The following is a 72,089-nucleotide window of genomic DNA, read 5'->3' as shown; positions in this document are numbered from 1 at the left end:
TGTGTGTGTGTGTGTGTGTGTGTGTGTGTGTGTGTGTGTGTGTCAGAGAGCTCTGATTAATTAGTCCTCTATCCGCTAAGCTCTGGAAACACCAGGGTTTGAACCAGGCTACTAATTGTCATAATCCACTTTTGTTTGTTTCTACTGCTCGACCAGACCTCACCAGCTGAGTGTGTGTGTGTGTGTGTGTGTGTGTGTGTGTGTGTGTGTGTCACCTACACTCTCAACAACACATGTCTTGGCATTGGCGTCTCTTCCTCCTCTGTTCCTCTCCCTGTCTAGACTGCAGCAAAGAGAGCAGAGAGGTAAGCTGAGATGCGAGAATGAAAGCGAGACACACTGAGAGAAGAAATCGCAGTGAAAATTTGCTTTCTGCTCGGCCTTGCTGCGGCCAGACATATTGCCAAATGGATCCCAGTGGATGCTCCATTCTCTGTAGATGGTTTAAACTGGTGTGCTGCTCGCTGAGGCTCTTGAAAGCCTTTCAACATATTACGATTTGCTGATTTTGCATGGCGCAGGGCCTGTCAGTGACGGCCTCCACCCCCACAGTAAAGTAGCTGGCTGTATCCACCAACAGTGCTGAAGCCTTTTAAGCCTTTAAGTCTGTATGATGCTTGTTTGATGCCTGCTTAATGGTTGCTGCCTCCTTATTCACCTGCCTTTGTGCACACTTCTTGTAGATCTCCTCTTTAATCAGTTTACTACTTCAGCAAGTGGTCCAAGCCTTAGTATTGACCTAGCAACGGAGACGATTTCTAGTCACGTCGGTCTTCACGTTTTCTAGAGATCGTGGAATTTCTCAAATTGAATAAGTACGACACATAAAAACAAAAAACTTATTTGCTAGTTCAGTCTTGTAGTGACTAAAATATCTGCTGAAAAATCTCATTATCACGGACAGATTAAGAAATGCAAATTAGCATGTTGCCTACAGTAGTAAACTTGTGTTACTTCCACGGCCGTGAGCAGCATATCATTAGCCAGATATGTTCAGCATCCATCGCATAGAAGCTGCTGTAACACTGACGCTACATGACTTATGAGAGACTTTGGCTAACTGGTTGATCCCCATTCTCATAAATATCTCTATCTCTAAGATGAAAGCATAAATATACCATTTTCCTGCTTGTCAAAGTAACTCAGATGGTAAATATGTGAAATAACTTTCAAATTTTTCCCTAATTATACAACTATAGACTAGGGGTGAATGACTCTATAAAACTGTTATGTCCAGCTTGTTAAGGACCACATGCCAACCAAGACATGATCAATAATGCTCTTTGATTTTCATATTTTGTGTAATTATAAAAAATCCTTTTCAAATTTTTAGCTCAGATCTGATACTTTTGACCTCAGGTGTTGTTTTTGTTTTGTACAGCATTGAATTAGCATGATCTTCATCATGTATGTAGCCACTAAAAGCACTAAAAGTCAGCAGATAAGCAAAGTGGTGTTTTTTAACCACTGAGTTAATATTACAGTTACGTCATTTCAGCCAGCAAAATCGATGCTAACAGTGAAATCTGCCAAAGTGAACATGTGCCATGCTGGATTGGCAAGATTAGCAGCGTAGCAGCAACGTACTGAGCACCGCTTATGGTACAGTTGGATCAAACAAGTCGCAGTGTTCTCAGAATAAATGCGGGTGTGACTGCACATTTAAGCAGAGTAATTCTGGAGTAAAATCTATTTCAATGGATGAGCTAGATCTCAGTGGGTGAAGCAAAAGAACTCAACCCAGGTGTTTGTTTCTCCTTATGAAGCAAGATTGTCTCCAAGAAATGTCCCTGTAGCTAAGACTTCAAACTGCAAACAAATAGAATATGAATAATGCTGATGCAACTGGGATTATTCAGACGCACACAGTAAGTGGTGACAGATTATTCATCTGTGTATCCTTTATTAGTCATGGGATCCCCCCCTTTTCATCCGCTGACTGGTTTCTTGCAAGTCAGCCAGGGAGGAGATCTCATAAGAGTCTCCAGCAGCCCTGCACACAGAGCACTGAGCCAGGGTTTGGCCATGATACATGCTGCTTCTCTCCCCACGACCCTGATAAATCGGACCTCCTCTTAGAAAGAAGGAGAAATCCCAACAAGAGCCATCCTCTCTGTCCTGTGGTACTCCATCTTCTTCTGTGTTGTGGAATCTGCGGTCACCTTTCACCGTCATACCCACACACAGGAAATACAAACATCTGCGGTGAATGTGAGATGCTTTTGTATTTGCTTGTTTTGGTTTAGTGCAACAGACATCCTGTAAGGGGAAACAAATGCACCACCAGAAACCAAAAAATGAAAGAGGATAAAAATAAGAGAGAGATGTGCAATCCAGAGCAATATCATGTACAGCAAAAATTCACGTCGGAATCTGTCCCAAACGTTCACTGCAGGAAGTTGCGACTGTTGAGTACACATGTGCTCTGAAGTATGCGAAATTATGGTAAGATTCTTGTTGCAGGGATGGAAAAAAGTTTGAATTTGAAACTTTGAGTGACAGTGTATAAATAAAAAATGTAACAGTGAAATCTGCCACTCAAGTGATTGAGTGGCAGTCAGTGGTCATCTAGTCATTGAAGGGTCATAGGTTCAATTCCCAGCTCCTCCGGTCCAAACAAAGTGGTCAGAAACTAAAACTGTGCGAGTGTGTATCATTGTGGATAGGAAGTGCTGTATAAATACATGACATATCATAATATTGTGTTTCCATGAAGTAATGGACAGTCATGCTGACTGGTTGATGGTTGTGATGTTTACTTAAGATGAATTTGGCAAAAGAGCCATGACCACTGAGTTATGATCATTTAGATTCATCTCTATTTTAGCTCCATCTATGCTGTAAATATCAGAACATCAAAATCATTCAAAATCACCAAAGTTATCACAGTTCATCCTAAGGTGGTCAGGAACAAATCCACAACAATCCATCCAATGGTTATTAGGACATTTCATTCAAAACCACAAAACCTCATAGCACTATGTCAGTGGATCACCAAAGTCAGTAGGATTCATCTTCTGAGGACCAGGATATGCATTTCTAATCCTAGAGGCACACTAAAAAACATATTGCACAAAATTAAGAATGGTGCAGGTTCTGCCATCTGTATATGATGAGATACATGGTGAAACAAAGAATCCAGGAAGAATAATTGGTTCTATAAATGACCACATGGTGGCAATATTTATATGAAAACATAACCTGTGGCTCCTGACCAAACTTTTCTCCACATTTAGTTGAAATCTGTCAAGTGTTGTTTGAGATATCTCGATAACAAACAGTCACAGCAGTTCCAATCGTCAGCATCATTTCCTTTAGTTTATGGAGCTCTGCTGTGGTCAGCACCCTGCTCTCTCTCTCTCTGACCTCTGACTTTGACCCCGCAGAGTAACAGCCGGCCTGCCTCCCGTCCCCCTGCCACCTCGTAAACATTGACAACAGCCCATAACTAGCAACTAATCGCTGGCCTGCACTGGTGTGGACGGGGGAAACCGGGAAGCTTTAATTAAAACTTTCCCATGAACAGCCAACCGGATGAGGCACCTGTTAATGATGACATGATGTCACTCCGTTACCACGGCTACTGGTCCAATTAGTAAACAGAAGTGTTTTCCGAGCCTGTTTTTTTTATTGAGGGCCACCAACAAGACCTTCTGGTTCTGCTCCTCCTGTATTTTCCTTCAGCAGATGTTTTTGATGGCTAGCAGGAACATGGAAGTAACTTTCGCCTCCCTCTGGCTGGCTGGTTTCAGTTTCTGACACTGCTTTTAATCAAACTGACATAAAAAACCTATTGTGGGTATTGGAATGAAAAGGGAGAAAAGACTCCATAGTATCATCTTGGCAGACGAGTCCCCACTGACCTTGATAGAGTCTGGTTCACAGTCTGGAAGTGTCCCAATTTAATTTGAGCACCCGTCTGTGTCATTTGATACCTAGGCTAACTTAACTCCAAAAGACCTCTCCTTTTACTGCCCTGGAGGTTACTCTAAGAAAACACTGCACTGAAACTACAAAAAGCAACTAAATGGCCAGCCACCACTCACACACACTGTTCTAATGCTCGCTGTGAAGGTTCACTAGCAGTTCACTGCCTGCTATCCGCAGATCGAGTGTTAAATAAGGCATTATAATCTCACCCTGGACCTTTAGCAAGCCTCTTAAACTATCTTAAACCCTTCCTCCGAACCCCAGCTCCACACCTTTGGGTGAGCCCAATAAAACACACCTCCATTTTCCACAAAAAAATCAGTCGTTTTTAATCATGCATATTAGTCCTCCAATAACTTTAAACGTCATCTAATGCCCTAAAAAAGCCTCTGAGAGAAAGCCGGCCCTCATGCCTAATTTTACCCCAGTGGTTTTTGTCGGGCGCCTGGTCTAATTCAAACTTTACGTGGCCCCAACACGTCTGAGAACAATGTGGAAGCCTTTAGGGAGCAACTACGGTGACAAATGAGCCCAAATGGGCTTGTTGGTCTGTGACTGTCGCTGGAGTTAAAGTGCCCAATCTCTCAAAGTTTTAATGTGCTTCAGTGTTTGTGTGTGGTTTTGAACTTATCCACCATGTGCACCCTTGTGAATATGCAATTGAATCTAAACCCCCCAAGGTGAATTTAAATTATTCCTTTTTTTTCTCTCTCTCTTGTTTAACCGTTTAGGGAACTGAGTTTAAAGTGTAGATAAAAGTAAATTGTTTTGGTGTGTGAGCTTGTGTGTTTATGGGCATACAGTGGTAGCCATTATAGAATACAGGGATGCATATGACCTGCCTCTAATTGAATGTAAAGCAGATACAGAAAGCAATAAAAGTTCATGGTGAAGCGAACAATCTTTGACTTCCATACATTATCTGTAAGACAGATTGATGTTCTGCAGACATACTGCTGGTAGAAAGCAACTGCCTGCGTGCATAAATACTTGTCAGTTTGCAACGTGTATCTGAATGCTTGCATACATATTTTCTGCTTTCCTACTTTTTGTTTTATTTGACTGGTTCCCTTCTTTCTTTGTCTTCCCCTCTCACGTTAGCCTCTCCAGAGGTTGATGTATTGCCTGTGTGTGATACAACTGACATTATCTCCTCCCATACCCAGGCACTGATGCAGCCGTAGGACTCTCAGCTCAGGAAACACTTTCTGTATGGGCACAAATCACATGCACACATATGGACAAACATAAATCCAGTGTGCAAACACACTTTAACTAGTGGGTAAACATAGTTAAAGATGCAACACGAAGCATTTGACACTTTCAGGTATTAACATAATTGCTAAAAAAATAAGACTTTTCGATGTTAAACCTCTAACGCATAACGCTAATGTTGCTACAGGTCTGCTAAGTGTCTAATTAGGCAACTCTTTGCTAACATATTAGCAACTTTATAAGGTGATAATATGTCAGTGTTTACTGCTTGTTGTGCTATGTGGACAAAAATATAATGGAAATTCATTTCTTATATTCATTTTTTGTATCCACAAAAACATACAATTCCCACATAAGTTTGGAGAAGAGATTTTTCTAATTATTGTGAAGTATGAGCACATTATGACATAAAATACTTGCAATGCAACAATGAGAGAATGTTAACTTTCGTGCGGTTGCGACACACGAAACAAAAACACTGTTTTGATCTATCTATGCCCAGCAGTTGAGGGCTCCCGCTGTGTCCCCACTGATGTATTTCATTGCGCTCACTTTCACATACATCCCTCACTAAATAACTCTGCTTCCTCCCTGATCCTCTTTCCATCTCACCTCCTCTCTTTTCCCAAGGAAATAATTAAAAAGCGCCGCTGCTCTCTGTGATATTCCCCTGCTGAACCACTGCACTGAGGCCAAGCGTGGAAGCTTTTGTTTTATGTGCTTGTAAGGTCTTGGCATTTAGAGGAAGCGCTGGGTTTGCCAGGGATATATATCTGTCTCTCTTAAACCACATCTACACCGCACATACATACTGTACAGTGGTAGCCATTGTAACAGCTACAGTTCATGCATTAATCATGGATCCATCCTGGATTATTGCTACATAACAAGACAAGAAACATGAGTATAATGTAGCATAAATAGTCACTGTGTTCTCAAGCAGTTTGTTACTTGGACTTTCCTGAAATCTGATAGCTGAAAATTATACCAACAATGACCTTTATTTTTAGGGAACATTTTAAAAAAAAACTATCACCAGACAGGAACACTGATAATGAACAATTTTGTTGAAATCCAGGTTCGTTGACAATGTTTCCTACATTTCCTACACTCCCATCCACCACTCTCAACCTCCAGACTTTTCCTTTAAGCCTTGCTACACAGGGCACACTCCTTCTTGCGTTCATGTTTGGTTCAAAATCATCCAAAATGAGTGTATTTTACACTAGGCTGTATCAAAAAAGCATTTACATTTAGTAATTTAACTGACGCTTTTATCCAAAGCGACTTTCAGAGAAGGGAACTATCAAGGTACAGTGCGATAAGAAGCGTTAGTGCAGCAACAATTCTTAAAGCGGTAGATTTAGCATGTCTAGTTGTTGGTAGTGTTGGAGAGGAGGTACTCACTGAAGAGCTGGAGGTCTTCAGCAGTTTTTTAAAGGTAGAGTGGGACACCCCTGCTCAGGTAGGAACTGGCAGTGCGTTCCACCAATGGGGAACAATGGACGAGAAAAGTCTGGATTGCCTTGAATGAACGGGTGGGAGACCCACATGTCGTTAGGGTTAGGGTTATTGAAGGAGCGCATATATATGCCTGCATAAGGTCGTTCAAGTTGGTGGGTGCAGTACCAAAGACAACTTTGTAGGCAAGCATTAGCAATTTGAATTTAATGGGCTGCAACTGGTAGCCAGTGGAGCTCGATGAGCAGCAGGGTGACATGTGACCTTTTGGGTTGGTTGTAGACCAGGCGCACCGCCGTGTTCAGGATCATCTGAAGGGGTTTTACTGTGCAGGCTGAGAGGCCCATCAGAAGGGCATTACAGTAATCTTGGTAATTTTAGCGCATGCTTTGTTTCATTTTTTTGAACATGGTATAATGGTATAATGGTATAATGGCGCTGAGGCTGATGGGAAAGAATATTTAGTCATATAACAAAGTATTGGACAAATTAAAATTTTGATGTGAAGATGGAAAGTCAGAGGATCACCAAAATCATTACCATGCATCATCTGGTCAGTCTGGAGATCTGTACCAAATTTTACGCTAAATTATATCTCTGAGGCTCCAGTGATATTCGCATATTTAACTATTTATTGGCAGAGAGTGGCGAGATAATCTGCATGTTATAAGCCTGATGATGATTTTGGTCCACCATTTCAAAGTACCATTTTTAATCAAATAAACTTGTTGGCGAGTTTCCCTGGATGTTCAGCTTCTGTGGGAAACGAAACGTTGATCCATCACGATGCTGGGCCACACACATACATCAGTGCTGTCATGGCTTCTCAGTTACCCCCATCTAAGCACATTTGCTGCGTGTCCAGTCCATCTCCTTCCAGGCACTCAGATCCGCAGGATGAGCTCATACATGGCCAGACCAAAGCACTTAAACATGTTCTTATAAAAAGATAACTATTCTCTGGAGACTTCTGAGCCAGACTGTCAGTATATATGTACTGATTATAGGGGACCACAGCCCTTCCACATGCAAGGCTTTAGGTAAAGATAATCGATATGTCAGACGCAGCTTGTTTTTTCTTCAACTTTCTTCTCTGATGAATCCGAAATGTTGTCATGGAAGATGCAGCATGCATTAGCAATATGAAAAATGTTCACCAACTCCCCCAAATTTGCTTCTTGAATCAATAACTTTCTCTTTTCAGCATCTCTCCCATCCTCTCTTGTTATTCATCATCAATGAAATGCTGCATACTCTTTGTTTGCCAATGTATGCAGTTGTCCGCATCTCTCTGCTGTATTCACCTCAACATACTATGAGTTCTTATCGACCTTCTAAGCAGAAGATTGTTGGCCCTGAAGGTGAACTTTAAAGCTGCAGCTATCGATGTTTTGGAGGTAGCAGAACAGGTATTAGCTAACACTTCATCCAGCATCAGTTTTGACTTTCTTCTTTGAGGTCTTCACAATCTCCTGAGATAAAATATCTTGCTTTTCAAACTACAAATTACATTGACAATGAATGTTTTTTTCTGCAGGCCATTAGGTTTTTAATGCTCTGTATCATCTGCCTGAGGGCAACTGTTCAAATAGGATGTGGTCGAGGTGGGATGGGTCCTTGATGATGTTCTGGGCTCTTTTGAGGCAGCGGGAACTGTAAAGATCTTCAAGGGAGGGTAGGGAGCAGATGATGATTTTCTGGGCGGGGTTGATGACCCTCTGGAGCGCTTTTCTTCTTAAAATCTTAAATTTCCTGTTACAGTTCCGTCTTAGAGATGTATTCAAAAACACAATTTCACAAAGTAGAAAGATTCTTTTGCAGCTTTGATTTTCACAAAATGATAACAATACGTTTATATGGTGAGTTCTATTTATTTTTCCCACTTTCCATCAGACTGAGTATCACCGCTACGCCCCATAACATGGACTCAGTGTTCCTGCTCACTCAGCCATAAGGCCTCAGCCTTTCTTTATGTAAGAGTGTTGAAACCCAGCCAAGGCTGTGCTTCTGGGACTTCTACTACTCTGAGGGTCCCGTCATGGTTCCTCTCCAACACTGGCTCTTCATTAACCAGGGCATTCAGTAGGACACACACACACACACACAAACACCCCTGATGTTGTTTGTCTCTTCGTTGGTTACAAACATGTAAAAAACCCAAACTTGGATTCAGCTTGAGGGAAATGTAAATTCTCTCAGTGCATGTGGATTTGAGTGTGTGTGTGTGTGTGTGGATTTAATGAGAGCCACAGCCATGGTGCTTCAGGGGTGGAGTGGCTTGTTTCTTTTTTTCACTTTGAACTCTAATTTACACCGCCGTGAAGGCTCATGGGGGATTTACAGATTCAGTTGTGTTTGAATCTCTGGAGATCTTGAATTGCAGAGTCAGAGGGCACATAAACACAGAGAGCCGACCCTTTTTGGAAAAGTTTCCTTTTCCACTGCGTCTTTGCTCCACTTTTATTTCTTACCCCGGTTTACGTGATGAGCTGAATTATAGTTCCAGCTTTGTGCTGAATTGCTTTCAGGGGGAATGAAAATCTGACTGACACACACGCTAACCTCCCACCTGACTGTTAACTTTTCAACCAAACAACAGTCAATCAGCACCTTCAGTAACAGAGACACAACTGAGAAAAAGTGTCATGAACTGTAAAACACGCAAAGCCTCTGGGAAGTTCTATTTATTTTCTGCAGAGAGACAATGTTAGGCAGCTGGCTGTTGGATATTTTCCAATTCCAAATTATTCTATTTTTATTTTGTTTTTTAAACAAAAGTACAAGTCTGTTCATCTGTCTCTTCATGATCCTTTTAAGGAACTATCCATCCACCTACTATCAGGGTCGTGGTTTGCTGTAGCCAGTCCCAGCTGGCATTAGGTGGAAGGTGGGGTACACCCTGGACAAGTCGCCAAACATTCATGCTCACATGATTTAAACTGCATGCCTTTGGACTGTGGGGTGAAGCCGGAGTACCCGGAGAGAACCCACACAGACACAGGGAGAACATGCAAACTCGACACAGAAAGGCCCCAGCCGAGGTCCGAACCAGGAACCTTCTGGCTGTGAGGTGTCAGTGCACTGCACCAAGTTTCTGGATCAGTTTTGAATTAAATTGGCAATTACATTGTGATATGGTTGTTGTCTATGTTGTTTGCTTTTGTTTTTATGGTCTTATTTTAAAAGAGTTACTCATGTAAAGCACTTTGTCACCTTTCTCTGTGAAAGCTAACTTCCTAAAATGTCACTTTTATTGTTAGTTTAATCTAAAAAGAACAACATCTATAACTCATGCATGGAAAATAGTTGCATTCATCAATGGAGTTGATGCTGTGATGTCATTTTATTGAGCTTATACCTACTTTGATTAATGCTATCTTGTTATCAAAACCATAAGAAGTACCAAAGCACTCACAATTATAAATGGACAGATTATTTTTCTTGGTCAAAACATTGTAGCTACAACCAACTTCTTTGCTCTGTGCTGCAGTAAAGTTCTGCCCAAAGCAAATTTTCGCCTCAACTTCTGTGCTTTTGCAGACCTTTAATTGTTCCTCTGCTGTGGCTTGAGTGTATCGTTGGCTCCGCCATTCAGAAATAATGACATATCAGTGCCAAGCCTGCGGTCAGCTCCACCAATCAGGAGTGACCGAGTGACAGGAGAGTCTGATGCTTCAGTCCAAGATGGCAGCGCGCCACTGAAACATGTTCTACAGCCCCGAATTGTTTTTGTGAACCATTACAGTATGCAATTATGACAGTGAAATAGAAAATCCCCCAAATAAATCACATCAATTTATTACAGAGAAATGTTGAAAATGACTAATTTACTGATTTGAGATTTTACGGGCATATGATTTGGAATAATAAGACTTCCAGAGCTTGCAGAGTCAGTGCATCACCCACTTCAGTATGCTGCCAGCTTGGATGAGGACACTGTTGGATTAGAATAAATAAGAAATTGACTCTCATAAGAGCAAGTGATCAGCGACTGATGAGTCTTAGACTCTGGAGACATTTGATCCTCTACAAGAAGAGGATAATGGTTAAAAAAATATACATGATGGAATCCAGAAATATTGCGTGACCCATTACTGAAAAACAAACCACACGGAGAGGGAGGTTTCTTTTATGCTACTTTGTCATTATCTAAACATGGCACATCATTTAATAAATCCTCTTTTAAATATCATTAAATCCACATGGTAATTGTGTCTTTTTGAGATGAAAAAACTGATCTAAAGTGAGCTTGTATTCATGGAATTTGGCCACTAATAATTCAGAAAAATTCACATGTAATTACCAATGTGCCAAAGTGTAAAACATAGAACAGACATCCTGTTTTCTTGTTGCTGGCTTCGCTGGCTTCCTGGCATGTTACTGTGTGGGAAAGCTCAGGGTATGAATGTAGTCCTAATCTATAATTAAATATAAAAGAGCAAGAGTGTAAAATTATAAAAGAAGTGACATTTATAAAAGGAGTAATCAACTGTTTTTTAAACCGCAACCTCTGAAAATAAGCAGATGTCCACTCAACACTCATGTCCAGTCCCCCTGTTAAAGTGTTAAACAGCAACTTGGGCAAATTTCCATGAAAATAGCGACCACAAATCATCAGTTAACAGGAAAGTTTAACAATAGTTACAAAAATCTCTTTTCCAAACTTATGTGAGAATTGTATGTTTTTGTGGATACATCACAGCAACAAAAAACTAATATACGAAATTTAAAAAAAAACAACCCAAACAATTGGCTGAAAGATGATAAAATGTTCAATAAATCTTAGGTGATCTACAGATAATATTTCTCTGGGAGTTCATCACAGAGTTGATCATTTGATCCATCGTGAATATAAATATATTGATTTTAGCAGCCATTTTAGAAAAACTGTACAGAATACAAACTCTCACAACTACTTTAAACCATCACCATGCTTGCATGTATTGCCCCTTTAAAGTTTGTGTGTTTTTGTCTGTCCTCTTCTTACTGTCCTGTACTTCCAGGCACCAACCTGAATTTAGCTATATCTGAAGACAGATGACAGATGTGGGCTTGTTTGCTTAGAGCACTATCAATCAGATCTGGGCATACCACTCCAACACAAAACCTTGAAAACCTGAACTCTGTTGCTTATTTAATATTCATAAATATTCGGCATCATCAGCAAAAACTTTTAAAGATTGGAAGATTATTATGTTTTTGGTAGGAGTTGTCTTGAATCTTGCACATCCTGGGATGTGCTCACCACCCTCTAACTCAGGATCCGTGCCACACTAAAAGAAATATTTGTATCTCTGGTGGTTAGACTGTTCAGTTTGCTGGCCTAAAATAGAAGAAATGAGAAATATTTAGGATTTATAGTCCCTGTTAACCCACTTTAACTTCATCACCTCCCGGCAGCGACTCATAACCCCAAAACATCTGTCTTTGTTTAGAAAAGCCAAGTCACATCTCCTGTCATCCTGTTTCTGTTCAGTGTGTGAACATGTTGGCAGGTTGGTCCACCTTCACTTGTATGCATGTGTGTGTACGAGAATGAACCATCCTCTGGCCAACACTGAGGCCAGAGGGATGTTGACTCTGTTATTTTATTGATATCTGCAGCTGGAAGACAAATATTGTTGTCTTGCAGGCCTATTTGCTCAGACTTGGTAAGAGAATGTCTGAATTTCTTGCGGTAACTTTTAACTAAGAGAGTCTGAGGCCAACTGTCTGACTTCAAGGCTTAAAAAGAAAGATGCGGTTGCATCATCGACCTCAGCTCTCTTGCCTGTCTTGCCCTTGTCCTCGTATGATCGTTTGCTTAAGTCCAGCTCTCAGAGGAAAACTCCCCTTCAGACACTCTCAGACAGGGTTATTTTTCATAAAGGGTTGTAATGGACTCGCTTCTGGCTCCTTATTTAATCTAGTTCCATGCAATTCCCGGAATGTGTCTTTACAACCCACAGAAATGAAGTAAAAAGCAACGGTGATGCTGAGAAAAAAAAAGTAATTTTGTTTTAATTTTAATGTAATAAATACTTCAGAAAAATACTCCCGCAGTGACCCTTGAGCACAGCGCTGGCCTCAGACCTGAAACTGTTCACCAGCTGTTAATTGCGTTTTGGCTAGTCACTACTACCCTAAAAGTTAGGTGATGAAAAATAGTGGACGAATTTCCAGATGTTGATCTTTTATCTTTAAGGTTGCTGAAATGTTTTCTGCCATTGAAGTCCCTGAGAATATCTAGATATGATCTTGTTTAAAGGAAAAAGAAATATCATCATTATCAGTTTAGTATCGTGTTTTGGCTGAATTCTCGTGGTTTAACTCCTTAACTTGATCTGGTGATGTACAGGTGTACTCCAGTACTCTGTGACATCACTGTTGGGTGTGGTTACAGGTGCAACAAAGCACACACCCAGCCAAAACTTTAAACCTTTGAACCCTTTAGTTAAATTACTCTTTAAACTAGTAAATGACATTTATACGCTCAGTTGCCAGTTTATTAGGTACACCTAGCTTAAATGAATGCAGCCCTGCAGTAAATCCTCCCTTCATTCAGTTTATAATGTTCAGTCTTTGTTGATACTGTTTTAAAGAGGGACTGGTGATCATTTTGGAGACTGCAGTCTGAGCTGCCGCTGATTTGCATTGCGCTATACGAACAGGTGTTTCATTACTTTGTCTACCCCATTTATATCAATGGGGATAGGCTAATTAACAACAATGCGTCTCTGTATTATTTGGCTCCAGTGCCACAATTTTGAAAATGTTTCAAGGATTTTGAATCCTGCAGTTATTGTCAGAGAATATTCCCTCTGAACATCGAATACCAAAAAATCAAGCAAAGCCAAAACTGAAATATGTTGTCTGTATGGATTTTAAATGCCCTCTCAGCTAATTCTCTAATATCTTACTGGAAAAACATCAACCGCATGCCTCGCCCACTCACTTCTCTCAAGCTCTGAACTTCTTGGCTTGTCTGCTGTGTCTCTCCCAACAGGGGCTGCAAAAACAGCATTAGCATACGTGGGAGGGGATTTTTTACCATTACTCAGAATCAGATAGCGCACAGTTGACCGTGACATAATTCTGTTTACAATGGCTTGAGACCGAGGGCTGTATAAATGTCATATCCTTCTATCTGGACTATCTACATGTCTGCCCGCGGAGCATGAAGAGCCAAAGCATGGAGGTGGCTAGGCGAGGACTGCCCCCCGACTGGTCAGAATGTAAATGTAATTATACAGTGGGTTGTTTCAGCCAAGAAATCTGATTGGACAATGGTGTGGTCAAGCCATAGTGATAATTCCCATGAAGCATAGCTTGCATGCTTGATCAAGAATACCAAACTCAAGATGCAGAGCTTCATCTTCTGTCACATTTCTATCATCCCCTTACCCTCCTTTCTCTGTAGCTCTTTCCTTTTTTTCCCCCTTTCACCTCGCTTCCTCCGTCCAAGCTGGTGGAGGCACAGTGAAACCTGGGCAGCACATGTGTTTGATAACATCATTTGAGTTACGGATCAGTCCCTGGTCTGTGCTGCTTACGTAAAGCCATAACAAGGCCCATTTAGACAAACAAAATGAGGTAAATTCACCAAAGCCATTTTCTATTTATGCATAATTAGACTAATTTCTTCATAAATGGTTAACTAAGAGAGAGAGAAAGAGAGAAAAACAAGGGCAGAGATTACATGTTGGATCTCTTTGTGGGTTTAGATCTAATTGCAGATTTACCAGTGGTTGATATGTCGCAGTGCCGCATTCAAACTGAGTCACCAGAGAAGCAACACAGTGCAGTTCAATTTACTGTCATTCCTCTTTGCACAAATGCACGGTGAGATGTGAAACTTTAACTTAGCTTCAAGGCTAAAGTCCCACAAATATTAAAGTAAAAGCAGCATGATGCAATTTTTACATTTTTTCAAAAGTAGGGCAAGAAAACTGTAACGCAAGACTATTATGGCTAATGGCTTAATCCACAAAAAGAAACCCAGACAGTCTCACGTTTATTTTTACTGTGTAAAGATGAAAAAGAACTGTCTGCTGTGTTATCATAAATGTCCTTATCTAGACAGGTTGGACCACATGACTGGTTATGTTCTGAGGCTGTGTTTCTTCAGTGATTTATGTTCTTACAAATGCCAATGTGATTTTGAACAAGCTTTTCTTACTTCTGGAACACAACCCGGAAGTTCCCGTTTTACTTTGGCTCTATATGTTGGCCGTAAAATGCATTTTGAAGTCCTGCCAAAGCTTATATGAGACTTCGGCAGCCTGAGAGAGCCAAATCAAGTAGTCGTTGTTCCAAAGTTACGGTCTTTGTAGTACCAAATGAGAGTTTTTCCTTATCCTACTCGAGAATCGAGGTTGTCATATGCTGTGCAGATTGCAAAGCTTGTGAGGAAAGAGAAAAGACAGTTGTTGGACTCCAAAAAGTCACAAAATAATCGAAATCATGCATTCTGTTGACTTTGTGTTTCCATAATCGGTGTTTACTTGCTGAGCTGTGGTAGGGCTCTACATCCTGGTAGTCATCTATTATAAGTTTAGGACACAACATCAGCATTAAATACTAAATAAATAAATATCTCTAAATATATTCATAGAACTTAAGTATTGTATTAAAACAGGAGCACTTCCTCAGTGGTAGCCCTCTGTCTCCAGCTCAGGCTGCTGCAAGTTCACACAGGTCACAGGTGGTTGCCTGTCGGGACAAGCAGCTCCAGATGGATGTCAAAGGACACCTCTCAATTTCACAACCTCGCCTCTGAGATAAGTCAACACAGCAGCGAGAGGGAAGGGAAAGTTTTCTTATTGTTTACATCTCCTGCACTTTTACAATGCACACCAAACCTTTTTTTGTAGTCCAATTACAGTCTAGACCTTGTTCAAATTATTGAAATATAAAGGTACTGGAGAAAGCACAGGCACAGAAAATTGATGTGACCAAAGTGTCAGCGCACATCGGTCAAGGACTCGCGTTACATCCTAGAATACTGTATGAACAGTCCACGAAAAGGAAAAGAAAGTCAAACTTTGGCTATTTATTTCTGCGTCTGTCTCTTTCTGTTTCTTTTGCACCAAAGTTTCAATGGAATTCAACCTGGGAAATTCCCTCTTTTGACACTCTGACAGCTCTGGTTTGTGTTGTTCAGGACAATCAGTGAATTCTCAAGCAGAGCCCAACCTGTAATTACAAGGGAAATTAGCAATAGGCAGTAATTTGTGTCTATATACAGCCCAGCTTTTGACAGGGAGGGCGGTGTTCATTGGTGACTTTTTTCAAGTTTCAAGGAGAGTTTGGCAAGGATGCTGAACGTGCTCCATTATAATCCTTAAACATTTAAACCCCCATTCATTATAGAAAGACCTGAGTATTTTCTATTACAGTTTAGATTATAGTATTAATCTGAGATCTAATCCAGGTTAGCGGAGAATGATTGCAAAGACAGTTAATTTGCAATTCCTGCATCTTTTCTCACTTCCTACCAAATGACGTCATGTGAGTGTGTAAAACACGGTTCAGTAATAAAGCCTTTGTTGAGTTCTTGAACAAAAACCACCAAATTCTCCCTTTAGATGCACAAAGAATTGTGCTGTGACGTTTGTAATCTTGAAGCCATTTGGCCCAAGAAGAGTCCATTGCCCAGAACACAGTTAAAACACATTCAGTCCGTGTGGTTTTTAGAAAGCTCAAACCGTTTTTTAAATGCTCCGTGTTGCTGAATCACTACCAGCTGCCACAGTCAGCATCCTGCCAGGTTAGTCACCCACTGATGTGTTAGCTGCTGGCTGTTAGCCAGGCTAATTCACAGGGTTTAGTGTTGTTTAGATGCAGAAATGATAGGAAAATAAATATAAACAGTGTCACACACTGCTCCGAAACAGAAGAAGGAAAAATTTGATTCATGCTTGGCATTTAAAATGGAACAAGAACAAGTACAAATTCAAGAGGGCCAACTTAGTCTTAATACACCAAGTAGCATGCCCTTTATTTATCCATAGTTTAACCATACTGTAGTTGACAGTCACAAATATTTTTTGGGTTCTCATCTATTATGAAATTGTCTCAGACAATTTGATATCAGTTTTCTGTTTGAAAAGTTAGTTTTAACATCAGTTCAGAGCGAGTGCAAACCTTCACCAAACAAATGTTTCAATTACCATAACGCATTCCTATCTCTGTGATTTAAAGCAGTAACTGATTTCTTCTGTCCACTACTGGAAGCTGAACAAGTTGCAAACATAATATTGACAAATTATCACTTCGGTTGATATAGTGTTAGCATATAGCTGCCTACGTACACATTCAGCAAACACTGGAATTAATTTGAAGTCGTATTTCTGCCCACTCGTTAAATGTATTCACTCCTTTACGATACTGCACATTCACCAGTTGCTAAATTTGTGTTTCTGCTTTTTATTGCTGAGAAGGTAGCATTCACAGTAGATTTGTCAGTAAAAACAGCTACCTGATGCAGCTGGAAACAAAGTCGATGAGAGCACTGAGACTGAACCAAAACAGTAAGTTGTGGGCTATACCAAAACAATAAGCTGAAAGACTCTAAAACAGATTACACTCAAACACCTGCCCCTCTCCTTCCAAGCATGTAGGAAAAACTATGGATGCCAAATTGACATTAAAAACAAAATTTTATATCAAGAGCCAGTGTTCGGTTTGTCTGTTTAGGGCTACTGTAAAAAAATGGCGGTTCAACATGGTGGACTCTGTGAAAGAGGACCCAATTCAAGGTAACAATTCTTATTTTCAGGTGATTTTACACTAATAGAAACATACTTATGAATATTATAGTCAATTACTGCCAATAGATACTCCTAAATCTTACACACTGGGATCACAGAGTCTCTCAAACATCTACATTCATAATTTTCTATCTACAGTATATAATAATTCTAACCCTTGTGTCTCTAGAAGCAATATTAGCTGTCAAAACTTGCAGGAATTTACTGATCATAATTCATTGTGACTGTATGGAGTTGTAATTATTAGCTGATTTTGCATCTTGTGCCTCTTAGTCTTATTATGTCTATGCCAAATCCCCTATGGTTAAACAACTTTCTAATTTCCAATCATTTGAGGAGAAAAGTGAAAGCAAAATAATAAAAAATAGGAATATACTGGTAACATTAAAAAGTCAAAATGCATATCCTGTCTGCTCACTATATCTTCTCTGCCCCTTCTTGTTTTGTTTGTAGTCTTGTGTTTTGTCTCGTCCTGCTTCCCAAAAGGTTGCTATGATATTTCCCTCAGCTCCGGACACCTGTGTGGGGCGTGAGCACTTCTCTGTGTGAGTGAGACAGCTGCTTAGAGGATAACAGCAGCATGTGATGACAGGGCAGACGCGTCTAATTAGAGAGGTCTTCCAAAAAAGCTGCAGCGCTGATGTCAGTGACACTGCAGCTGCGAGGGTCATCCTTGTCCACACACACACACACACACAGTATTAAACCCACCTATGGTACACACCTGGTAGAGGGTGTGAGGTGTGGGGGCCTAGAGGGAGGGTGCTGCGGTGTCAATCATCTGCTGTAGCCGAGGGAGATTACTTGCTGACTCAGGCGAACAGCTGATCAACAGCAGTCATTAGCTCAGACCGGGGCTTCCCCACTCGCTACCTACTTGGATGCGAGGACAGCAGTACACCTGCACACTGTATTTATTTGACAGCCCTCCTGCTTCAATGAAGAACTCAGGGAAAGGAGGTCATGTAACACTCAGCTTTACAATGATGAAGAGAAGAGGCAGCTGAACTTAGCAAACATTCCATCACAACAAAATGCTATTCAAAGTTGAATCACATATACAAAAGACCATGTTCAACTAAAGGTTTTGCATTCGTACTTAGTTCACTGTAACTGTGTACAGCATTTATTCCAACCCTAAGTAAGCTAGTCATTGCATTAGTGGTGATATCCACTATGGCTAACAAAACAAAACTGTAATTGACAATTTAAGGAGGATGTCCCAGCCACAGTCTCGTTTCTTCCCAGACAGTATTTTGTTTTAGCCTCCCACGTTGTGCCCATCTTCCTATTCCCACCCACAGAAACCCAGACTCTTGGAACAGTATATGCTACCACAGCCAAGTCTCCAAAGACTAACTTCCTCCAAAAACACAGTAATCTTGTTTGTACTGCCAATTTAGGGGTTAACAACACGATTCTGGTGTTTAACTAAGGGCCCTTTATCATTTCTCGGCTGACCTCAACATCCCCACGGGGACCTAATGATGACATCATTAACAAGTGCCAAGTATTGCTGGTTGATAGTCCCTGAGATCATAGACTGTAAGTGATGAGGGCAGATCCTGACAGTGGGCGTGAGAAAGATGGAGAGAACAAGACAGAGGGAGGCGACGACACTACCGAGAAAGAAGGTTAAAGGGTAAGTTCAACGAAACTACAAAAAACCCAAAACAAAAACAAATCTTTGTTGGCGACCAGCCATGCAAATAGTTCTGGTATATCTTTATCTCAGATATCTTTCTTGGAGATTGCTTCTAGAGTCCAATAGTTGGATGGAATCATCTTTATGGTTCACACAAAAATAGCTTTAGAGATGGCTTTTTGCTTATATTCAACTCTCAACATTTGATTACTATTCCCTTACACCATTATCCAGCATGGGCATTCATTATACATTAATTCATTCATTTATCTTTGAAATAGCAAAATGTAAAAATGATCTCTATAACTGATGATGGTGAAGCTGAAGGATCACCAAAGCTATTATAACTCATCCTGTGATACAAGAATGTCTGCACAAAACACAATCAATCCAATAGTTGTGGAGGTATTTCACTCGATCACTCGATCTAACATGGATCAACTAAGTCATTATAGTGTATCCTCTTGGTACTATGAAAGTCTGTACAACATTTTTATGGCAGTCTATCAAAGAGATGTTGAGACACTTCAGTTTGGATGACTATAGACCGACTGACCAGCTGACTGCTAGATGTTACCATCCCCAGAGCCGCTAGAGTTGCTAAAAAAAGTTAGCAAGCCAACTCACAAACACCCTGCTAGATGTGCCACAAACCAGAAGAAGAACCAGTGCTGACAGCAAACAGCACCCCTTACTCAATTTGCACTTGAGAGATGACTTAAGTGGCAAGAATGAATGGAAGACTGAAACAATGACGCATCATGTCCAACCAGCATCATAATCTACGCAACTGCACAGAGCTGGTGGAAAATGATATGAGCTGGTGATATATGATAATGATATACAGCTGTGTGTCTCCACTGAGCTGTGCGATGTCATGAAAAGGATTTTTTTTTTACTACAAGCAAAAGTAACAAGATTATCTGTCATGTAAGACCAACACTCTGGAGTTCTGAATGCCTTTAACTACTTCTCCATGTGGATGTCACGACACAAGAGTTTTTATTAAGACACTCACACCTGCTTCCTGCATAGATAACAGTTCACAACTTCATTATGAACTTGTAAAAAGTAAAAATAAATAAAAGTGTATATTTTATCATCCATATAGTCTGTGAACATATGGCAGCTCTGCCTGAGTTTCTCCTCAGAACTTTGTGGCGTTTATTTCCAAACACGCTTCCCACTCAGATGGCCCATGTGTGTTCCTGTGTGTGTGTTGACTGGGACAGTCTTATCTTATCTAAGAGTTACTGGCCGACACACACACACACACACACACGCACGGACACATTATCTTACCTGTGCTTGTCAGTTTGTTCCGGCTAGACAAGCTACGTGATGAGCTGGGATGAAAACAAAACTGAACCCGTCCAACTGTGAATGTGGAGACGGAGTTTTGAAGGAGGGAAGATGGTGGCCTTGCTTGGCAGCTGTAGGGTTGAGTATTTCTGCAAGACACTGAACACCTGTACCTGTTACTCATTTCTGAGGACACCAGCTTCTGTTAAAGGTGTAAAGTAAGAAAAAAAAAGAGCAGGAGAGAAATAGAGAGTATATGGTGTCAATGCTTATATATATATATATATATATCTAATATATATATTATATATATTATCTATATAATATATATATATATTTCTTTAATTATTTATTGCCTCTAATTATCTCCTTCCTGTAACAGACGTGCTGAGGCACACATCTCTTGTTACTGAGGAGTGAACGTATGTTTACATGGTCCTTTACTACCCCCACCGGGTCAAACTAGGAACTGCAGCTTTTTTAGGGAAGATATGACATTTAAATCAAGTAACTGTCAAAACATGAACTGATGACTGAAATTGTTTTGTCCAGAAATACTTACACCAGTACACCAGACTGTGTGGGATGTCTTTCAGGAATCATTTCATCGGTTTTGGAGAGTTTGAAAGTACTTGCTGTTCTATCACATTCTGCTCCTTCTATACAGTTATGAATTAAAACATTATAATGGTATTTAAGAGTGGTATCATCGACTCGCCTTCCTATACCGATCAGATGTACTGTATTGTTGTAAATCTATTGTATGCTGTTAAACATATACTAGCTTGACAGTTTGACCACAAATCAGTTATGGTGGACTAAAAAAAGGAGAACAAAAACCAGCCAAGATCATCTTATTTTTCAATATAAATACTGACTAACCACCAGGAAATCAGGATGGCAGGGAATAAACAGAGGGGCTATGAAGTACATGAGAGACAAAGCAGGAAAAAAAAGGAAGAAGGGGAAGAATAAGGACATGTGCAAACTGTTTCTTTTTTTCAGCAGAGAAATGCCAAACTAGGTTTGAGGTCAATTCGAAACAGTGCCTCTATTACGTAGTTTGTCCTCCGGAGAGCACTGACAAATTGATTTTACACTGTAAAATGTCCCATAATTCTTAAAAACAAACTTCAGTATCATGACTATTATGTTACGTGTTTTTCTCAAAGTATCTGCCATTTGCCAGTTGATTGATTTTTGAAATCAGACTGATCCCACTTGAATTCAACAATGCTCGAAATCAATGCATGAGTAGCTGCAACGGTCGCTGTGCTGCATTTAATGCACCTCTGCCAACAGATTTATAAAAATATGTGCAGTGTCTTTTCTACTGTGGATTTCCACCTGCATGACTGCTGACAGTCAGACTCATATGATGACAGGACGGAAAGCGTTTGACCAAAATCACAATGGAAAACACATTATGTCTCCCCACTGCTGTAAGGCTTGTTGTAAGAGCCAGCTGGACACTCAAACAGATTACAGACTTTAGGTCCTGAAAGCCCATAACACTCATATGTATCAGCAACTACACTCATCCACCTGACAGAGGAGAGACAGATGGGAAAGGAAAATAAAAGGTCTCGAGAATGAGAACTTAGAGGCAGCTCGGGAGAAATACTGTCGACCCATTCCAAAACACATTTTAGATTTTTAAAGCATTTGTTTTGGGGGATTTTTTTCAAGATTTATTTTTTGGCCTTTTACAAGCTTTATTTTGATAGAGACAGCTGAAGACTGACACGAAATGTGGGCGAGAGAGATGGGGAATAACATGGAGGAAAGAGCCACAGGTCAGATTCAAACCCTGGGCTTCCGCAGCAAGGACTGAGCCTTCACACATGGGGCGGCTGCTCTACCAACTGAGCTAAACACCACCCCGTTTGGTTTTTTTTGAAGGACACGCATTCAAAAGCTCAGAGAACAGACTTTATGAAAAGGATTATATTAATTCGATAGCTTCTTGCATTACGTAAAGCTGTAGCTTCTCTCTTCTGACATGACTTGGTTGTCAGTGCTTTTCATTACCACTTGAACACTCTGTCCCTGGCCATGTTTTCTTTATTTCATAATGCAGACTTCCAGGAGCATAATGGCACCAGATCCTAACAAATGTCACTGTGATGGACTTCCTATCATTGAGATTCAAAAGTCTGCAACTGAGGTCTTTATGCAGACATTTTCATGCAAATGACAGCAGCGATGCAACGAATATGAAGACAAAATACAAAACAAACTGCTCGCTCAACAGATGATGGAGTGAGTGCATGTATGTATACACCAAGCACACCGTTATGGCCACCTGCCTGATATTGTGTAGGTCACTCTTTTGCCACCAAAACAGCCCTGACCTGTCGAAGTATGGACTCCACTAGCAGCAGATCCTTTAAAGTCCATCGAAAGTAAGAATAAATATGTGTTTTGAGTTTGAGTTCTGCTAGGGGTGCAGGGTTATGCTCAGGGTGGCCTCAGCGTGTCATCGAGCCCATCTTTAGGACCGCCCACAAAAATCCTGGACTGAAACCTGGTGAAAAACTGTTTTAACCTCTAACTCCACATTTCAGTAATGTATCGTTCAAAGTCTTTTCACATGTTTTCAGCAACTATTTTCCAACATATTTAATGTGTTTTGAAAGAAATCTCTGAATTGCCTTTTCACAGACTTTAAGTTGCAACGTGGGACCTCCAGGGATTGGACTTGTTTGTCAAGCACATTCCATGCTTCACTGGATTGAGGAAGTTTGGAGGCCAAGTCAACACCTTGATGTTGTTGTTATGTTCCTCAAACCATTCCTAAACCACTTTTACTTTGTGTCAGGGCACATTATCTTGCTGAAAGAGGCCACTGCCATCAAGGAATACTGTTTCCGTGAAAAGGTGTACATGGTCTGCAGCAATGGTTAGATAGGTACATGGTACATTTCAAAGTAACATCCACATGAATAACAGGCCCTTGTCAAAGTCGCTCAAATCCTTACACTTGCCCATTTTCCTGCTTCAGTGTTACTCTCTTCACCTGTGCAGTGGTCATGAAGTTATAGCTGATCGGTGTATATTCTACTGTATGAACTCGAAGCATGAAGTTACTAACACTAACAGCAGAAACTCTGCTCCCTGCAGACGTACACAGCAGTCACGACTCATTAGTATAAATCAGTGCGGGGGCGGTTTGTGTCTGGGCTGATGGGTATATATATGAATGTGTTTACAGAGTGTTTCTGGATTGGCTGCTGCAGGATACTGATGGCAGCTTCAGTGAAGCCTGTGGTGATCAGAGTCCTCCGTGGTTTAGCGTAGCTCTGTATTTCTCTGTAGTTGTAAAAAGAATGGGGCAATAAAGGCCTCTTAATAATAGAAAGGAATTTCAGCTCAGTCATGGTGCAAACACTCGCTGGTAAAGCAGACTTGCTCTATGCCATGCCAGAGATCTTTGGTGATAATTCAAAATATTTACAGTAAAATTTAGCACATTTCTGGAAAAGTACAGCCTCGCTGAAGTATTGTTTACCTTTAGACGGAGCATTAAATTGGAATAAAGAAAAATGAAATGATGGAATGATGGAAACCCTAAAATTTGTGGGAGGCCATCACCTCTTACGGGTCTTAAGAAACCTTCATATGTTGGAAGGCGGTGGGACTGCCTCATTTGGAGGTTTTTCAAGATGCCTTCTCGGGCTCTGAAGGTTTTACCTCAAGTAACATCGTGTTGTTCTAATTGGCTTTGTTATGACTCTCGGTCAAGTCTTTAGAGCAATAGTTGTGTCCTATGTTATTTCAGAAAAGCTCAAATCATCCACTGTTCGTTCAGCAATCTTGGAAATGCACCACCCAAAATGAGTTTGTGCGCATTCTGTCATTAGTTGTTATGTTTCAATCCAGATGTATCCTAAATTACCTCCTACCCACATCGTTATGCACATATTAGGAGTTGGACCACAGAATAAAGGTAGGTGGCGACAATTGTTCTGGCCTGAAAGAAAAGCGAACCAAGATGACCATCAAACTAATGCGATACTCAAAATGTGCATGAAAATGCACTGATGGAAACACAGCTATTGTCACCATAGAGCAAGCTTCATTCAAAAAATGATCCACTGTTACAGCTATAATGTATATTCACAGATACTTCCTTACTCTCTCATCGTTGATGTTGGCCCACAGCACTGTTATGTGACTTACTCATCAGACGACCACTCCTGATTTAGTCAGTAAGCTACTCCGTGCCCAAAATCCACATTTTGTCATGATTCACTGTCTGCTGACCAGTTAATAACACATCCAAAATATCCTAACAGTTGCTCCTTTGAAAAGCTCCAACAGCTCACACTAACTTCTGTTTCCTCCAAACAAACTAGAACCATGTATCACGTCCTGAACAGCAGAGGAAGCTTACTGGAAAACACCTACCTGTTGCAGATTTCTTTCTTTTTTCTTTTTTCTATTCCCCCAGGGACAGTTACGGAACACTTGTGAATAACTAATAACTACAGTGGTCATGACTTCAGTCAGCAACTTCATCTGCCATTAAAATCAAAATGGAAACTAACATCACATATTTAGCTTATTTGCGATTCATGGCTGCCAACATGAAGCCACATTAGATTATTAATTATTCATGAGTTTTCCGCTGCTGTTCTGGGAAAAGATGTCGTACCTGACACTCTGCAGCACTCTTCACTGTCTCTTGTGCTCCAAATAGAAGCTTTTTTTGGTTTCTCTGCTGTCGTTTGGCTAAAGGATCTATTTATTCTCTCCTCTAATCACTGTAATATTTAATTTTCTGCCTAAAAGGAAAACCATAATTCATTCCATTGGTAATGAAAAAGTTACTTGTGCTGTTTTCTCTACACGCACGAGCCTGGTACACCGTTCAAAAACTGTTGTGCCATTATGCTCACTGTAGATCGTTCTCGATAAGAGGAATCAGAAAGCTGCCTGAGTTTTCTCTCTCAGTTGTTGGAACAAAGCAACAACAGCGCTCAAATCTCCTGCCAGATGAGACTGCAGAGGAAAGCCGGAGCAGATGTCTGATGGGAGATATTTCACGAATGCTGCCAAACCTTTAGGGAATTTCACACTGACTGACAGTAGACAAGAGATGCCAGGAATGAGAAGCGAGAGAGATGGAGATGGAGAGAGAAAATTACGTGATAGAAACTCACTAACAGGAGTGGAGCTCTGTCATGTATTAGAGATGCTGTTATCACTGGCTAGGGCCACTGTGGAGACACATAATGAAGCTAGCTAAAGTCATGATGTCCAGTTCAAAAGCTCTTATTTTGAAAGGTTTTCATGTATCTATGGAGGACAAAGCCTGGCAGACATCAAGGATAAAGTGCTTGATAAGTCAGAGGCACAAATTAGCCGTCCTTGAGCCAGTTGATTGGAAGACACCATCATTAGGCCAGTAGGACGGCAACAGGACGTGCTAACACCTCGAGTATTTACGACTTCTCTACTTGAGAAGTCGTAAAGTTAATAAATGGACTGAGTAGTCCAATCTCCTGAGGAAACTATCTGGCTCTTTAGCTGCTAAATGCTTCGCTGACTGCGTCTGTTTGCCGTTTGCTGCTGGGCAGATCGTGTATGGTGTTTTTTTTTTAGTGGTTTGCTAAAAACAGCTGAATAACATCGCTATGAGAGCGGTTAGACTGAATCAAAACAGCAAAGTTGCGGCCGGGGAGATAAAACTTAAAAGCTCAGTGAAGCCGAGGGGAGCTGCAGATTGCAGGTGATAATTCTCTGCAGCTTCAATCACATTATCACATTGTTTTCACATTTGAAGCCTGGTTATAGAATATTGATTATAGTTGCTAATGTGTGCTAACGAAACTACAAACTACCAGTCAAACCAGAGTTTATCAAATTGTTTCATTACTTTTCATTTGTAAGACACAGTCTCACTTTAAATTTAAGGAAATTCTAATTACAGTATCAAAAAGAGGCCACGAGAACTATTGAAATGAGATGTTTTCCTGCTATATTTGACATCTATGTTGACTCACCTCTCAAATTTTACACAAAGAACTCTAGCAGATTATTCCTTCATGGCCTGCTCAAATTTGTATCCCGCTGAACACTCATATTTAACGTGAAATGATCTCAGCACTGATTTTGCACACCCCATTTATGCATCTCATTTTAGGTTTTTGTTATAAGAATTGGATTACCTATAAAGACACAGTCGCAAATGTATTATTCCTTCTAACTCTCAGACAGATAAGGGAGAAATTATATGTCTTTAATGATTGCGTAAGTGCAGCAATATTTAACAAAGTGTTCCTGAGATATGTAATTTTAAAAATGAATTCAAGAAACTTGTAGAGTTTGCTTATATTGTGCTTGGCTCTTTTTGCCTTTTAACAAAACCAAGAATAAGAGGCGGGCAGTCACTCTGTACTTCGAGCCAAGCTTGGATGTTAAAGCCAGCAGCGTAATAGGATATCATTTGGATAAATCCTGGCACTATGCAACGTTTGGACAAAAATCTAATGTCGGTCGTTTTAAGGGGAATGAATCCTCCCCAAGCTTTAAACACAAACACACACAAGCTGTTCCTCTCATTTATGGGGAAAGATAATTTTTACTGATGGTGGGAATTGTTTTTCTGAACTAGTTTTTGCGTTCTCTTGCAGTGATTTTAGCATTCCCAAACAATATTACAATTTTGTATTTCAGAATGTTTGAGCCTTTTGGGAAGGAGTAATTAACAATAGGCCTACATGAAAATAGAAAATGACACACCATCTCTCCTTTCTGAAGTAACTGTAGGGGACGTTCTCTTATGGATCAGTGGAGATGTAAAAGTTATTGCAAGCAAACGAAAAAGTAGTTTATCGCGGACCCTTAGCTAGGACCCTGAGCGTTTCATTGCCACCATAGTTTCTCCTGAATAATGGGAATAAGAACATGAGACGAGGGGGTTGCAATTACACAAAAAGATGACACTAAACCCTACACATTGGACTAGTGTTCCATTATTTGATGTAAAATTTGCTTCAGGCAAGATGATGTATGAATACTACTCAGAATCTGAACCTTGCGATTTATGTCAAATGCACACATTCAATGTCCTAAGAACTTGGTGACTCTAAATTGTGTGAATGTGTGCATGAATGGTTGTTTGCTTCCATGTATCAGCCCTGAACGGGCGACTGTGATAAGAAGAAGCAGTTATGGAAAAAGATGGATGGATTGATAGATGCCTTCATTACGTTATTTTACTAATTGAATACTGTAGCTTTAATTGAATTTTTGCAAATGCTAAAAGCTTTATTAATGATTTTTTATTTTGGACAGTCAAGGTCAACAAAGAACAGCTGAAAACATCTCGTAATCATGATTGTGACTATCTCATATTCACAGCCCTTCAACTGTTTCAATCCCAACAAACTCCCAAGAAAAATGTCTGGCTATTTATCTGCTAAATGATCCACAATGTTCTACAGCTAACTAACTGTGTCTGTCTGCATTTTGGTGCTGTGCAGGTCAGTGGGTTTATCAGGGCTTCAACCAAAACAGGTAGCTAAATTATTACTTTCAGTATTACTTCTAGTTTGATCTATTATTAATATGGAACATATTGATTAGAGCAGCTAGGATTAACAAGGTTTAACTATATGTCGATGTGATCCTGTGCAAATGTTTATGTGATTTAAATTATGTGTTTCAGAGTTAAGCAGCACACCATAATTGACTTGTTGGCTGACTGGTAGAATTGGATGCAGAACTGTTTGGGCTCAGGTCCCCCAAAAACCCACTGATTTGGCAAGACGTGCTGAAAGTAGAATATTTGCGAGAACACACAGGGCTAGTGATGAAAACGGGCTTCTGGCTACATTTTAGGAACAAATAACAGAAGCTGCGACCATTGTGTATCACCAGATCGACCAGAACTCGGAGGAACCAACATAAGCAGAGCTCCAAATCATAAATACAGAAGTACAGCCATAAACACAAGGGAGGTAGACGTTAGAATAACAAGACTGCTGTCCTGCTACTTGACGTCCACACTGTAGGGCCCCGGAGTCCTCTGTTTGTCTTGGACCAGCTACAGCAACACACAGATGACCCCAGTGAACTCAGTTAATGATGTAGTGTGTGTGTGTGAGCGCTGGCTTAGCACACAATTTATCCTAAACTACAATATAATACCAGACTAATGGCTGTGTATGGTACTTAAAGGTAGGTAGAGTTTTGGAAAAGGTTTAAAAGACGTGATGAAAAAAACAGCGGTGGACAGAGTTAAATAACATTTGGAAGAGTAATGACATCTTGTTCATTATCACCTCTGCTGTGTCGATAAAGGATAGCACACTGAGACTTCATTTAGGAGTTTTTGTGTTTGTCTTGGCTCGCGCAGGACGGACATATTTCATTCTCTCATCCTTCTCCTTTGCTTCACCTCTTACGTTACCTTATAGCCATTTGTATAATTTAAATGCTTTATTCTTAGTTGGCTTGCTAATGGTAGCCATTTGTAAGCTCACATTTTGGCTTCGTTTATAGTTGATGGGTGCTCGAACCCTGCAGCTTCACTGTGAAGACGCGACACGTGGAGTGCCACATGTAGTCAATGAAGCCAATGATAGTAAGCCAATGATAGTAAAAAGAATGGGCGCATATGCCGTCATTCTTTTTACTGTCATTGGCTTAGTTTATATTTTAAAGCTCAAAATATACGCCACTGGCCTTTTTTTTTTTCTGGCACCCCTTGTGGCCTATACCACGGCACCCTAACTGCAGTACCCACATTCAAATGAATGGAAAAATCTAAGATTTGGTCTGAATACAGCCAAAGTGACTCAGGTACTTGTTCATACATGAGAACGACAGAAAGTTGCCAGCACACTCGTGATGTAACATGGTCAGCGTCTGAAAAAGGGTTTCAGAGTCAGGAAACATTTTGTGACATTTCTGAGCCACAAAACATAATTAAAAGCAAAATAGTTGTCATGCGTCATTAGAAAACAGTAGCCTGTCCTAATATTTCCTTTCAGAGAACCATCCACATCTTTTCCAGACAATCCAACAGTCATCAGACATCAGTGAGGTCTGTTAAATCGATGAAGCGATGATGTAACTCAGAAGTCAGCTTCTGTCTCTCTACCTGTATATGAGCGTTCTTTCAGTCTAGTTCAGTATTCACATTTGGCATCAATTATAGACAGTGCTGTCAGGGAAAGAAATTCGTCATTGAGACAATTCTCGCCCTCCATCCATCTGTCTCTCTCACCATCCTTTTGTCTCTCTCTGTACTCTCACTCTGTCCCTTCCATCATCAGAGGAGTTTTATTTGTCGTTTATCCTGCTTTGAACCTCAGATTCCCAAGGAGAAATGAAAAACACAAAGTCATCCCATCTTAAATCCATTTTTTGGTCTGAGCATGAAATGAGCTTCTCTTCCGCCCCGAGGCACAGTGTGGGTTGCTCTTGGGACGTTATAGAGAGTGAGATGACAGCTGGAAGCATTCGGTAATCAAATCAAACTGTCTTTTTAGGGACTTTTTCAGCTTTGATTTGGCGGTACCACTTCTGTGTACTATTCGTTCTCTGAAAATTATCTATATGATTTGGCTGAACTTCAGTACACGGCTCCCTTTTGGTTTGAGGATTAAATTATGTTGTCCATCAGATGATTTCTATTCTTCGTAAGTTTAATGCTATGTGCTGGTGGGAGTCCAACATCTGGGACTTCCGACTTCAGTACATTCACATGCTATTTAGTTGAAAGATTCAGCACAGAAGAACAACAAATATAAACCATTACAGTTCTGAGAAATGTGTGCTATTATTTATAACTTCATTATCTCTTAAATAAACAGATCACTGTGAGGTTTTTTTTTTTTTTTTGCTGGTGTGCCGCCAACTTGGACAGAGATTCAGTTGAATAAATTATCTCATGTGATAACAACAGACTTGACCTCAGTGTTCGACTGGCTGTCAGTGTCGAGTACAGGCTCCTGACTTGCATGCCACTGACTTGGCAGCAACGCGCCACAGCAGAGTAGCAGTTGTTTATATCCCCTGTTAGTTTTTTTGCTTTGCCAGATAAAACCAAACAAGAATAATAATCTGAGTTAGTTGAAAAATCCATATTGGAAGAAACATCAAAAGAAAGCTAATTCTTTATTTTCAAAAACTCCTTCAGCTGCTTCATAAACCCATTTATTGTACATTCTTGACATATAAATAACAGTTTGTGAGATATAGCTCCATAGTTGGGTGTTTGGCTAGGAGAGTAAAATGTAACCCCCTCCTCAGTTGCCTTGTTTGGGGTGTTTTTCCAAAAGATTATACAAACAATATGGTTGTTTTAAAACTTCATGCATGAACTGCTCATTTAAACTGCTGAGATACTTCAGTGTTTGCGATGCCACTGATCTCTTAACCTCTTTTGTCAGCAGTTATTGTAGCGGTTGCGTGGCAAAAAACGCAGTTCCTCAAACAGCCACCATAGAAAGTATAAAATATGGAAGTCATATCTGTGATGTCACCAATAGGTTTCTGTCGCGCTCTGTATGTGGTGCTCTGTCGCCTTCCAGTTAATTAAAAAATGGGCAAAGACGTGGATCATGGGTGGAGCTTAGTTAGACTTAATGATGCCCGTTTGCTCAAATAAGCCACCTGTAACGGCACCCATCTGTCAGTTAAAGTGACCACACGGTTAATTATGCATAACTTTAAGCCTTAATTAAATTTGACAGACAGGTGAGTTGTATAGTAATTCCTCAGTGTAGTTGTCATGGATGGGGGAGATTAGCTAGCTGTACCAGGCTGTAAACATGTTTATTTCTGTTGTAAAGTTGGACATTTTATTATGGGGCCTTATGGAGATTGATTTGTTCTGTAACCAGACTTACAGTAAGTGGACGTTTGAGGAACTGCAGTTTTTGGAACTTGAGGCTGGCTACTAAATGAATTGATCTCCATAAGGTAATCATACTAAAAAGCCATTCATAGTGACTGTATGCAAGCTGAATAACTCACCCATTCAAATTATTAAGTTATGCACAATTAGGAGCATTAGGCCCTCTTGGGTGCAATCACAAGTTTCATTCACTTTTGAAAAGTTTGATGGAAACACCAAGAAAAACTTCCTCGATTTTGCAACAAACGTTTTTATGCTTGCTTGAGGTGTTTTTTTGCTTTTTTTGAAACAATGAATATTTAATTTAATGACCGCTCAGCTGTTTCTTGCCAAGTAGATTTTAACATACAAGGAAATTGCCTTAAGTATTGTATTGCATTAAGTAAAAATGAAAAGCCTGTATGTGTCACACCGCGGTGAGGTCAAGTTGGGGTTTTGTTCTGTCTCGTCATTTCCTGTTTTATTTTGATATTTACCTGCCCTCTTGTTTCAGGTCACTTGCCCTTCCTCATGTGTCACTGGTCTGATTGTCTTCCCCGCCCTGATTGTTTCCACCTGTTCCCCATTACCCTGTGTATATATTGTCTGCGTCTCCCTTTGTCCTGTGCCAAAGTGTTTCGTCCTCGGATCGCTCACCTAAGAATTTTCTTAGCCTTGTCATAGCCATAGTGTTTTTGCTCGAGTGTTCTTTGTTTTCTCCTCGATTGAGTGATTTTTTGTTGTAAATTTTTTAGTATAGCCTTTTGCTTCATAGTGCTTAGTTAATGTTTTGCAGCCTTTTAATTTTCCTCATTGTGAGTGATTTTGACTTTGATAATTTTTCATAACGCAGTTTAGAGTTTTTTCCTCCTTTGGAGTGATTTTCGTTTTCCTTAGTTTAGGCCTGTTTTTCATAGCCTGTCATAGCATCACTCTGTTGAGGGTTTTGTTATTTCATAATAAAACACCTCTGCGTCCTGATAGTATGAGTCTGTGCAGGAATGTGCAGAAGTTCACCGTTTGCAGAACATTAATGTGCGTGACATTTTTCAAAACATAGTAAATCAAACAATAATACAACAACAATATTAAATTAATTAAATTATAAATGAAAGTTATAATCTGTGAATGAATTAGGCCCATGGTTAAGGATCACTGGTCTCATATCAAATATTAGCCTTTCAGGATGTTTTGTCCACTGCGCATGTTTATAAGTGTTACGAGGAAACTTGGAAAATAGATTATTTTTAAAAATAAAATAAAAATCATTTAAATAGTTAAAGTGGACAAGCTTCATTAGAAAGGTCAAACAGAAGAGGAACAACGGTGCAGTGACTGGGAAAATCCACCGGGCCCTTCTGCGGCACGTTGCGTGAGCGTCACGTATTTGGTCCATCCTGCATGTGACTTCCAACCCCACCGGGAGCGTTTCATAAGCGAGCGTTTAGCCCACCAGACTGTTTACTTGCTCAGATTGGGACATTTTCCCGGTGTGTATTCTTCTAAACATGCTTCTACATGTGTAAATATGCTACGTAGTTAATTAGTTTTGCTCTTGTCTGTTTTTACAACCAGCAGTTTGCACGGGGTATTTTATTTTGAAAATCCACCGGATTCTCTTTGCCTTTTCTGTATCTGGCTTCTGCGTGTGCCTACGTGTGCTGCTCGCATCAAAAATAGAACAGACGCGTAATTCCCACGTAGCCGAGCATCAAGGCGCTTCTGGGACGTGTCTGAAACAGACCGGTGGGGTTTGATACATTGACTAGAATGGCCGTTTGATGACTCACGCAACACGCTGTGAACGGGGCCTGCTGGATTTTCCCAGTCAGTTTCTCAATCACTGAGAGTGGAGCAGAAATTCAGGATCTGTAGGAACAGCTCTGAGATGTCCCCAAGATGACCGTTGAGGCAGCAGGACAGCAAAACAAGCCTTGGCACCGTTCTTGGAGAAACACCTCCTCAAAGATTTACAAGACAGAAAACAACGCTGCCAACGCAGAGAAAGAGATGCTCTGCCTGCAGAATGAATGTTCTGGAGGAAAGGTCTGGAGGAAAAACTCAAAGGTCTAGAAACAAACACCTGATTAAGACTCGTTAGAAACTCATCAAAGAAGAACAGTGGATCTACAAATGTCACACAATGGAGAAGAGGGATGAGTTGATGCAAGAAAACCGGCAACTGAAAGAACAAGTTCCAGAGTGCCAGAGACAATCAAGGGCGACGACGTCTGAGTGACTTACACTTTGATTATAAAACAATGAGTGCAGACGTGAAATCTCTAACTAAGCAGAGGGACACTTAAGAAAGAACTCCAGACAACAGGCCAAGGAAATAGTGGAAGATCAAGAACAACGTGGTCGGAGTGAAGAACGAAGCCTTGAGCCAAGAGATCAGGCAACTGCAGCAGAAGGTTGAAGACCTCCAGAACTCGATGCAAGGTGAGCGGGTTCTGGAGAGCATGTACAGATCGCTGCAAACTGACAAAGACACCATGAAGAAACAGAACGAGGCCCTTCAAAAACAACTCCAGAAGCTGAACAAGCAGAAGGAGAGAGAAAGACCTCTGGAGGTTAGATGTACGGTGATGACGGAAAAGAAGGAAGAGTTCAGCCAAGAACGGTCAGCCTTGAGATGGTAAAACATGAATGTTTGATGATGTTTGACTTTCAGGTCTGTTTTAGGGTCCATAACTGTCTGTTAAATAGAATTATGAAAAATAGTTGTTGCCAAAATTATTAGAACACCTGGCAGATCTGAAAATACTGACCTTTTTTTTTTTTGCCTCCAAAACATGATTTCATTGTATAAAGTTCATGAAACATGCAGATGGTTACCCTGAGCACAACAAAATGCTGTAATAGTTACAACTTTGTATAAAGGATTTCTTTATTTTGATAAATATATATATTTTTTAATAAAAACATTAACACACAGTTTAATGAGAAGGTTAATTTGTCCTCCTCTCTTGCCTCTTTCTGCTCAAACTTTGATGCAATTTGAAAAGCGTCTAAAAAATATCCAAGTGCCCAAGGTCATATTTTTTAGCTATTGTCTGTCAGTAAAGCAATTGTGAAGATTAAACCATCATGTAGACTTTTTAAAAGTTTGAAAACAATTTCTCTTGTTTAAATAAGCTTAATGATCGTCACTCATTGGAGTTTCGACAGAGTGGGAACTTGATCTACAGTTCTCAACAATCTAAGTGGTGATAAACATTCCGATCATGTAATTATCCATTAAAGAAGAATCCAGATAGCAGTAGCTGTTCCAAAGCCAGGCCTCACACCTCGCCCAAACTCATGAATGTCTACGCATGTGCACGCAAGTGTTTCTATAAAAACTGGGGTTGGCAGTGGCGAAAGACTTTTTGGTCATTAATTAAATGTAATTGCAGTCAAACCGAACTGTTATCAGCTTCTCCTCAAACAAGCATTTTGGTTGAAACTCAAGATCCTTTCGTACATTTGGTCTCGGCTACCCCGCTCACACTATATATAAACACTTTATAAATCCTTCCAGCTATGAGCATCTACACACACACACACTACAGTATGTTGTAGTTCCAAGCAATCGAGGCACTTATTTATAAATGAGGCCTGTCTCAGATTGTTCATGGAGGCTTTGGAACAAAACCACAATCTGCCTAAAGCGAAAAAGCCAAAGAGGTAAAGGCTTGGCCACAATCTTTCTCTTTTGCTTAGTTTTTTTTCTTTTTCTTTTTCTTTTTTTAGCTTTTGTCTGAAGAGGGAAAAACATTAAGTTTCACATGTTCCTCTTTTATTTTAGCATTTCAACTGTCTGACTCCTCTATGATATATTTTTTTAAAACATGGCCAATAGACTTCAAGCATCCCCATACAGGTAAATAATGTCAGCAAGTGAATGTTAAGTTAAGTTAACATTGTTAAAATCAACATTTTCACTTGGTGTCCTCGAAATCGCCCACGATTGCAAAAGCAATTGATAGAGCAGTGAGAGGGTTCACTATGCTTTACTCGCACATGTTTTCCTGACAATTCTTTAGGACTTTGAATCTTCTTTTTTAGTGAACTCCTTGAGGAAATTAACTGATAACTAACTCCTCAGCCATTCAGAGATTATTCAGCTGTAGCAGCAGCCATGTTAACACTACACTCAGAGAATGTTTAAATTAACATCAACCAATGACTCATCATGTAGCGATATACACATACATACAATTTTAAAGCTGGAAGGAAATCAGACACAGAAATGGCATAGAAAATCTGATCTATTTTCAAAATAAAATATCCTGTGTAAACTGGGTAAACAGAAATGCTCCAGGTGGGGTACAAAGCTGTGTGGAGAACAGACTCAAAACAGTGTTGCAGTATTCGTAGTTCACAATTAGTGTATACGATATATCTAACAGGAGATAAATGGTTTCTATACTTTCCTGTAAGAAATGGATACAGGTCATTTTTGAACCACAAATTAAAGTGGTTTTGTAAGTTGAGGTAGTGATACAAAAACTTTTTCTTAAAGTAAACAAGGTAAATAAAAAAATCTAATGGCAAGTATGAAAAAGAAGGCTTTTAAGGAATACTTTGAAATGAAACATGCACCAAAGGGTTAAGTAAAGGACTTCATGTGCCAGTTAACTGACATCACCTTACAAGATTTCTGGGTATTGAAACTTGCCTTTTCAAGAAGTTACCTCTTAATGCTGCGGCCGTGTGCAGTTTAAAGACACTTTAGAAGACAAGAGCCATTCTTGGAGCCTTGAGGATAAAAGAGTGCAGAGCATTTGGCATATAAAAGGCCCACCGGTCAACCAGAGTCCCATTAGGAACTCAGCACAACAATGGAGAAAGGAGAGGAGGGTGATGATGAAAAATGGATGTATGTGGTGGATGCGTTCCATATGCCGCTCTCCTCATAGACGGGAGCAACAGGCCTGGATCAGGTTCCCCCATCCCAAATCCGAATCCTAGACCATCAGTGAGAAAGCAGGAAAACTGACCACAAATCAGCATCTAAGGTTTCTTTATCCTTGTCCATCAAGCTTTCATGTATTACATTTTTGCATAGACTATATATTCTTTGATTCATGATGACATACAATAAGTCTTAGTGCAGCAATATTTTGCTCAAGGACAATCTGACAGTGTTAAACACTGGGCGCAGTCATCCCAGGCTGATTAGCAACATGTTCAGCTTTATTAGATTCCACTTTGTCAATGTACAAGTACTGACACAACAAAATGTATTATTTTCCAAACACAAAGAGATTAAATCACATCATCTGTTTGAAGACGGATGGAAACCATACGTATTTACTACAGTAGCTCATCCCAGCTACTTTAATGTAAACCATTTGGTTTCTCTTTATGCACTTTTATTATTGCCTTGGATATGTCTTTCTTTAAAGGTTCATTTAAAGTAATATTTTGGCTCGGATGCAAAAAACAAATGGTCTGCAAGTATTAACCCATTACTAGTCACTCCTCTTACCTCATGGATACTAAAGGTTTAATAAGGTTTGTTCCCTACCAACTACCAATCATGTATGCTTAGTTTAGTGTCTCCAAAACACAAGGTTTTATTTGGTTTGGAAGGTTTTAGATCCTGAAAGACTTTAATACTGACATGGAAACTTCTGAGAAAATTCAATGTCGTAGCTTAATGTAACACTTTGTGACCACAGGACCTGATTACGTCACATTCTGGTTGTCCTGTGGTCCAGTCATGACTGTGTCCTTGTTCCAACATCCACTGGAAATGTTTCAGAAGTTCAGCGTCTGTTCTTCAGTAGCCACATTTGTGGGGTGATCAGAAAACCACAGTGTTGTTTCAGATTTCCTGAAAGCCAATGAAACAAACAAGAAAACTGATTGCAGAATGGAGACAAGAGGGGCAGAAATCAGGTGTTGAAAGGGATATCTTGGATTAGAAAGGACAAGGAACAATCCACTGAGTGAACCAAGCATCTACCCTTGCTCATTAAAAGTTTGAAAGCTGGAACCTGTCAGAGCAGACATTTTGACATGACTAATAACAATAAAGATGGATGCACTTCCGTAAAGTCTTGCCTATGAGCCATGCCATGCTTTTCCTGCTGTGACATGTCATAGTCTCAGTCACAGAAAAGGTCTGTGGGAAGTTCAGACTATCTGACTTGTAAAAATATGCCACTAAACCTCTTATAAAGACAGTACGGTTATATTTTCTTTTTCTGTCTCCTTAGTGTTTCAAACAGCTGGACCTGCATGCTGCTGGCAGGCCACATTGTCTCTAGATTTGTAATATGATTGAAAACCCTTGGTATTGTGACTGTTGCTGGTCTTGTAATCTACAATATATCCCAGCCTGTGGGTCTAGTCTGGTGTGGGTTTGGTCAACTTTCGGGCTGCAGAAATCAGACTGTTGAAAGACAGAAATGGAGTAACTTTTTCCCTGTGTTTTTCCTCTGACTAAAGTCTCAGATAGTGCGGTGTTGCGGTAACGAAAATTGGAAGAACAAATTGAAGCAGATAGGCAAAGTTCCAGTTTTTCCTTGCACCATTTGTGATCAACATTTTTCAAACCAGTGACCAGTTTATGCAAATAAAGAACACAAAAAAAAGGTAGCAGGCGATGTGTGGATCAGATAACAGGCCTCAATAATAATGGACTGGTAGCATGATGTATGAGCCAATTGAAATAACATAAACCCTCACTTCATCTGGAAACTTGACACACACACACACATGCACACACATAACATCCATGTATGTGCACACAGGGCTACTGCACATCTGCACTCCACGTGCCTCGTTCCCCGGAGCCACTGGAGCCATAGCTACAACAACTGGGCTACTTCAGTCTATTTGGCCAGTCCACCTTAATCTACATCAGTGGAGCTGCAGGAGCCAAAGGATGTTGGCACACAATGAAAAAGACAGAGAGCAAAGTGCAGAAATTTCCCTCCTGCTAACTGTCCCTTCAACACGATCCCGTTCCTTCATTTTTATGTTTAACATGCAACTTCTTCATCCGTCTCCCTGTGAAGGATTATGATTCTATTCACATTTAAAGTTGGATTCATTCATTTTTGAGCACATGGGTGCATCAGGAATAGCTCACAACACAACGGTCAGAGATTTTCATTTTCAGAGCTGCAAACTGTTGCTTAGTCACGTAGTACCATCACGTCGTCACGTGGTCTTATATCTGATTGAGGCCCTGTTTTGGTCCTCTAGCTAGCTAGATGCTCTAACACGGGACTCATATAGGAGGCGTCACAGCAGCGGAACGGCAGCACCGCGGTTTAGCTGCATCCTTTGCCTGGCGTCAACTCACACCGGACGCGTGTCAGCTGCGGAGCGAGCCGGCCGTATTCACGCGAAATCACGCGAGAATCCTGGACATACGCGAGACCCCGCGATAAACAGTATATAAAGAAAACAACAAACAGCTGACTTTGCTTCTCCGACATCGAGGAGATTATAAAAAGCATCTGTTGTGTCATAAATGATTGTGTGTTGTTCCACTTCAACAATTAGTCTCTCGTTGAGACCCTTTGATCGATCTTTGATCACCTGGTGCCACCGGTCATGACGTAACGTTGATGTGAAGTTGTAAAAAGCTACATGAACTGAGTATTGTGTTTTATTTTGAAAGGGGGCGGAAGTTTATTACGTTGATTCTGTGTCGGATTTCCTGTCTGGTGCGCAGTGCTCTGTTGAAATTTACGAGGTTTAGCAGCGGCTCGCGGAAAAAATAGAAATGCTACGGAAAGCTCGCGCCGTGGCACGGAGAGACGCTTCTGGGACGCTGCTGAGACGTGCCCTGTGTGAGTGCTCTCATTGACTAGACTGGCGGCTATTTGCTACGGTGACCGCGGCGGTGCCGTTCCGGTGTGAGTAGGCCTTAAGTTGTTCACGAACTAGTCTCTAACTTTGTCTGTCTGTGATCTGGCGCTGAGCAGGTAGTGTACCATGGATTTATCAGAGCTTTTTGCTGAAAAACAAACCCGTTACTTGGAAACGACACAGATGAGGGTGGAGTTCGCAGGACCGAAAACCAAAACAATGAGCTAAAAGAGACTGAAAAAATTAAGTTTTTCACTTATTCTTCGCTTATTTACATTACACAGTCATCCACTGGTCCATTGCTGATATGAAAAATACTTATTACTGCAGCTTTAACGTCATAAGGAAACAAAAAAATAAAAAAATGGCACGGCCAGCAATTGCAATTACATTACTATAGACTAGGGATGCACCGAAAATTTTAGTGCATTTCGGCTTTCGGTGAAGTGGCCGCATAGTGGCGTGACGCAATTGATGCAATGAAACAACGTGCGCAGTGATCTGGCCAGGGTTGCTGATTCTTTTCTCATTTACACACAATAAACCCACGATACAGGATATAGGAAAAACACAGGCAAGAAATACATCATACACTGCTCTTTAGCGGAGCTATATACTTCTCTCTAAACTACGGCGTCTCACACATGGGAGGTGCGTTCAACGACCGTCGGAATGACTATGATGCGTTCATGAACGTGGGAAAAATGGAAATTCACCGAAAATATAGTAAAACTAAATAGTTTTTCTTTAAAGAACAAATTAACAGTGATTAAAACAACATGGGCTTTCTAACCGTATAAATGAAATAATAATTATACTAACTGGAAATTCTGGAATATTAGAAGGATATTAAATAAACATTTACTTTCTTTGAAAAAAACATGTCTGCAAATTTATTCTAGGCTATTTATGCAATAGTAAAAAAAATAGTGAAAATTTAACAACCACATTTCATATTCGGTTTCGGTATTCGGCCAGCCATTTCATTTTTATTCGGTTTCGGCCGAAAATTTTCATTTCGGTGCATCCCTACTATAGACTGTATCGCCTTCTTCAGTGTTTCAAGATTCTCACATTATATTTATTTATCTTGTATTTTGGATTTAGTTTAACTGTGAGTAAAAACTTGTACTGGACTTTTATGAGCTGCTACTTTTTATTTTTTATATGTATGTATAACATTTCCAGGCAATCATTGCATCCCAGAGTTTTCTCTCTTTCATTCAAATAAACATTTGCCTGCAAATTATCTCACTTTATAATGATTAATTAAATCTATTAATTGTAATCCTCAAAGTTCATAATATTTCTGTTTTTACTGTCACTTTCTCACTTGTTTGTTTTATTCTTTGTCCATAATGTTGAGAACACACTTACACTAAGCATTTTATTGGCACGTTAGGGATTTAGTCCTCTTTCGACACTTGCACAAAATCTGCTGCTGCTGTGATTGGTTGGAATAAACAGTATAATTGATGTTTGGACACTGATAGTCTGGCCAGGCTCTAACCACTCCATTCTGCCTTTAACCTTGCTCCCTCCTTTCATCCCATTGCCACCAATTTTCTCACTGTTGGCCTCCATTCCTCCATCACTGGCACCAAACTGGCTGAACATGATTATTTGCTGTTGTCATTACACTGTCAGACGATTTGCCCCCCAAACAAAGCCAAACAGGAAGTATTGCATTTCTAGTTTGTAAACAGAGGAAGAAGAAGAGGAGGTAACATGCTGATGCCGACTGAAACTATACAACTGTGGTCCCAGCTTGACCGCAAGTGAATCTTGTGGTGCAACAAAAACTTAGCAATTACAGCTTAGCAACAAACATGGAGACTAAATAAAACATTAAGAACTCCAGGACTACCAGTTAACAAGCACGTACTCACACTTTCATAAGAGTCAAGGAGGTAGACACACTTATGCAATCAAATATGAATGTACTCCTACAAGAAAACTCTATCACTCACATACACACACACACAGACCATGCAGGTGGCCGACCATGAAAACAAACGGCATAATTAGGAACAGGTGAATGTTATGAGGCACTTTCTACTGCAAATATTGGACAAATGAACACAGAGCAATGAGGGAAAGAAGTATGTTTCTGCGATCAGGAATATCATCTAAACCGCAACAATTTGTAAGATGAAGTAGCGTCTGGCTGACTTAATGACAGAAAGGTAAGGTCGCCACACTGAGCACAGAGGGAAATGGGACGTAGGAGTTAAAAAAAAATGAACTAGTCCACATACCAATGCCTCTGGAGCTCGAGCCAAGACTAAATGTTCTCTCTGTTTCTCTAAATTAAAGCTGCAATCTGAATGAGATGAAAGATTGAATTCAGATATTGAATAAGCAAACTTGACTTGAGAACTGTTGAAAAAGGAATGAGAGCAAGATATCATTTACCATCATATTTAACTACATGGCCAACGCATCTTATAGTTTGACATTAGAGGAAATACATTTTTACTACACTTTCTAGAAAGAGTAACATAAGAAGATCAATGCCACCAAGCTCGGACTGGCAACTGGAGCAGCCACCACCAGTGATGTGGGAAAAACACTGACTTACCAACCGCTGGTTCACTTTATGTTGGAACAGCACATCTTATTTGGGGTTATATGGTTCCAAAATTGACCAAATGTTACAGATACGGTAAAGCAAGGAAGTCACACCCTTCAAGTGGATCTGCCAATCTATGTAATGTCAGAGGTCAAGAAAGAAAAAGTGGAGTTCAAACTTAAAAATACAAAAGAAATGGTTAAAAGACTGGAAAGGGTTAGAAAGGAGGGAGGTGATTAGCTTAGCTTAGCATAAAGACTGGAAACAGTTAAACTGGTTTTCTCTAAAGTTCTCCATTTTACATTTGTATTCGCTCACAAAGTTACAAAGTGTTAATTAGTGAGCTTTGGAGAAAATAGCAGAGAGCCCAATTAGCAGTTTTCTGAAACTTTTAGCCGCTATGCTAAGCTAGGTTAATCACTCCCTGGCTTTATAGCTCCATATTTAGCACACTAACATGTGTGGTATCAGTCTTCTCATCAAACTCTCGGCAAGAAAGTGAATACGCTTTTCCAAAAATGTAGAACTATTGATTTAAAGTAGCCGATTTTATTCTTTTTTTCTTGGTTTATGATGATAACCTTGAACTCTATAGATTCATATACAGTAGTTATACATACATATACATATACATATCAAGACAGCACACAAATTGCACACAGTCAAAACTTTTGGGCATTCTTCCATCATGAAAATGATATATTTAAGGCTGCGCCAATTCTTCATTTATGAAAAGATGAAGCAGGAAGCTCTCCAGTCTTTACCTGATCAGTCCGTACACTCCTTCTCTCATCAGCTCTATTGGAGCTGAGGAGGATATCCTCTAGTCATCCTAATGGCTCCAGTGAGTATTAATCTAATACTCCTGTCTCAGTATGGTGATGGAGGCTTACAGAAACCTGGCTGCTTTATTTTAAATCTTGGTTTTCTATGTCTCACTCTGTCTTTTCTCTCTGTCTCAGTCTTGCTTTTCTGTCATCCCCTATCGACGTCCGTCATTCCTCTCATTAGTCCGTTTACAGCGTGTCTCTCTCTAAACACTCATTTTCAGCTCACCTTACAGCAAAATGTGCTTTAACTATATTTTGACATTTTTATGAAGCAGAGATTTAGGAGAAGGTATTACCTGTAGATCTACCCTAAATGGAGTAAATAGAGGAAAAGTGGAAAGGAAAATGTGTAGGATAAAAGCGCAGACTTAGAAATTACACGTCTTACTGCATATTGCTGACGATACAATCAATGCACCTGAAGAGGGACTCTTGTAGTACCGCTCACTTGCTATAGGAACACAATTTTGCTTCATCTTCAAGACAATTTGGAAGACTCAAAAGAGATATAACAATCTGTCCATAAACTGGTCATGTTCATCTTCTCATGTAGGTCACTAAAGATCCTACAAGAGCCCCATTTGTGTCTCCTCTCTTGGGCTAATGCTTGAGCCAGGGTATGCATCAAGTGGAGGGTTACTTTACAGGCCTCATGTGGTCCATTTTGTTTGTTGTGTACAGCTTATAGGACTTGTCCAAGTTCCTACCTTTTTACTCAGCCTTAAAATAAAATGAAAGAAAACATGAAACAAAGAAAAACATGGAGGGAAAACTTTGTACCCTTTACCCAGCTCAAACAGCTCATATGCAGTTATATATAGCATGAGAGCCCGCCTCTCTGGTCCAAACTAGCCAATCAGGTCAGATCTTCAATCAGTTCAGATGTGCTTCCTGGTTAAGCACCAGCACAAGATAGCTTCCACAAAGGACTCAAACATGGCTCCGACCACACCACGTCATGTTTCCAAACTGTCTTTTGAGAAATAAACCTCCAATTTTAAAATTAATTTGTAATATATTATGCTACTTATTGTGTCAGATACCTTGTCTTAAACAGGTTCTTAATGTCATCTATAAACTGGTGTTTTGTGAATAGTTTTACTTTAACCTCAGTTAAAACTAAACATTTCAGATATTTCTTTTAAGAAAAATGGTGAATTTGTTGTTTTTAAAGATGTTATTCTTCAGGTTATCAGTGTGTGGGACACGTGTATTATGGTTTAATTCAACAAGTGAAAAATGCAAACGGGTGGGTTGAGTGAACAAAAGGTAACTTCAGTAACTTCCTGAACAGGCTGGTAAACAAATTAACAAAAGGTGGCTGAGGAGACCAGATAAAAAATGTAATCCAAGAAAAGTCACAGAAGCTAACTACAAGAGAACTAATTAACTAATTAAACACAGAAAACAAGAAGTAAAGTAGCACAAGATACCTGAGGAAAGACTCTTTCAAGATAAAAATACTGAACCAGAAAACCAAAACCATGATAACATGTCTGTGGTGATTTAACTCTCTGAGTACATTTACTATTACCAGAGGTTCCAATCCCAACCTCTAGACTCTGTTAAGTTGAATATTAAACATAGCTTTGATAACTTACATAACTGATATTTTGGAAGCAGTCATATGCTGACATGTTTTGGCCTGGTGAACATACTTTATGTATGTCAAAACTAGTGGGACGGTGGTGTCGGAGCTGAAATGAGCAGAGCTCAACACACGAGTGCAGTGTGCACTGGTTTTCTTGTCGGTGTGTTTGTATCTATAAACACAGCTACATTAGTGATTGTGCAATAGCATTTATAAGAAAAGCTTTCACTGCACATAAACACAGAGCGAAGTCAGAACAATGATCTTATGTGCTTTTAGAGCTCGCTTTTCTGGTTTGGGCAGTTTGTATCAAAGCACGTGAAGCATGTGATGATGATTAACGTGACCTGCTGTTCCTGGACATGTTTTGAAAAGAAAAACATTTCTTGATGATCTCCCTCCACAATGTATCGGTGTGGCTCTTTTGTAATGGCACACCCTGTACTCCATAACTAGAAAAATAATCAAAATAAGAGGAACAATTTGTTTAACTAGCTTTATGGCCGTTATTTAATCAATCAAGTGCCCATGTGGCCTGGCTTGTGCACATGTAGGGGAAGACTCAGTTATCATTTAATATCAAGTGAAGCTTTATCCATAATATGGAGCAAGTTTATGGATAGGCTGTGTATTTCAAGGAGGCCAAACACTCACTATCTCAACGTGGATACATAATATGTAGTACCATAAGAATAAAAATGTATTTTGAAAGAAATGTCAGAATTGCCTTTTAGAGTGAAAAACTATGTGTTGATTTCCCTGTATTGTTTAATTCTGATATAGAAATGTATTGTTATTAACCTGCATGTAATGTTCTTTTCTTTTATATTGTGCCACATACTAAAAGTTGAAGCCAACGAGGTTTAAATCCACATTAATCAGTGTATGTGAGTTATAAGGAAATGTAAGCAAACATAATCCGTAATAGCACATTTTAGTTTCACATTTAAACTTTTAAAATATTTCACCTATTGTTTCAAGATGTCATTTTGGTTTCAGGTTAGTGTTCTGAACTATTGACCACTCCTTCCTTGAACTTGTTTACTTTGTTCTTAAGTTCAAAATATGTTTCATTTTGGTTTAAGCACAATTAGGAAAAAGAAAATACAATGATTAAAGAGCATTTTAAATATTTGGTCAAACTTGTCCCAGTCCTGCTTTTAAGTTGAGTATTTGTAAGACATATTTTATTTGACAAATCAGCTGTGCAGCCTCTGATCTTATATTTCAGCTTTATACTGCTTATTTAATGGATGGTGGAGTTTGTTATCTGTGCTCTCATAGCCATAGCTATCTTTTTTAGCTGCCAGATTAAACTAGAATTATCTTTCATTTTCTATTTTATATTGAAAGTGAATGTGGTCTATGAATATTGGCACTATCACAACAGAGCCATGCTATAAAAGGAACAGCTGACAGAGAACCTGCACAGACAAGGATGGACCATCATGTGAGTGATTTAAATTCAGTTTATATTATTATTAATTATAATTCATGTACATTTTATTTTTGGCTAACTTGGCAAATTTTAATGCAGTAAAATTACATTTTCTATACAGTTTAATTTAATTAATGATTAGCTAAGTAAGTCTGGGAATTCATTTGAGTTTGATATAAATGAGTTTGGTAGGAATCAGGGTTTGACAAATAAACACTTTGCATCCAGACTTATTTACTGCACTGACAGAGATGCAGCAATAATAGTAATGTGATAAATAATATACTTATATATATATATATATATATATATATATATATATCTTACTATTATATATCTTTTTTTTTTTATTTATTTATTTATTTTTGTGTGTGTTGCACAGTTGCAGAAAAAACAACAACATCTGAAGCAGCTGATTAAACACAAGCTGACTTTTTGGTAAGTCTGGGCTCAAAATATGTGCAACATGATAGAAAAAAAAAATATTGTACTTTGTGAAAGTGTAACAAACAAACCTCTTTTCAAATTCCAGGCAGGTGCTGCAACGGCTCTGAATGACAATCACCCAGTTGACTTAAACACTGGCCTTTGTCATCTGTTGATCAGAGCTCAACCATCTGTAGACTTTGAAACATTTTTAGAAAAACTTAATTGAGGAGTCTTTCATTAAAAATGGCCTTAAGAACAAAAAGAATAAACATAAAACTACCTCCTCATTTGATAAACTTACTACAAACACTAAGTGAAAAGGGGCGCTTGTTCTTGAAACAGTATGAAAGTAAAGAGGAAAGAATGCAAGCCATTGCAAGTGAGCTTGGGAAGATATCTAAAAAAGTAAACGAGCTGCAGAAAGGCGCAAACATAATGAGACTGATGGGGGCATCATGTGGAGGATTTGGAATAATGGTGGGCGTAGGTGCAGCTTTCTTATTAGCAGTGTCTTCAACTGGTGACAGAGCTGCACAGATGGCAGCACTAGGATTTACTGCAGCAGTTGGTGGAGGTGCAAGTGTTATTACAGCAAATGTATTCAAAGCACTGGAAGAGAGAATAAGTACAGAAACTGTGGAATGGATAGGGGGAGAATTCATGCAAATCGTTGAAGAGCTAAAAGGTGTCCTGGAAGAAATAAAGAAGGTGTCTGAGGAGTTGGAGGAAAAATCTTCCTCATTGATAACAAAAACTGGAGCACAGGCAAAAAGCAGCCTGTTGAACACAAACCAGCTTGAGAACATTCTTGTGCAAACAGCTGAAGTGGCAGAAAGGAGCAGGCAAGCTCTAGAAGCCTCTCTAACCATGCAGGGAGGAGTGAAGGACCTGCTAAACCTGATCACCCAAATCATTCCAACACCTGAGGATGCAGAGCTAAGAAACAGTATCACAGGTTCAGCCTCGCAGTGTGAAAAAACTGTGAAAGAGTTTGCAAAGATGAAGGAGACGCTCAAGGACTTTGAAGAAATGCAAAAAGAATAGGACTGTGTACCATCGTTGAAATGAAGGACTTGTATATATCAGCAGCAGAGTTTATGGGTTTGACACAGCATCAGTTGAGTCAGACTTAAACTGAAATCATACATAATGGTCAAAGATAATGTGAGTGAAATCTTCCCTTTTGGTTTTGAAGTGATTTAATAAAGTGTATGTGCAGACAAACACCTGTTATTCAGTTCATGTATTTACCACACGCATCAGGCACTTTGTTTTCTGTATCTCCTTTTAGATATGGCAATGAGTGGAAACTTACTTAGCAAGTTTTCTGCTTATTAGAGAGCTCTAATTATTGTATATATTTGTATTTGTATTTAGTATACTGTTAACCATTGTTCATAGTGTTTGTGTTGTGTTTTTCTTTGCTTTTTATTAAAGTTTAAACATGTTTCTTCATCTATAGGGTAAAATACATAAGCTGTATAAATAAAATGAAGGGATTTTCTTCTGTCTTTGTTTCAAAAGTGCTTTATTATTTATATAATTGATGATTTCATGTTTTTACAACCTGTTTGGTTAAAGTTAATAGGTGCCATTAGGGCTATTGTGTAAGTACACGATCTACTCATCTGTCTAGTCTTACCATGATCCTTTCTTTGAGGTGTAGTTGCTAACGAATACAAGAAAACTCACTTTACATTACATCTCTTCAATCCTATATAAGTGATGCTCAAAGAACCCATTGCTGTTTTCCATAGAAGTGAATAATTGAAGTTGCAGTCAGGAGATTTTGCTTTTGAAAGCAACTTTTTAAAGATTGTGTGTATGATTCTGAGCCATATTACTAATGTCATGTCATCACTTTTTATTGTTAATGGGTGAACAGGTTTGAACTTAATATATGAATAATGAGCCCTTCTATGACTTTCTCGGTTGTCTACAACAGCCTATGGACTGGTTACTTTATTAGGTACACTTTTACAATCCATTGTGACCCAATACAACAACTCTAATATAAATTCTACCTTTATGAAGCATATAATTATTTTGTTTTTGTTGACAGAGGTATTAATTAAATCATGTTGTTTATTAAAGTTGTAGTTTTCAGTGGTGTTAAACTGAGCTGCATTATATTAAGAGGTGTTTCTAATGTTTTGACCCTCTTATGTGAGTAAATCGGGTGGCCAAAATCAATCCTAAATTCTCAAGTGTCAGAATTAGTATTATACATGCAGATGCAGCAACTCTGTGGGATATCAGATGGTTTTTGACCAACTACATGATCCTGTTCTCATTCTTTTAGTATTTTAATTGAAAAACGGGTGCATCTTTCTGGCATAGCTGTCTGGGTGGTTTTGTGTCACAGACATTCAATACTGATTGTGGCATTCCTCAAGGAGGCGTTCTAGGTCCTTGTTTTGTTTCGATCCTGTTTTGTAAAACACACTGGGCTGCATCTTTGCACAAAAGCTGATATATAAATAGAGTTAATATTAATCTACTGTCATTGTATGCAGTAAGGAATCTGACAAAGACAGGGCAGTGTTGTGTTAGGATTTCTGCCAAATTATTCAACTGCTTAGTCATAGCAACTTGTACAAACTGTGCTTTTACTTTCACTTTACATTAATTCATCAGATGGTGAGAATTGTCTTGGATTTATTTATAAAGGTTTATGTCCTAATTCAGTTATTCATCCTTGCCCTTGCAAGCCAGTTCATCCCCTAATGGCCTAATTGTGATTTATATTTTTAGCAGGTTTTTGTGAAATGGCAAAATTTTATGAAAATACATATAACAATATACACTTTATTGCCAAAAGTTAAACAATTGAAAAAAACATTTGTTGTTTCATTATCTATTAATTCACAAAGCTGTAACCATAAAATACATTATTACATACATTGTCACACATAACATTTTTTAATGATATACACTTACAAATGGTGTATTATAAGGATAGTTAAGGTATTTCGAAGTGAGAATGTATAAGGTATTTATCCATAGTCATAACCAAAGAAACTGTCTGAATCCATGATAAAATGTTCTTAACATAGCATACACTTGTTTGTGAAATCTAAAATGGCACTTAGCACCGAGATATTTAACATGTCTTGGAATGGTTTTTGCTGTGTATCTGAACTTCTGTTATTTTTTCGTACAGTTCTGGTTGCGTGTTTGGATCAGGCAGCTCAGCTGTGATGTCTCTGGGAACCAAATCACACATTTTAGGATCTAAACAGTGCTCGAAAACATTTGTCAAACCTTGTTGTTCCTTAATCTCTGTAATATCCTGTTTTCCAATGCATATCAACTGTTTCAATTGTTTCATAATCATAGCAAATGGATCTTTTGGGTATTTTTTCCCCAGAAGGCTGTGTTGTCTCTCAGTGGTGTCATAAAGCAGTTAGCATCTTTGTTATTCACTAGTTCTTCAACCTCGCGTTTGTCTTGCAATATGGCATCGTTTATTCCACGGTCATCTCGGGTAAAAGGCCCACCTTTACGCAACTGTAACTGCTGAAAATGTCAAGATGTGTTTCTGTTACAACCTGAGTAAAGAACAAGTAGTTTGGATCAGGAACAAAACAGTCATCAACACAGCAAAGCCTAGATTTTAAATAACTTCCAGGTGTTAGTTTAATGGGTCTGTTTTCATGTAGTGTGTTTTGACCAGTCAGAAACTGGGAAACTCAAACATCAGTCGGCTGACATAACTCGAGAGCGAAACGCCATTGGGTTTATGCATCCTGTCGCATGTTGTCTGACTGTTGCTCTGGTTCACCGTCATCATATGACTGACTGTCAATACCTTCATCATTTTCAGGAAGACTTTCTGCCTTCAATATGTCGGTTTTCTATCAAATGTTCGACACTATATTCATCATCCATTTTTTTTATTCATCAGTGACTTATCAGTGACATCATCTACCTGATAACTCAGCCTTATCTGTGATTGTTATGTCGTCATTTTGGGGATGAATCTCTTTTAGTTGAAGTTTGAAAGAGCCGATGAACTTGCACAATACCACAAGTGTCTCTTTAGCTTTAATTTCACATCTTGAGATTGACTTTTAAATTAGGTCAAGCAGATTAGATATGACAGAATCAGCAGTAACTCAACATTCAATCTATTCAGTCTTTTGAAGGCGGAAATTTCGACATTTACTCATGCATTAATTGTAATTATTCAGTACCTTGATCCTAGGGGGAACTGATTGTCACTCATTATTTTCCAAAATGTATAGAACGCAGGGGATGAGGAGGTTTACTTTTTGCTTGTGACAATACACATTAGCAGGCATTTACGCAGGTGGAAGAATAAATTCAAATACAACAGTTGTGATAAATTCTACTTTCATGAAGATTATAATGTTTTGTTTTGTTTTTTGAGAAGAGTTGATTCTACCTTGTGGTTATTTTTAGTCTTTCATTTATTTTAAAATGGGCCTGTTGAAAATACCAGAACTGGAACTGCATCACTTCTAAAACAGTATTTTTTGTACCTAGATCTATTTTCAGAATAGATCTGTGCCACCCAGATTTGATGTGCCAGACCACCTTGAAGAGTGTTGGCACCAACATCAGAGTCTTTTCCCATCTTACTTTGGCTTTAAAATATTGTGGCCTGCACAGACACATATGTAAACACACGTGCACACATAAAAATACACACACACAAAATCTTGATATTTTAAAATACATTAAATACTTAATAACGCACAATCCATTATTTGGATTGTGTGTTATTAAGTATTCTTCATTTGCATTACACCATGAAGAGACTCATTACTGAACTTTATGTCTTTGCTCTGCTAATTTTTGCTTGACCTGATTATATCCAGATAAAGGGCCATCTGTACCACTGAGGACGATTTACATAAAAGAAGTAGAATCCGAGAGTCACATTTTTACAGTCAGTCAAGAGAAATATAAATTTTCTAAGCAGCATGTGCCTCAATCACATTTGAGTTGTAAGAAAGCTGTTTTATTATTTCAGGACAAGACTGAGATGAAGGTGGTGCTCTGGAAAGGTCATATAATAAGGGGAAAAGGTCCCTAAAGTATCAATTTACTCTTCAGACTACAACTGACACGGAGCTCCAGGTGAGTAAATCACTTTATGCTGCTCTTTTTAGTATTGATCTTTTCCCGGACATCAGTAAAAGATGTATTAATTTTTGATATCTTGTTTCTGGGCAGAAAGAAGCTGACTTCATGGGTATGTGTGTGCTAGCCAGTGACAACATTAAGGTCCTTAACTCATACAGAGACACACAGAGTAACTGATGCAGACATTTGGGGGAAAAAAACTTTCCTCGGACCACTTATCACCACCGTGCCACCAAAAATGGCTTCACTGACACTAACAGGTGCATACATGTCCACTAGGTGTCAGTGTTGTATTGTAGGTGAAGAGGTACTTCAAACAAACATACAGTATATCACCTAAGTACCATCTGTGTCTGCACTGCATAATATCAGTGGGTCTTTTTCAGTCCTCGGGAAATCCTGGACCTCTGCTGGACACAATTCCCTGTACTTATAGGAACATTTCATCTCTGCCACAACATCTCAATGGCAGGTTGAAATTCCATCAAGGGAGCCTGCCAAAGATTGGATAAGTGATGGACCACAAGGACTACATTTTTTTAAACCAAAGTTAGAATTCAGATGCTTACACTACAAATTCCTCTTATGCTGTGCCTTAATGATGCATCCCCCACTTTACAGATGGCATGTGAGCAATGATAAGAATGATCCTGTAGGATGCAGCACTTTTGCTACTGAGAAGAATGTCACTTGTCACCCATCCTTTTCTTTGTGGAGCTTGGGAGAGGTTTGTCACCTGCTGGATGGACTGCACCATGCAGTTTGCATGCACTAGTTTGCACTAGTCAGTTGCATAACAGCGCGTAAAGAACCACTGTCATCCTTTACTAAAACTACTGCTGAAGGAACAGTATGTTTAAGTTCAGCGACAGCTTTTTCCTTTCCTCATAAGGAAATAATTCTGCACTTGCTGCAGTGGGATCTTATTTTCATTGCTCCATTGAGGCCAAATGTGGCCCGAAACCAACAACCAAAAAACGGGCTAAATTTAGACCAAACCTAAGAGGTTAAACAGCCCAATTTTCAACATTTTTTTTTTTTTGGTCTGACTTTGGACCGAATCAGTCGTACTAAAGATAGTCCAATTTGCAACAGTTATTTTTGAGATGAATTTAGCGGATAGCTTAGCTTAGCATAAAGACTAGATACAGGGGGAAACTGCTAGCCTGGCTATGTCATTAGGTGAGAAAATTAACACAATATTTTATAATAGTTTCATTCTTTAAAAAAAAAAAAGAAGAAGAAGAAGAAAAAAAGCTGAAATGTAATTAACGACAATTAGTGGACTTGCGTGCTGGAACTTTTTCTTGGCTAGGAACAGTTACTTCCTGTAATTAGAGCACTTTAGTGGTGGTACAGGGCTTTGTTTTACCTGTGGACAGAGCCAGGGTGGCTGTTTCCAGTCTTTATGCTAAGCCTTGCTAACCACTTCATTTAGCATACTAATATAAGTGTGGCAGCCTGGTGCTTGTCAACCCTTTGCAAGAACCTAATCTTTTACCAAAGTGTTGATTTATTCCTTTAGTCATAAAGTCTTAATGTATTGTATATGATGGCAGGCATGGGGCAGAATGGTGACCAGCCATCTATCAATGACATTATTAGTTCTCATGGTGCCCTAATAACAGGCCCTCTTGCTTAAAAAGGACATTTTAGACACTGAAAATGACTGTTGACCCCGCTTATTTGTCGTCGGGGGCAATAGAGATGCTTTTTTTTTTTTTTTTGTACAAATCACGTTACATTGTGGCAGACTTCAACACCCTTGTCATATGTTTCCACTTTTGCCGTGATTGTATTTCTCTTCATTATTCATTCAAACAGAGTTGCAGCAGAAGCCAGCACTTGTAGCAAATGCCTTCCATGTGTCTCTAATTGCCTCAGTAGAGATATTTAACATGAGGTGAAGTCATTAACACATGGACACACTGTCAGATGTGGAGCCAGGCAGCCGTAGGTGAAAAAGTAGACAACAGCGCACTAAAGCTAATGCACCATCCATCGTGCCCGATGAGGAAACCTGAGGAATTCCTTGCCAAAATGCTGTGCCTGAATTGTAAGGTAAAAAGATAAATAGCACAAGTTCAACATTTACTGAAATGTATTACAGAGAAGCCAATCTGTAAAAGTGTTAGCAGTTGAGCAGCTGGGGACTTAACACCAGAGCAATGGAAATGGCACAAATATTTAACTATACAATAAATCCAAAAATAACAAAATGACATTCAGGATTTGAAATATCAGTTTGATTATGTTACTTTAGAGATAATATAGCATCATTTTGAGGCCTTTCAAAACAAACCCTGCTGTTAAGCTTGAGAAACATGTATTTGAGTTTATCCAACCACAAGAATATCAAATCCTACAATCGAAATCAAAAAATGAAGACCACAGCATTCATGAGGTTTTCATATGGAAAGAGTGATAATCATATCATTTTAACTCCATGGGATGCCTACACATAAATATAAACCATGTACTGAAACGTGATCATACATCATCATCACTGAACATGAGAAGCCGCCCTGTCTTGGTTTCACCATGCCTAAGTCAGGAGCTCCACCTGTTGTTCAACTGGGACTACTGCATCCATCCAGTAGCAAGTGAAAACTTGGTGATGTGCAGTTACTTAGAAGCAGAAGACATTAATACATTAGCCTTGAGTAAAGTAATGCTCAGAGGACAGTTCGACATGTCACAGTAGGAAAAGAAAGGGTGAGAATAATAAAGTTAATGATGGCTGAAGTTAAGGAAGAATAGCTCGTCCACTAATCCTGAAGTGTTCTCGGGCGAGATACTGAACCCCAAATTGTTCCTGAAGGCTGTGCCATCGGTGTGTGAATGTGTGTGGTAAGTCAGCTCCTCTCTGAGCAGTTGGGACTTTTCATGGTAGCCAAAGCCATCAGTGTATGAATGAGTGAATATGCTGTGTAAAAACCTCTTGATTTAAAATATGAGTATGTATTTTTATTAAGTGACCGCATTAATATGAGTATAAGTATGTGAATTAGATCAATATGGCTTTCACAGTGTTGGAACAATGACTAGGTGTAAACTGTGTTGCTTCCAGCACTTTGACTGAAAAACACGTCATGAAGAGGTTAAAACGATGATGGGGCTACAATGGTGTGGATGGGTTGTTTGTGAGACAACAGAACTGTAGAAATACAGGGTTACGTTATAAAGTCATCGACTAGGACTTGGACCAAGTACTGCCTTGGCTGATGACATTGCATGGTGTTGCGGAAAAAAGGTCAAACTAACTGCTCCAGGTGGTTTTCTAGATAGCAAACCATCACTGAATTCATGTTGAAATTTAATATTGATTTTCAGCACGTTTGTGAACCCCGAAATGATGAAAAGTACATTAAGACAGATATAAAAAATCAATGTTAGTTCAACTTTAAATCAATCCCTGATTTATCATTGGACCATCACTGAAAAAATATTAAATCAATCCTGATTTATGTACAGCAGGATTCTATGAAACCTGCCAGTAAAACCTGGACCACAGGTCAGGAAACAGGAAATAGGAAATATCATTCAGGGCAGAGATTCTCAAAATGCCTTTAACTTTAAATGTAAAATAGAACTTACGTAGATAATGATATACGTAAAAGATAATACAGTCTTGACACCAACTAGTAACTAAAGCTGGAAGATAAATGTAGTGGAGTAAAAAGTACAATATTTGTCTGATAGATGTCATAGAGTAGATGTATAAAGTTCAATAAAATTAAAACATTCGAGTACAGTGAGTACAAGATTTCAGTGTACGTACTTTGTTACACTGCAGCACTGTACATATGATAAATGACAAAGTGACTTAGAACATTTAAATGGGAATGTTACACACTGCATTAAAACTTGAATGAAATAAATTCATATGAAAATGAAGTGCATATGGACCTTTTTGCAGCTTTAAGTACCAGGGTAAGAGCCTGGAAAACTGTGACAACACACCAAATGCCACCTCTATTGGCAAAATGAAGTAAAGGTAAAACTCACCAACAAAGACAGAAACAGCCCAGAACTACAGACTCAAACACTATCATGCCTCTGTAATGCTGTTCATGCCTAGAAGCTTCCCAAGGAGTGAAGCTAGGGGTGGTCTTACTCCTGCTTAAATCCTGGCTACTGAGATGAACTCAGTTTTCACCATGAGCAATTCTCTCAAGCCGTTCAGGAGCCATTTTTGCCCCATCACAGCAAAGACAAAGTCTTGGGCGTCCATTTCTCTGCTTTCACACGTGCTAAACAAATAATTAAATATTAAATCTCACAAGGTATTTCCATTGAAACATGCTATATATGCTATGTTTTCTGTCTAATTGTCATTTCAAGCTGGCAGTGTCTTGATTTGATTTGTCTGATAGCATGGCCAAGTGACTGACAAACGGTCGATCCAAAATATTTGCACCAGTTGTTACACTGAACCATCTGGTAAGTGTTTTAGAAAAGGACAGGCACTGATTCAGAGACTCCACATAGTCACTGCTCCCAGTCCACAACACAACCTGCTGTAAAACCACAATTTCAACACTTTTTGTAGTGAGATTTAGAGATACTGGTAGGTAGAATTCTTTATGTTTAGCCAGAACCAGGCAAGCTGTTTCACAGTGCCGCCAGCCTTTATGTTAACTCGGCTAACTACCCCCTGGCTTTGATGTCATACTTGACCTAAGAAAGCAAATATTTTCCAAAATGTCAAACTAACATGATAAATAACATGATGTATGGATATGTTTTGAATTTCAAACCAAGCTCACTGTGTATCTGTAAATCCAGCCACGTATGCACGGCCCACTGTCGTCTGTCCTGAACTGTTTGGTGAAGCTCTGCACAGATCCACGTCAGAGGGTTTCCCTTTAAGTCTATCTGTGCTCAGCACACGGTTAGTGTAAACATTTGAGGATATCCCACACCCACCAGCTGTCTCATATATGTTCACGTACCCGACGTCACACACAAACGTACAGTACACATGTACAGAGGAATACAGTCACATACAGTACATCACAGAGGGAGGCAGTGCCGGGGTGAGTCACTGAGCCCTGCTGCTTCACTGCACCTTAAGTAATGTCTTCCTCTGCATCCTATTTCCTGAGGTTAGCAGGAAATTTAAATTTAAAGAAGAAAGAAGGAACACAATAAATTACACGTCTTCCTCCCATACATCCTGAAGTTTGTCATCAGCATTTGAGTAATCACATATAATATTCAAGCTTTTTTTCCCCGGACAACAAAGTTGAAAGTGTGACCATGACTTGAAAACACAAGTTCTGTTTCAGCAAATCCAATCATCATTTCATCTCCTGGTATCTTGTTGTTTGCAGTGTTTATGGCTATAATCTATCCTGTGGTTTATCTGACAGCGTGGCTACTGGGTGATACAAGAGAGATCAGGGGCGGGAGAGAAAAAGCCCATTTGCTATGGGGCCTTAAAACGTGAGTAATTGCCCCTAAATGAGGGGATCATCATTCCTGCGTAATCGTCCATGAATTTGATTAACAATAGGGGAGATCCCGGGCTTATTGATCAGCATGACGACCTTGGGAATTTGATCCCTTTTGTTCGAGCTGATTGATTGGAGATCATCTCGGATTCATCTTAACGGAGGAATAAACATGTCATGCTGATTTTTTGGTGTTAACTCTGAGTCACTGTCCAAACAGTAACGGTGGAAGAGGGGAGGGGGGGGCACGATGACCGACTGCGTTTAGTGGAAATGTGCGCATTAACAAGCAGCTTTTGAAAACGCGCTTCATTTGCGTCACGGGCTCGGCTCGTTCGTTTGCTCTCTCGCAACTGGCCTCATACTGATAACAGACAACTGGGCCGAGAAACGCATGATGTGGAGCTGCGGTGACAAAACATCATAATGGGATAACTTTATTTGGTTGGCCCGCTGATTGATCCCTTTTATTAAACAGCTGTAAAGCATGTTTCTCATTCATAATGAGGTTTATTCCTTCATATCTGAAGGATTTCAAATAAATAATCTTTAATCACCCTGCATTAATGACTAGGAAAACCCTCCATATCTCTACAAACATGTCTCTGCCTCCTGATAATAAGTCTATTTGGCTGAACGTCCTCTAACCTACTGTAACCTGGACATACAAATTAAGGGGGGAATTAGTCATTTATTTATTTTTATCTTTATAGCTGACTCTCGGGTCATTTTCACCTTTCCTTTGTGTTTTTTTTGTCCACCATCATCAATCACGGCTCAATCATCTCCTGGTGTTAGCTGAATACAGGGACAGCCTGTCATCAAAGGCAGAGGGTCTCCCTTATCACCCGCCGTCCCCACAGGTGTAGAGCTCAGTCCACTCCACACTAAAATGACAGCAGGAGCTCTGCGTCTGTTGCTCGTCCTCGCTCTCCAGCTGAGATGCGTCAACCCGCTCGCTATCCCGCAGGACAGAGGGACTGCGGTGCGGAAGGAAGCTTTGGATGAGACGGCGAAGGAGAACGCGTTGGTTCATCTGAAGGATTTACCTCGAGGTCCGTCTGTTGCTCCTCACAAGAAGGCGCCTCAGTTTATGTTGGATCTTTTTAACGCGGTGTCAGTCTCCGATGGGACCCCGAAAAACCAGAAGGAGATTCTGGAAGGAAACATAGTGCGGAGTTTTGAGGATAAAGGTGAGTAAAGCAAACGCAGAGACAACGGGTGTATGTTTGAAAATGTATGGTCTTGATTAAAGTCAACTTATGGCCACACAGCCGAAGAGTGCGTAATGTTATCCAAACTTGCATTTACGCACGATTACGCGCGGCCAGCGTTCCTGTTTAACATTTGATTCCAAAGACTTTGTTACATTTCTTAATCAGAAGATTATTTGAACGTTTTGCTAAAGATTTGTTGGGTATTTTTCCATTCACAGGTCACGCTGGAGAGAAGTTTCACTTCTTCAATCTGTCGTCTTTCGGCAGAGATGAGAGGATGATCAAAGCAGAGTTCCGTTGGTTCAGAAAGAAACAGAAGTTTTTCCTCGGAAAGTCATACGGACCTCATTTCTATAAGGTAACATACCTTACTACATGTTCTCATGTAGATATTTAATTTTGGAGTAAGCCATACACTTACCAATATTGGCGAGTAATTTACTACATTGACCAAATAAGGTCAGTTATCTTGCTTCAGTGTGTGTGGAAATGTAGTAGATACAGGCCTGTCACTGATGTTAGGACATTTATGAACCCAGTTTAGTGACTAACAGCTTCATGTTGTGACTACCCAGGTGGATCTGTATGAGGTGCTGGACAGTCGAGTGAAGCCATGGAGAGGAAACCTCATCACCTCCAGACTGGTGCCCCTTTACACACAGGGATGGGAAATCTTCAATGTCACTCAAACGGTAACACCCTGTTCTATTTTTGGGCTTATTCTAAAACATTCATGGTGATTTCAATGCTATCATGCAGAAATGTATTCAGGCTTTGTTTCATTCAACTGAGACATCATTTGAGAAGTTTCTCCTCTAATCTTTTCAATCATGCTCTGAATGTCAGGTGTCAAAGTGGATCCACAACAGTGAGGAGAATAACGGCATCCTTGTGGTGACCACACTTCCTTCTGGTAACTGGATGGAGTCAATGACAGACACGAGTGCCTATCTGGTCATTTTCTCAGATGATGAGAGGACAGGAGCATCAAACCAGTCATACCTGGGTAAGGTGATGGTTGTGTTATGAGTGTGTTACATAGGATGGAAGATACTGAGGATGGGCTTGAAGGGATCATTTATCTGTATTCACTTGAACATGAAATATATAACAATTTGTGAGAAAATCAACCTAATATGCTCATCTTCTTCTTTCCATAGGACAAGTCCAACCTGCAGCAGCAGCACCTGAGCTCCACGACCATCACCGCAGCAGGAGACGTCGTGCATCTCCAAGTTTGTTGCCCCACGGACACTCCCAGTCCTGCCAGCGGGTTCCCCTTTTCGTTGACTTTGAGGAGATCGGCTGGTCCGGCTGGATCATCTCTCCCCGAGGATACAACGCCTACCACTGCAAAGGATCCTGCCCGTTCCCCCTGGGGGGAAACCTCAGAGCGACCAACCACGCTACGGTTCGCTCCATCATGCATGCGCTCAAGCTCTCAAGCGACGAAGTGGGAGCACCATGCTGTGTTCCCGATAGACTCCAGTCCATAAGTTTGTTATATTTTGATGATGAGGAGAACGTGGTTCTGAAGCAGTACGACGACATGGTGGCATTGAGCTGTGGCTGTCACTGACTGGTTGTGCACCTCTTGCACTTTTTAACAATGGGACAATGACGGAGAGGGAGATGATGGTTTGCTTGAGCTGATTAAAACACTGTATTTTCGTCCATATGTTTAAATATTGTAATATTTTGAGAAATAAAACAACTATTCCTCAACTAATAATCAGTGATCCTTTGTCTAGTCTAGTCCCGGGATTCAAAACTTTTAATGAAGTCTAAATAGAATCACAAAAGAGATTATAAGATTAGTTTTTGTTGTTAGTTATGGATTGTTGCTGCAGATTGGTAGAAGGAGTTGCTTAAATTTAAACTCAAGTTGAATTCTAACATATTTTACTGGAGCTCTATGGCCCCACCTTCAGGTCCTCTGAAGGTGATGTTGTCCGTGATAGCCGCCCATGTTAAGTGTTTATAAAATATATCACATAAATATATCTGCTCTGTTTCTTAACATGCTAGGATGTCAGTACTTGGATTTTATTTCATCACAGGGATTTGTATTTGGTAATCCAGCCCTTTCAAATGTGATTTTTTAAATAAGGAATAGGGAATTATCAAATTTGTGGTGCCTCAAGTCAAAAAGGTGGTGAATGGTAAAGTTAAAAAAGCATTAAAATAAATTGAAATGTAAATAGAATCTAAACAAAAGTCACAGTCTATACATGTGTAACATGTTATAAACAGAATTAAAGTGTAACTAAAACCCCCAAATTCTGTTAGCTCAGTCACTATATGGCATGTGGTGAGTGGCAAGTTGATCACCATTCAGTGGCGAGGGGTTGTTTGGTGAGGAAAGCTGCTACCAAACATCATCAGCCTCCAGAATCAGCCAACAGAGAAATTCAATTGCAGTAGCCAAGTTTCAACCAGTAGAGGGAAGTAGCTACGCATATTTATAGTGCAATGTGTAGAATTTAAAAACTTTTTTCTAATTAATAATAATAATAATAATTAAATTGATTTACGTTTTTGGCTGATTATACAAAAAAAGGGGTTAGTATAATTATATGTATAGTAATATCATTTCAGACATAGACAAGAAGAAGGATTAACTAAATGAATAACACGATCACAATAAAAGTCTGTAACAACAGTTGTTTTTTTATTGGAATGGATCACAGACACAATACAGCCCTGCCTTATTCTAGTTTAGAAAAATACCAATGCAACAGACTTGCAAAACCAATACTCCTTCATGTCCTCTGCATATTAAAAAACATTAATTGCAATAATGTCAGTTCAAGCCTTTAGACAGTATAAATGAAATTTGTCTTGTATCAAACACGTTCAACAAGTGAAACTGCAATTTCAACTTCAGCATGCAAAATGTTTCTAAAATGTGTTGTGTGGACATGATGAGTTGAAATCTGTAATATGCAAATCAAAGACACATACATTAATTCTATTTGATTCAAGTATCTCTAATGATACCTTCAGTGACTGCAAGCTATCTGGTGGAAACAAACGTTGCAGGTAACAAAACAATGAACCACAATACATGAAAAGCAGTGGAGACCCAAATACCACTGCAGATGTATATAATAAACTCTCAGCATTTACAATAAATATTCCACATTTACATTCAATCTTAACCTCTCCGTTTACACTTAAATATATTATGAACATGGATCATCCATGTCCCTTTCATCTTTCTCACAAATTGCACATTATCTTACACAAATCTCAAGTCAACCCAGCACACCACAACTATCATCCATACACAAATTCACTTCAATTAGACAGTTTACACTCAAGTCAAACTCATTCCTCTTCACAAAACCAATCAAGGCCTCAGTAGCTTCACAAAGCCCACACAGTATCTTGTGTAAGTTAAGGTAAATAAAGAATTACAAGCATCAGACACTTGAAAGAAAGACCCTGAAGGGAAAATCTACCCTGAAACACTTGAACACTGTTCATAACGAAGCAGGTATTAGCAATGTACTTCCTTGTGTTTCTTATTCTGTAAAGCTTCCTGTCGAAATAACTCCACAGTTTGATTTTGACAAAACAGCACAAGCAGAGGGAGGATTTTTCCTTTCAAACCTCATGGCCTATCAGCTCGGACAGTCCAGCTCCTCAGTGCCCATAAACTCCCCTAACATGTGATCGTGTTGACCATAGACAGGCTCTAAATATGGATGTCTCTCATTACACTGCATTTGCCTTGACCTCTCTAGGTGTCTCTGCTCAAACTCTTCAGGTGCTATATGAGGGGCTTGGATGGTAGCTTTCTGAGCCATGGGAGACAGAGGCACTGGTACAAAGCCATGGTAAACAACCATAGGTGGGGTCAAAACTTCCATGGGGGATGCCTGAGGAACAGCACCTTCTGGTGGCTGGACTGGCAGTTGCACATAACTTCCTGTTTCGGGATCAAAGAAAGTTTTCGTTTTGACTTGTACAGGCATGTCTACAAAGAAGTACTGCCCAGAGTCCGGATCCTGAAGAAGCTTACGTTGGGTCATAGGAAAAGACTGCGTAACAATGGCATGCTCAATGCTAGACTGGCGAGAAAGTTGGCTGGTGTGGCTTGACTGGCGGGACAGGTTTGAAGGATGAGGCGCTTCCGTGGTGTACGTATCGATACTGTGACTCCTTCTCAAAGGGTTGTCCCTGCTAGCCTTGTCTTTGGCTCGGCCTCTCTGCTGAAGCTCATCCATGATGGATTTCTCAATACGTTGGGTCCTTGGAACAAGCTTCTCATTGATTGACATATCGGCACTCAGCCTGCGCTCCACTTTATCTCCTAAGTATCTGTCAGTGCTTTGTGATCTGTGGAATGGCCTGTCTGATGTGGATCTCTCGCTGATGTGAGCTTTGTACACGGGCACATTACTGATGATCCTATCACTGCTGTAGTCTCTTTGCTCTGGCTTTTCTCGAACATGTCTGTTACTGCTGCGGCCTTGCCTTTCTGTTGTAACACTTGCTAGCCCTTCGTTGTTCTGGGTATTCCTTTCCATCGAATCATGGCTCTGTCTCCGAGTCTTGCGACCAGCATCTGTTCTGTTGTGATGGTTGTTTTCACCGCTCTGGCCTGTTCTTTCATAAAGTGGTTGCTCACTGCGATTACTGTTTTGACCATGGCTTTCACTGTGATGATGACCATCTTCAATCTTTTCTCTGTGTTTTTTCTCACCACTTTTGCCACTTCTACTGCTGCCGCTGCTGTTGCTTTTGTGCTCAGATTTGTCACTCTTGTGTTTGTCCACTCTCTGTTTGCTGCTGCTTTGAGATGACTTGTGGGGGGACTTCTGGGCCTCCTCCTTCTTCATCCTTCTATTTGCTATCTTAATGGCTTTGAGAACAGCCTTTTCAGATTTGGGTAAGACAGCTGGTGGTTTGGGCAGCCCTGTTTGGCTTTCATTAGCACTGCAAGTGGACCCAGAATGTTCACTGGGAACCTTTGACACTTCACAGTCTACTGGCACTCCAACATTTATTCCCAATTCATCAGCTGTGTCAGCTGTGCTAGTTGTGAAGCTCTCCACGCCTTCAGATGATGGACTCACCCCAGAAAATCTGTCTTCCTCCTGTGGGACAGTGAGGAACCCTCCAAACTGTGGTTTCTTTGGGTTTTCATTTTGTACGTTTGAAGGAAGTTGCAGCTGGGGAAGTGAACTGTTTGAGACAATCTCTTTAGGTTTGAAGACTTCATCTGGGATTGGTGGGCTGACACTGGTGACAGGTTCATTAACTGGAGGGAGCTGTAGATTTTCCTTGAATTGATGTAACTCCTCCTCTCCCCTCTCTGAACCACTTAGACTCCCTCTTGGTGACCAGGGTTGTACAGTTTTCTTCAACTTATTGCTGAAAGTGTTGTCTTTGACCTTAAACAAAGCAGGGATCCCCAAAGGCGGTGATAAAGTGTTGGCAGGTGACATTGGCATCTTATTCTCTTCATGAGTTACACTTTGATTTGTAGTGGTGTTTTCTTTGCCGTCCTTGTTCAGTACCTCTGTTTCTTTCTGAGGAGACCTTATCGGCTGCCTCACAGCCTCCGGCTCGCTTTCATGATCACTTAAAGAATAGTATTCCACTTCCGTCCTGTCCGAATCTGCTTTTGTGTTTTGTGAAATATTTCGTGTCACCACATCAACCTCTTCTACCTCTCCAATTAAGTTGTCCAGAGAGTGGTAAACATTCGACTCCGTCTCAGTATTTCTGTGCAGTGCACTTTCGACAGAGAAGTAGGAGGATTTTGAGGACAAGCTGGCTTGATCAGGTGGGCTTTGATTGATACTGACACCATTTACCATAAGTAAGGGTGATATTATAGGGATTTCACTGAGAGCTTCTGCATCCGCATTTATTTCTTCACCTGCTCTATTTATTTTGTCAGGTTCTACTGTCACTAAATTATTAGTTACATTTTCATCTGATGTGTTTAAATGGTCTGGTTTTAAAGGAGCCCTCCGCTTTACTTTGTACGTTTCTTGTGGTCTCTCGTTGGTGTTTTCAAACGGGACTTCGGTAGTGGAGCTTATATCTGCTTGAAAGTTATTTGCCTTATTTTCATTTTCTCTAAACTCTGGTGATAAATCCAATCTATGTTCAGATTTTTGGTATTTTGAAGGTGACAATGCCTCATGTATAACTGATTCGGTTACAGTTACGAAGTTTGAACTTGCATTATTTACCACATCCTGCCTCTCTTTATCAGAACCAGTTTCACTTTGATCAGGCAAAGATTCCTTTGTCGACAGGTCACGGTCTACCTCTTGTTTTTCTGAGCCTGTGCTCCTCATGTCTTTTAAGTGTACCTCACCATTTTCATGTTTTCCATCTTTGTTAAAGACACCCTCTATCACTACATCTTTCAAACTCTCTGTTTCCTTAGTAACACTTTCATCTCCTCTATTCCCTCCTTTCTTGCTCCGAGGAGGAACAGGAGGAGTGTCTCCCTTTCTGTCTTCATTTTGCAGATTGTCTCTACTCTCTTCAGATATCAGTCTAACTGTATGCCTCAAATTTACTTCCTCTGAATCGTAGCTAGGGTCATCAGTTAGTTTTTTATGTTTAGCTTTAGGGACCGTGTTTAGATCATTTCCAATCTTGCCCATGCCAGGTAGCGGCACCCTACCACCTGACATGTAAGTCTCACCAAGTCCAGGTTCAGTTTGTGACAGGATCTGTCTCATGTAATTGTGGTCTCTCAGATCACCTAACCTGTCTTTTAAATTGCTTTCTTTTGTAAGAGTGCTGCCATTTTGCTTTTTGTTTTGCTTAGCCTCTGTGAAAGAATCTTTCATTGCTTTTTTATGTTGCTGTACTCTTGTTACATAACTTTCATCACTGCCATTCTCATCAGATGTTGGATTTTCATCCTGCTCTGTGCATTTGTTCTTTCTCTTTTGCCTTTCTGAGATAATTTCTTCAAGTGCCATTTTGGCTTTGTCATAATTGTCATTGAAAAGTGCTTTGTTCACTATGACATTACTGTCTATCTTTGTGAAAGTCTCCTGCTTGTTCTGCTCTTTCTCTTTATTTGCAAATAGCTCTCTCTTAGCCAATGTGTTCCCTCTCATAGACAACATACCCTTCTTAATATTCCTCAGCTCCCTCGAGATCAAATCATTCTTTGCCCTCGCCTCCTCATCTACATTCATAACACTTAATTTGCTCCTTGCATTATCGAGAACACGATCACCAAGTCGTACTCTCTCCAGCGCTTTCAAAGTGTGCAAATCATTAACGATATGCTCACTATCTCTCAATTCTCTGGGTGACGTCATCCCCTCATCCGTCTTCATTCTTGGGTTCACTTTCAGATCGCCTTCCTCAGATTCCTTTCCATGATCATCATCTGTCACTGAATATCTCTGACATTTTATATAGTTGTTTTGTCTGGCTGAGAATATATGTTTGAGTTTGTCCTGTTTCTGGATACTTTCATTTTCATTTGGTGGTAAATCTAGTTTTGCATCTGTCAAATCACCATTTGTGAGTTTGTCATTATGCATTTGCTGTTTGTCAAGAGCGAATTGAATATCAGATTTAACAAAATTTCTCTTTGGAACTGGTGGAGGTTCTTTCTTGGCACTACCCTTTTTACCAACCGGTGTTGCAGTGGTTGCCTCATTTCCAGTGTTGTTTTCTGGTACTGCACTCACCCTCTTGCTGTTAAGCATTTCTTTTGAATAGGCAGCCTTCTTGTCTATTTCTGTCTCCCCCAGTTCTGCTATGTCTGAACTGGGCTTGTTGTTGATATCTGACTGAACTGCAGATAGAGCTTTGTTTTTGGCTGCATTAATTGCTTCTTTTGCTGCTCTGATCACGTCCATTGTACTTTTGGGCTGGCCACTAATATCTTTATCCTTAGAGCTAACAGGCTGCGCTCCAAACAATTTTTCTTTTATGTCTTTTGCAGATTGTTTTGGTTTGTCTGGTACATTTGGTGGTCTTTTCCCTACCGATACATTTGATGACAACCCGTCTTTCTCAAGTGCAGGCGGTGAAATTATGGGTGAACGATCTTTGTTGATGTTGGGAGTATTTGGTGAAAGCCCTGTGCTTGTTTTCAATACTTTTGGAGAGAGCTCTTTGTTTAGCATGAGTGGTGAAAGCTCATTTGTCTCAGAGGGTTGGTCTATGAGTATAGGAGCACCAGTGCTCGGAGGGATTTGAAGATATTTCATATCACTGTCAACAGGGCTGGCTTTCTTGTATAATTTCAGGGAAGGGTAGTTTTGCTTTTTAGCCATGGGACTCTTGGTCTTTTTAGAGTGTATCAAGGGGGAGATAGGATTCTCCTCACCAAGACCAGATTTGGTTTGGAGTAGATTTGATAACAAATAATCATCTGAAAGAGGTCTATCAGTATCATGTGGAGTAGGATCAACCATCGGAGTGCCATTAGTTTCCAAAACAGGACTGCAAATTGTCTGTACATCTTTTAAAATGGCAGGAGTGCTTAAGCCAGATGCATTGCCATCAGACCCAGCTTGTGGATGTTTCAAATAATCTGATTGTGGAGATTGGTTGCGGCTATCGGGTACCTCTAATGTTTTAAATTTAGGTGGGCTATAACGACTTTTCACCCTTTTCCTGTTGTCTTTGAGGTTGAAGAGGATGCTAGAGGCAAGTGATTTGTAGCTGTCCCGCTTGACTGGAGGTTCAGGGGTAAGTTTGGCCTCAGAGTGTGGTCTTAGTGGAAGGTCAAGGACAGAGGGCGAAAGAACACCCTGGAGGATTTCTGATGTTTCTGTTGGTTGTCTGGAGGGAATGAGGGGAGTCATCAGCTGGCAGATGCTGAACGGAGTAGACGCCAAAGAGCTGACTTCCTCAATTGCTTTCACCTCCACAGACCTGGCTTCCTTTTTGAACATAAAAAGACTTTCGTCCACTGTTTTTAAACTGTTTTCCTGAGGTGTTACCCCAGGCTGATTGACTGGAATCACACTTCTTGCCCTGGACCTGTTGCGCCTCCAGGGGGCAGCACTCCCATCCCCTCCGTCTGATGAGCACCTCTTCTCTGCCGGCGTAGCTGAAGGCTTTGGTAGAACCTTTGGAGGAGGAGGGGGTGGGAAAGGTTTCGGAGCAATGGGTGGAGGGGGCTCAACTACTGCTTTCTGGCATGACTGTACCTCCTCTGTATGCAGAGTCTCTTTTCTGTGTGCCTCTGTCAGCTCCTTGTAAAAAGGCAAGTCGTACCATTTAGGGATATTATCTGTGGGGAGAACTGTGTCCTCTTGGCCAAAGGGGAACTGATTAAAATCTCTCCATGTTTGGAAGGGACTAAATTCACTGTGGAGGAAAAAGTTTTTGATATTAAGTTTCCTTAGTTTGACAGTGGATTTCCCATTTTTGATCTTAGAGGATTTTCCTGAGGGAAGGCCAACATCTTTGCCCGTTTTGTTTGATGAACGATCTCCAGAGTGATGTCGATGATGGTTCTTGTAATGTCCGTCTGAGAGATTGGTGTGATAATCCGAGGAGAACTCAGATAGCTCTCTTTGGATGCTGCGAAGTGCAGACTTATCCCAAGATTCCCCCTTAGAGTCTGTCATACCTCCATTTTTGATTAACATCCCCTCACAGCTTTCCTCTGTGGCACTTAATGCCTTGAGGAAAGACGACATGTGGGATATGCTCTTCTGTTTCTGCTGTTTCCATGGCTGAGCATAATTGTTGTCATTTTTGTTTTGCCCTTGCTTTTTAGATTCCTTGTGACTCTTTTTCGGAGGCTCTCCTGCCAAAGGTTTATGGCAGCTGAAAGGTGAGTATCCATACAGTAACTCGTCATTATAAACTGCATCATCTCCAACGCAGAGACTCCGAAAGGCTCGATCAGTGAGCGTGCTGACCTCGCGATCAGTCTCGTCCATGAATAAGTCGGTGAAGCCGTTGGGGAAGCGATGGTGGAGCATGCTCCCCACCCGATGGCTCATGTGTCGCTTTTCCACACAGGTCATGATGTCAACAACTCTCCTTCTGTCTCGTGCATCACCTATTTTTCCTCCTCAGTGGTTGCTGCAGCTCGGCAGATCCTTTGGGTTTCTTCCAGCTCAGATGGACATTAGAGAAGTGGTGGGGTGTGTAAACTTCCTAAAAAAAGTACAGTGAAATCAGATCAGTGTCAGTGTTGTGGTTTTAAATCAATCTATTTACTCAAACATTGTAATGAATTGCACCTTTTGTGCACTTCAAAAACTCACAAAAAGGTTTGATAAATATGATTCCTATAAACGGTTGTGAACACTGTAGTTGCACTGATGACCTTTATGTACACGATATGTGCCGGCTTCAGCCATGCTGTCACTATGCAGGGAGCAGACAAACACTTCATACCATGCGCTTGGCTATTTTAAGCACTGTGTGGTGCCTTAAACTGTGAGCACAGAGCAACATACAGAGTTGGTGGTAATGAGAATAGCTCCGAGTCCATTTATAGGAACGTTATTATAAAATAAGAACATTTCCATTGTGCGTGTATTTGCATTCAAAAGAAAAGGTCCTACATATTGGTCGCTTTCAAATGTGATCATATCTATTTCATATTTACTGACAATTCCTCTGCTCTGAAACAATATTCGTGCCAGCAGGTTTACACCAAAGAGCATAGGAAGTGCAACAAATCATCACATAAGTCACAGAGTGCCTTCAGGAACAGCTGCTCTACTGTAGCTTACTTTAGCTATCTGGGTGAGGTCTTAGAATAGCTCATTAACCCATTTATATGTCCTGACCTGGGACCATAGCCACTCGCAGATAACTCAACTCTTCAACTATCTGCAAAACCAGTCACTCTCCTTATATGCAGATGAGCTTGATTAAGACAAATTAATCAAGCTAAATGATTCTCTATCTGTGCGTTCAAATGATATATTTTGAAAACAATCTCAGTAGTCACAAGCCAATCACAGTGATTTGAAGAAAATTAGGTCAGTTAGCAACAGCCAAACAGACAAAACATCATCATTATTATTGTTGTTATTATTGTGACTATTATGAGAATGTGCAAATTTATGGATTTTACTGTATCTTGAGTCTGACTTACTGAATGTTTTGGCTTTACAGTAGCCTTTGGTCGCTAACAGTCTTCCAGCTCTCATAACCAGAGATCAGTTAGCAACCACGGTACTTTCCCAGCATCTGCTTGTGTATTTTTACCCAAGGAATGAGGTAGCCCATTTAACTACACTGTATAACCAACCATTGGAATATGATTTTATAATTTCCTCAAAAATGTGTAAATATTAGAGTAAATTATATGACAGTATGTATCTGTAATGATTTCATACCAAAAAAATGCAGACATGCTGAGGAAATCTTGTGATTTAGGTCTTTTTGCACAGTGATGTTTAGCCCATATCTAAAACTTAAACTCTCTTATATATTCTGTCTGCTGGCCCTCAGTATTTTCCATGCCATCTATACAATCACACTACTCCCTCACCTTGGTGATGGGTCTTTCATGCTGAGTGTAAACGTCCAATCTAGACAATGGTATCAAACACAAATCCTCAATGTAGAATCCAAGAATCCAGTGAAGAATCACCTGCTAAGAATAAAGTCTAGTTATCGGTTTGTCATTTGTGGTAAACAATCTTTTATTCTGTCTTGGAGTTGAACAAACAAAGAAAACTCACCAAAGTGAGTCAAGCCCTCAGATCCATGTTCAAATGCACTTGTGTGCCGAGCCTCCTGATAGCGGGTTCAGAAGATACCAAAATAGATACACAAGTTGGTGTGGCCAAACCGAGCAGCAACACAGGACGCAGCTAGCTAACACACATTGGAATAACCAGTGGGTGTCGAGTGGCAGGGCACAACAGGCCAGCAGGATGAAATGGACACTGTCATTGGTTATTTTTGTAACTAAGCAGTGTGGGCCGATAGGCTCCCTCATGGACCCTCTCTTTACTTTTAGGTACCTTTGAAGAGATGACAGGGCCTTCATTTCAATGAGCAGACATCAATCTTTTGAGTCTTATTGAAGACAATACAAAGGGGAGGAGTGCACTTACCTGGTTGCCAACACTATTGGCTAACACTTAGCCTCTGTCACCCTGGGAAACAAGCTTTCTGATATAGCCCAGTGCATCACGCAACTCCAAATTAGCATGTCAGTCTCTGAAGTGCAGATTGGTGGTTGGGCACATATGTCTGCTGACTGATATGACTGATCTGTGGCAGTAATTCTTGTTGTTCAAGTTCTGTTTACAGGGCAGTGTTGTGGACATGAAGGTGTGTGACTGGGTAGTCTAGTTTTAGGATCAACACAGCTGTTGTTGCTGAGATTAAGCCGAAACAGAGGGAGGGCATTTTGTTGACTTGTTACCCCTTTGTGAGTCAGAGGAAGTCAATGGATGAGGTCATGCGTGAAGGTTCACCCCTAAATGGAGAAAGTGGAGTAATACAGCATGGCTTAACTTGGTTTCATATGTTGCGGCAGCATCGGCATCATCTGCCCGTCTGTTTCAGTATAGGCGTGAAATCACCGTTTCTTTTAATCCTCCATTGGAGGACAACAACAACTCTATGACTCCATGGCCCCAGCATCCACAGGTCTCCATCAAGGTGCCATATTTAAGCCGGTCTATTTCTGGCATGTTGTATTTCATGAGGTAACAGCCTGACTTTCGGCCGACTACACCTTCATCAGTCAAACGCTGACTAGCTTTATACAGTAACACATGCAAACAAGGTCTTCGCTTTCACAAATTTATGTCATAGTATAAACCTGAACATCTCGTCAATAGCATATAATTATTGCACATGTAGATGATGTAATGTGTTCGTTTTTAACAGCGAAAAGTCCCTGCTTTGTTTTTGCAAGATAGACTTACGCAGTGTGGGAATATCATGTTGTAAAAGCATTTCCCTCTTACTGTCTGCATTCATGTCTTGCCTAGAATAAGGCCTCACATGGGTTGACCCCCTTCTTCCCCTCACGCACCACACCTCCTACTCGAGCCTGTTTCTCACCTTTCTCTGTTCGCCTCCAAGTCTCCGACAGCAAATTAGACCGGGTGCGTGTGTCAGCTCTCTATGTCTTAGCCAAAAAGCTAACGTGTGCTAAAATGGGAGTTGTAGCCTCCACCAAAAGAGGATGTCTCTCTCAATAACTCCTAACATGTTTTATTTATATGCTGTTTCTTGTTATCTTGCTAGCAACTGGTAAGTCTGTATTCAGCAAAGACCTGGTTTGAGGACAGGAGAGGTGCTACATACATACAGTCACCAGGGCTAAGGTAGCTGACTGCGGTCAGCAAATACATCCGATATGAAATGCTGTTCTTTTTTCTTGTTTCTACACGCTAAATATAGTAAATGTAATCAAATCTAATTATATTTCTCAGGTAGTCCAACACATGATTTTGACATGAAATAGTAGTTTAAACACAGTTGTTACCAATGATACTAATTATGGTCCCAATCCATTCAGGTCAAACAGAGTCAGGGTGCTCCTGTGGTGCATGTTAGCTCACTGGAAAGTCTCTGCTGCAATAAATGGAACTGAACCTTAATAAGTATTATTGATAACACCTGTGAAAAAGGTGTATTAGTACACAAATGAGTCCCATGGCACTTCTATAGCTGTTCAGTTTCTAGCTGTTTCATTACTACATCGTGTTTGTTTGGTGTCATTACGTGCTATGTTAACCATGAATTCCACTTGATAGCGTCAACACACATTACTATCTCAGGTCTGTTTGTGGTTGGTATTATATATTTAGTTGAGATTTCCAACATGACCTTTACAGTTTTATTACGTTATGGAGTTATTAATATTTCCTTTCTCTGTTTTTATCTTACCTACAGTATATCTTACCTCATGTTGAAAGGGACCACCCCACTGCCCCCTGTCAAGGGTGATACCATGTTAGAGGGGAAAGATTCTGATAGTTTAAGGTTTGATTCTTTCATATTTTCTTGCAGAAGCATTTAGTACCCTGGGAAATGTGTGTTTTTCTGTAAATACAGCATACAAAGAGGTGTGTTAGTATATATTCAGTTGTCTTTTGGAAGCCAAGAGGGAAAGAGACAAGCACAACAGATGCCAGGGCTTGTGCAATTAATTTGATTTTAGTTATGATCTGATCATGATTTTTCATCCTCAGTTCCTTATGTTATTGGTTTGCACCTATTAGCATCTGTAAATAACTGTCCACCATGGGACCTGCAACATAACCTCTTGAGTCTGCCTCCAACTTCACAACAGACCCTCTGGCAGCATCTAAAACCAGGAGACAGGCTTCCTGGTGTGCACAAACTAACACACACATTCTTGTTTGTATTACACAGTCGCCAAAGAGATTTTAAGGATGAAGTAGTGTTGCTATATTTTGTTGACTGAGAGGAAAATTCTGAACATAGTGATGGACAGCAGATGTATTGCTTTATCTATTTAATGTCAAGAGGGCTAGGCTTTCATGCTAATGTTATTAGCTATTAG

General features: G+C 40.0%; 2 protein-coding genes and 1 long non-coding RNA gene across 4 annotated transcripts; 2 read left to right on the top strand and 1 right to left on the bottom strand.

Moving 5' to 3' along the window:
• The first annotated feature begins 45,343 nt into the window (after positions 1 to 45,343).
• LOC113747839 (uncharacterized) lies at positions 45,344 to 47,307 on the top strand. The gene is made up of 3 exons (XR_003463922.1): positions 45,344 to 45,414; positions 45,785 to 45,840; positions 45,935 to 47,307. It is a non-coding gene; the product is annotated as an uncharacterized LOC113747839 (long non-coding RNA).
• Positions 47,308 to 56,432: 9,125 nt separating this feature from the next.
• Positions 56,433 to 59,373, top strand: LOC104928596 (bone morphogenetic protein 2). The gene is made up of 5 exons (XM_010742910.3): positions 56,433 to 57,592; positions 57,835 to 57,974; positions 58,192 to 58,308; positions 58,463 to 58,622; positions 58,777 to 59,373. Exons 1-5 carry the CDS (start codon positions 57,292 to 57,294, stop codon positions 59,193 to 59,195), a joined length of 1,137 nt encoding a protein of 378 aa, XP_010741212.1. The 5' UTR covers positions 56,433 to 57,291; the 3' UTR covers positions 59,196 to 59,373.
• A 900-nt stretch (positions 59,374 to 60,273) lies between these two features.
• LOC109136811 (uncharacterized) lies at positions 60,274 to 69,384 on the bottom strand. 2 transcript variants are annotated; one of them, XM_019253239.2, is made up of 3 exons: positions 69,280 to 69,384; positions 69,087 to 69,191; positions 60,274 to 67,735 (listed from the first exon to the last, which is right to left on the bottom strand). In XM_019253239.2, the coding sequence occupies exon 3, from the start codon at positions 67,600 to 67,602 to the stop codon at positions 61,243 to 61,245; it is 6,360 nt and encodes a 2,119-aa protein (XP_019108784.2). In that variant the 5' UTR covers positions 67,603 to 67,735; positions 69,087 to 69,191; positions 69,280 to 69,384; the 3' UTR covers positions 60,274 to 61,242. The 2 variants fall into 2 exon arrangements, with proteins under 2 accessions (XP_019108784.2, XP_019108785.2); XM_019253240.2 differs by having other exon boundaries at positions 69,087 to 69,188.
• Between the last annotated feature and the right edge of the window lie 2,705 nt (positions 69,385 to 72,089).

The sequence above is a fragment of the Larimichthys crocea genome, chromosome XVI (genome assembly GCF_000972845.2).
Source record: "Larimichthys crocea isolate SSNF chromosome XVI, L_crocea_2.0, whole genome shotgun sequence".
NCBI lineage: Eukaryota > Metazoa > Chordata > Actinopteri > Sciaenidae > Larimichthys > Larimichthys crocea.
The sequence above is the reverse complement of the archived record's forward strand: the minus strand, read 5'-3'. Positions and strand labels throughout refer to the sequence as shown.

Excerpts from the sequence above, each read along its gene's own strand:
- LOC104928596 (XM_010742910.3), top strand. The coding sequence starts at position 57,292 with ATGACAGCAGGAGCTCTGCGTCTGTTGCTCGTCCTCGCTCTCCAGCTG. Across the intron at positions 57,593-57,834 it reads GCGGAGTTTTGAGGATAAAG|GTCACGCTGGAGAGAAGTTT; the intron begins GTGAGTAAAGCA and ends TTCCATTCACAG. Across the intron at positions 58,623-58,776 it reads ATCAAACCAGTCATACCTGG|GACAAGTCCAACCTGCAGCA; the intron begins GTAAGGTGATGG and ends TTCTTTCCATAG.
- LOC109136811 (XM_019253239.2), bottom strand. The coding sequence starts at position 67,602 with ATGACCTGTGTGGAAAAGCGACACATGAGCCATCGGGTGGGGAGCATG.